Source organism: Triticum dicoccoides, chromosome 2A (assembly GCF_002162155.2).
Source record: "Triticum dicoccoides isolate Atlit2015 ecotype Zavitan chromosome 2A, WEW_v2.0, whole genome shotgun sequence".
NCBI classification, from domain to species: domain Eukaryota; kingdom Viridiplantae; phylum Streptophyta; class Magnoliopsida; order Poales; family Poaceae; genus Triticum; species Triticum dicoccoides.
Genome location: NC_041382.1, coordinates 486,090,781 through 486,155,965, shown reverse-complemented (window position 1 = coordinate 486,155,965; position 65,185 = coordinate 486,090,781). Strand labels below are relative to the sequence as shown.

Here is a 65,185-nt window from a genome sequence, read left to right as displayed (position 1 = left end):
TTTTTCAAACTTAGGCGAGTACTAGACTGCAGCTAAGCCCCCAAGTGGGAGGATTGCGCACCACTCGATAGGATTTTTTCAAACTTAGGCGAGTACTGGACTGCAGCTAAGCCCCCGAGTGGGAGGCTTTCTCACCACTCGGTAGGATTTTTTCAAACTTAGGCGAGTACTGGACTACAGCTAAGCCCCCGAGTGGGATGCTGGCTCACCACTCGGTAGGATTTTACAAACTTAGGCGAGTACTGGACTGCAGCTAAGCCCCCGAGTGGGAGGCTGGCTCACCACTTGGTAGGAGTTTGAAAACTTAGGCGAAATGGGTTCGCGGCTAAGCCCCCGAGTGGGAGGCTGGCTAACCACTCAGTAGGTTGTTTGAAAACTTAGGTGAAACAGATTCATGGCTAAGCCCCCGAGTAGGAGGCTGACTCACCACTCGGTAGGTTGTTTGAAAACTTAGGCGAAACGGATTCGCAGCTAAGTCACCCACTGGGGGTTTTCAGACGTAAACAAAAGCAACAACAATCTTGCCAGAGGACTGTAAAGCTCTTGTCTTTGATAAAAAAAATTGCAAAGGTATTTCTTATTACACTTTATTCGAACGAGTACTTTAAGTATAAAAGGGGCGGAGCAGCTCCGCATTCCAAGCTCGTGGCTCGTCTTTCTGATGCTCGACACTATAAAGATGGTATGCTCCATTGTGGAGAACTCTGGTGATGATGAAGGGGCCTTCCCAAGCAGGGGCGAGCTTGTGTGGTTTCTGATAGTGTGGATATCTCTGCTTTGCCGGAGTCAGAACTTCAGAAACATAATAAACCGGACGCTGAACTTTATAGGCTTTTCCCTCTTCTTCCCACTCAACCATAAGTACTGTACTGACGACTTGTCCGGTGGCTGCTATATAAAGCAGTAAAGGCTCTTTGCTGATTGCAGCAGCAAGCACCGGCTGGGTGGAAAGCAGGGCTTTTAGCTCTGCAAATGATGCATCAGCTTCAGGAGTCCACTCGAACTTATCTGACTTCTTCATCAGTCGGTAAAGAGGCAGTGCCTTTTCACCGAGGTTAGAAATGAATCGACTTAGGGTGGCCAAACAACCAGTAAGCTTCTAGATATCATGCACATGCACAGGGCATTTCATCCGGAGTATGGCACCCACTTTCTCTGGGTTAGCGTCAATCCCTCATTCGGAAATGAGAAAAACGAGTAATTTTCCGCCTGGAACTCCAAACATGCACTTTGATGGACTAAGCTTGATATCATACCTTCTGAGGTTGGCAAAGGTTTCAGCAAGGTCAGCCAGTAGGTCGGAACCTTTACGTGACTTGACCACAATGTCAACCATGTATGCTTCCACATTCCGACTGATCTGAGTGAGCAGGCACTTCTGAATCATCCGCATGAATGTGTCTCCAGCGTTCTTCAAACCGAATGGCATAGTGACATAACAGAAGCATCCAAATAGGGTGATGAAAGCTGTTTTTATCTCATCGGGTCCGTACAGACAGATCTGATGGTACCCGGAATAAGCATCCAAAAAGGACAAACGCTCGCACCCCACAGTCGAGTCGACTATTTGGTCGATGCGAGGGAGAGGAAAGTGATCTTTCGGGCAGGCCTGATTGATATGCTTGAAGTCAATGCACATGCGAAGTGAGTCGTCCTTCTTAGGGACCATGACAACATTAGCTAACCACTCGGAGTGGTAAATCTCTCGAATAAACTCAGCTGCCAGGAGCCGAGCCACTTCATGACCGGTTACTTTTCTCTTCTGTACGGCGGGCCGTTGGAGATGTTCTTTGACCGGTTTCACTTTTGGGTCGACTCACAAACGATGCTCAGCAAGTCCCCTGGGAACACCTGGCATGTCAGAGGGTTTCCATGCAAAGATGTCCCAGTTCTACCGGAGGAACTGGGTGAGCGCTTCTTCCTATTTGGAATCGAGTGTTGTGGAAATGTGAGTCGGAGCAGCATTGGGATCAGTCGGGTGAATATGAATCGGTTTCGTTTCACCGGACGACTGAAATGCTGAATCCGTAGCAGGCTTCTTAGCTTGCAGCAAATCACTCGGATCTGCATTTTTTGATACTCCTGCAATTCCACTACTGCCATCTGTGCATCGGCGATCTTCGAGCCCTTCTGGAAGCACTCTTCTACCTTCTTTTGATTACCAGTGATAGTGATCACCCCTTTAGGACCAGGAATCTTCAGTTTGAGGTACACATAGCATGGTCAAGCCATAAAACATGCATAAGCTGTCCTGCCCAGAATAGCGTGATAAGCACTCTGGAAATCCACAACTTCAAATGTCAACTTTTCTTTGTGGAAATTCTTGCAATCACCGAAAACCACGTTGAGAGCAATCTGGCCGAGTGATGCAGCCTTCTTGCCTGGAATAACTCCATGGAAACTCATATTGCTTTCAATGAGTCTGGACATCGGAATGCCCATTCCTTTCAACGTCTCCGCATACAGTATATTCAGGCCACTGCCACCATCCATCAGAACCTTAGTCAATCGGGTGCCTTCGACCACTGGGTCGACCACCAACGCTTGCCTCCCAGGGGTGGCTATGTGCGCCGGGTGATCGGACTGGTCGAATGTAATGGTAGTCTGAGACCACTTCAAATAATTGGGTGTCACCGGGCCGACCATGTTTACTTCTCTGTTGATGACTTTCAGTCGACTCTTACTCTCAACATCAGCGAAAATCATGAGAGTGGAATTGACGTGGGGGCCACTTCCTCATCCTCAACTTTGTCTGCTTCCTTCTCCTTTTCCTTGGGTTGTTTCTCCCGAAATTGCTGGGTTAGGAGTCGACACTGTCGAGTGGTATGCTTTGGGTAAATGAAATTACCCTCCTCATCTTTCTTGGTGTGAATGTGGCATGGTAAATCCAGCACATCATTTCCATCTTGATCTTTTACCTTCTTGGGGTTCCATGGTCCTTTAGGTTTCCCCTTGAACTTCCCCTGAGTCACGGCTAAGGCTTCACCAGGAGCGACTGGCTCGGCTTTGCGCTTCTGCTTTCGACTGGAGTTTCCTCCTCCGGTTTCGTGGGCGACTGCTTTGTGCTTACCACTCCGGAGTCGGTCTTCTTCTTCACCATTGGCGTATTGGTGGCAATCTCCATCATCCGAGTCAGAGTCATATCTCCTATCTGACCGAATTCCGGATTCAACTCCTCATACTTAACGCCTTCTTTGAAGGCACAAATTTCTTGGTGATCTGACACATTCTCCACTATGTGGTGCAAAGTGATCCATCTCTGGATATAATCCCTCAAAGTTTCATTCAGTTTCTGAATGCAACACTGTAATTCTGGCAACCCTGCTGGCCGCATGCAAGTACCTTCAAATGTTCTGACAAATACTCGAGCAAGATCTTCCCAAGTATAAATACTACCAGGAGCTAAATGATTCAACCACGCCCTGGCCGAGCCCTCTAGCATCAAAGGAAGATGCTTCATGGCCACTTCATCGTTACCGCCACCGATCTGAACAGCCACTCAGTAATCCTCAAGCCAAGTGTCTGGCTTGGACTTGCCAGTGAACTTACTGACTCCAGTCGCCAATCTGAAGTTGGGAGGAATCACCGCAGACCTGATGGCTCTGCTGAAGCACTCTGAGCCTGAGACATGCATTCTACTGCTGGTTGGAAAATCTCTGTCAGGGCCTTCTCTATGAGCTCTGTTTCTGTTGACTAGACCCTGAACGAGGATAGATCTTGCATCAAATCCTGGTTCCATGGGGTCGACTGGAATCCTTCACCCACCACTGTGAGGGCGTCTGTCATCCTGCTGCCGAGGCACGTATGACCCACTCCTTGGGGGAGGCGTGGTCCCTCGATGACGATCATCATGATCGAGTCGGTGATCATACTGCTCACGGTTTCTGTACTGATCTCGTCGGTCTCCACGTCCCTCACGCCTCGGGGGCGATCTCGGGCTGTGAGCCGACTGGACTGTGTCTACAACTACGAATCTGCTGTGAATCCTATTCTGCGACTGAGACACTACTGTATTCTGCTCTCCCGCGGCTCGGAGCAAAGCCCGGATCTGCACCAAACCTCGACCAGCTTCTGACTGGGAAGGTTGAATTGACTCCGCTATTCGGGCCGCAGCTACAAGATTCTGGATTGGAGTTCAGTATACCTGAGTCAGAGGTGGAAAAAGTTGACACCGACTCGATTCGGGAGCACGCTGCCAAGCACGCTCATCGAGTGCGCGCTGGAGGTTCTCTAGTCGAGTGCGCTCAGCCAAGTTGGCAAGGTGCGCCTCCTCCAAGGCCTGGGCCTCAGGGGTTTCTCCAACGATAGGAGTGTGAAGTGCATCCATGTTCCGACGGCGAAGTTCCTCCCTCCTCTGTGAAAAGAGGGGTTCGGGTCGGTACTCTTCGTGGACACGCGACGGATCGCCGCCACCATCACCTCCGTCTTCACGGGTGAAGCCAGGAGGACTATGTGGTCCATTGACCATCAAAACTTCCGCCGCGGGCTCGCTGCTGTCGCACTCGGATGCAGTCTCTACGGAGCCAGCCGAACAGGCCGTAGAGAGTTTCGTCGGGCTCGATCGCCGCGACCTGGGGGGTGGCCGATTGGCAAGCCACCGCATGCCTCACCCACCGTTGAAGCCTCGACCGACCGGAATGTTTGCTCCAGCGGGCTGCAGGGAGGGGGGAAGCTACAGGAGCTGACCAATACTGAGTCGACGGGTGCCACAGGAGGACGCCGCGGACGCATGCGCGAAAATGTGTTGCCCCGCGGACGAGGAGTGCGTCGATGTCGAGTGGAGCCTCCTGAAGCCAAGCGGAGTCGTCGGCGACAAACACGAGTGCGCCGAGACAGATCTCGCGGCCCTCAGCGAAACCTCCGCCTGAAACCATGATGAAGGGGATCGGAAAAATTAAACCTTCTCCAACAAATCGCTAAGACACCAGCCCCACGGTGAGCACCAACTGTCGTGGTTCTAAGTCTGACAGTACAATGGGGGATAGGAATGTAGAGGCAAGATCCTAGCTATGGATGGGTTGTACATGCAGGTTTTATGAGTTCAGGCCATTCTCAGAGGAAGTAATAGCCCTACGTCTCGGAGCCCGGAGGCAGTCGACTGGATTATGAGCGTGTGTGTTACAGGGGGTGCGAACCCTTGTCCCAGAGGAGGGGGTGGCTTATATAGAGTGCGCCAGGACCCCAGCTCCCTCCGTTACATAGGATTCAATGTACATAAAGGGGTGGCGTTACAGGTAACGACTGTATTGAAGTGCTACTAATGATCATTAAATATATGAGTAAATACCCGACCGTTGCTGCGTAGAGCGGCTTTAGGTCTTCTTATATGTCGAGTGGTTTCATGGTCGAGTGACCTGGACAAAGAGAGGTCTCCGAGTGAATGGTAGGTCGAGTGGACTTCACTAGACACCTTCGCTGGATCCCTTCTTCTGATTCTTGAACTTCTTTGTTCTTAGGACAAGGACCTTAGGTAGGACGTATAGGTCAGGCCTATTACCCTACCCCAGGTTTGTGTCCTCACCAGGACCCTCGTGGCCAGGTGCTTGCTCTCCTTGCTATGTTCTCAGTGCTAGATATTCTCAAATATTCCAGAAAAAATCATATTTATATTTCAGGGCATTTGGAGAACTTTTATTTTCGGTGTATTTTTATATTGCATGGATAATTCAGAAAACAGACAAAAATTACTATTTTTCCTTCATTTAATATAAATAACAGAAAGTAAAAAGAGGGTACAGAGAGTTGTGTTTTCTAACTTCATCCATCTCATGCTCATCAAAAGGAATCCACTAACAAGGTTGATCAAGTCTTGTTAACAAACCCATTCCGAATAACATGGAACCGGAGATATTTTGAATAACACTAGGTTACCTCAACGGGGATATGGACATCCCCAACAATAAGAATATCATATTTCTTCTTGACAGTAGATAGAGGAAATTCAAAACCTCCAAACATAATCGATGGAATTTTTCCAATAGAATTGATACTGTGGACTTGAGGTTGTTTCCTCGGAAAGTGTACCGTATGCTCATTACCATTAACATGAAAAGTGACATTGCCTTTGGTGCAATAAATAACAGCCCCTTTAGTATTGAAAAAGGGTCTTTCAAGAATAATAGACATACTATCGTCCTCGGGGATATCAAGAATAACAAAGTCCGTTAAAATAGTAACGTTTGCAACCACAACAGGCACATCCTCACAAATACCGACAGGTATATCAGTTGATTTATCAGCCATTTGCAAAGATATTTCAGTAGGTGTCAACTTATTCAAATCAAGTCTATGATATAGAGAGAGTCATAACACTAACACCGGCTCCAAGATCACATAAAGCTGTTTTAACATAGTTTCTTTTAATGGAGCATGGTATAGTTGGTACTCTTGGATCTCCTAGTTTCTTAGGTATTCCACCCTTAAAAGTATAATTAGCAAGCATGGTGGAAATTTCAGCTTCCGGTATCTTTCTTTTATTAGTGATAATTTCTTTCATATACTTAGCATAAGGATTCGTTTTAAGCATATCCGTCAAATGCACACGCAAGAAGATAGGTCTAATCATTTCAGCAAAGAGCTCAAAATACTCATCATCCTTTTTCTTGGATGGCTTAGGAGGAAAAGGAATGGGTTTCTGAACCCAAGTCTCTCTCTCTTTACCGTGTTTCCTAGCAACAAAATCTTTCTTATCATAATGTTGATTCTTTGATTGGGGGTTATCAAGATCAACAACAGGTTCAATTTCTATATCATTATCATTGCTAGGCTGAGCATCAACATGAGCATCATCATTAACATTATCACTAGTTTCATGTTTATTACCAGATTGTGTTTCAGCATCAGAAATAGAAATGTCATTGGGATTCTCAGGTGTGTCAGCAACAGGTTCACTAGAAGCATGCAAAGTCCTATAATTTTTCTTTTTCTTCCTCTTAGAAGGACTAGGTGGATCTATATTATTTCTCTGAGAATCTTGCTCAATTCTCTTAGGGTGGCCTTCAGGATACAAAGGTTCCTGAGTCATTTTACCAGTTCTAGTAACCACTCTAACAGCATAATCATTTTTTCTTACTATTCAATTCATTGAGCAAAACATTCTTAGCTTTAATTACTTGTTCTACTTGAGTGGTAAACATAGAAGCATGTTTACTAATAAGTTTAAGTTCACCTTTAACATTAGCCATATAATCCCCCAAGTGTTCAAGCATATCAACATTGCGTTTTAATTCTCTACCAAAATAAGCATTGAAGTTTTCTTGTTTAACCATAAAGTCATCAAACTCATCCAAGCATGGGCTAGCAAACTTAGTAAGTGGGATTTCAGCTTTATCATATCTATAGAGAGAATTTACCTTTACTACCTGTGTCGGGTTATCAAGACCATGTGTTTCTTCAATAGGCGGTAAATTAAGACCATGTATTTCTTCAATAGGAGGTAAATTCTTAACATCTTCAGCTTTAATACCCTTTTCTTCCATAGATTTCTTTGCCTCTTGCATATCTTCAGGACTGAGAAATAGAACACCTCTTTTCTTCGGAGTTGGTTTAGGAATAGGCTCAGGAGCTGGCTCAGGAAGTGTCCAATTATTTTCATTTGTCAACATATTATTCAATAGAATTTCAGCTTCATCTGGTGTTCTTTCCCTGAAAACAGAACCAGCACAACTATCCAGATAATCTCTGGAAGCATTGATTAGTCCATTATAAAAGATACCAAGTATTTCATTTTTCTTAAAAGGATGATCAGGCAAAGCATTAAGTAATTGTAGAAGCCTCCCCCAAGCTTGTGGGAGACTCTCTTCTTCAATTTGCACAAAATTATATATATCCCTTAAGGCAGCTTGTTTCTTATGAGTAGGGAAATATTTAGCAGAGAAGTAATAAATCATATCCTGGGGACTACGCACACAACCAGGATCAAGAGAATTAAACCATATCTTAGCATCACCCTTTAATGAGAACGGAAATATTTTAAGGATATAAAAGTAGTGAGTTCTCTCATCATTAGTGAACAGGGTGGCTATATCATTTAATCTAGTAAGATGTGCCACAACAGTTTTAGATTCATAGCCATAAAAAGGATCAGATTCAACCAAAGTAATTATATCATGATCAATAGAGAATTCATAATCCTTAACAGTAACAAAGATAGGTGAAGTAGCATAAGCAGGATCATATTTCATTCTAGCATTCAGAGTTTTTTGTTTAAGCTTAGCTAATAATTTCTTAAGATCACTTCTATCATTGCAAGCAAGAAAGTCTCTTTTAGTTTCTTCATCCATAACATAGCCCTCAAGCACAATGGGTAATTCATATTTATTAGGAGAGCCTTCATCATTACTTTCATCAGTATTATCAGTTTCAATAATTTCATTATCTCTAGCCGTAGCAAGTTATTCATCAAGAAATTCACCAAGTGGCACAGTAGTATCAAACATAGAAGTAGTTTCATCATAAGTATCATGCATAGCAGAAGTGGCATCATCAATAATATGGGACATATCAGAATTAATAGCAAAAGCAGGTTTAGGTGGCGCAAGCTTACTCAAAATAGAAGGTGAATCAAGTGCAGAGCTAGATGGCAGTTCCTTACCTCCCCTCATAGTTGAGGGATAAATTTTTGTTTTTGGATCTCTCAAGTTCTTCATAATGATAAGAAGATATAAATCCCAAGTGACTCAAAGAATAGAGCTATGCTCCCCGGCAACGGCGCCAGAAAATAGTCTTGATAACCCACAAGTATAGGGGATCGCAATAGTTTTCGAGGGTAGAGTATTCAACCCAAATTTATTGATTCGACACAAGGGGAGCCAAAGAATATTCTCAAGTATTAACAGATGAGTTGTCAATTCAAACACACCTGGAAACTTAATATCTGCAGCAAAGTGTTTAGTAGCAAAGTAATATGATAGTAGTGGTAACGGTAGCAAAAGTAGTATTTTTCGTGTTTTGTAGTGATGATAACAATAGCAACGGAAAAGTAAATAAGCGAAGAACAATATTTGGAAAGCTCGTAGGCAATGGATCGGTGATAGAGAATTATGTTGGATGTGGTTCATCATGTAATAGTCATAACATAGGGTGACACAGAACTAGCTCCAATTCATCAATGTAATGTAGGCATGTATTCTGAATATAGTCATACGTGCTTATCGAAAAGAACTTGCATGACATCTTTTGTCCTACCCTCCCGTGGCAGCGGGGTCCTAGCGGAAACTAAGGGATATTAAGGCCTCCTTTTAATAGAGTACCAGACCAAAGCATTAACCCATAGTGAATACATGAACTCCTCAAACTACGGTCATCACCGGGAGTTGTCCCGATTATTTTCACTTCGGGGTTGCCGGATCATAACACATAGTAGGTGACTATAGACTTGCAAGATAGGATCAAGAACTCACATATATTCATGAAAACATAATAGATTCAGATCTGAAATCATGGCACTCAGGCCCTAGTGACAAGCATTAAGCATAGCAAAGTCATAGCAACATCAATCTCAGAACATAGTGGATACTAGGGATCAAACCCTAACAAAACTAACTCGATTACATGATAAATCTCATCCAACCCATCATCGTCCAGCAAGCCTACGAAAGAATTACTCACGCATGACGGTGAGCATCATTAAATTGGTGATGGAGGATGGTTGATGATGACGATGGCGACGGATTCCCCTCTCCGGAGCCCCGAACGGACTCCAGATCAGCCCTCCCGAGAGAGTTTAGGGCTTGGTGGCGGCTCTGTATCGTAAAACGCAATGAATCCTTCTCCTTTATTTTTTCTCCCCAAACACGAATATATGGAGTCAAGGTTGAGGTCGGTGGAGCTCTAGGGGGCCCACGAGGCAGGGGGCGCGCCCAGGGGGCAGGCGCGCCCCCCACCCTCGTGGCTAGGGTGTGGGCCCCTGGCCTTGATTCTTTGCCAATATTTTTTATTATTTCCAAAAATACTCTCCGTGGAGTTTCAGGTCATTCCGAGAACTTTTGTTTATGCACATAAATAACACCATGGCAATTCTGCTGAAAACAGCGTCAGTCCGGGTTAGTTCCATTCAAATCATGCAAGTTAGAGTCCAAAACAAGGCCAAAAGTGTTTGGAAAAGTAGATACGACGGAGACGTATCAGGGAGGTGTTGCAATGGGGCCAGACACCGAGCTCGGAGGCTCCCTGAGATTGATACGACCGACAGGACGCCCTCAGTTGTTTATCACCAGCGCGGAGCATAGCGCTTCCGCACTTGCACGGGCATAGCAGCTCCTCGGCAGTGTCGACTGCCAGTGCAGAGCATGGTGCTTCGACTAGCACGTGGGAGGGGACTCCCTACTGTGGAGAGCCCCCGGGGCATGTACAGCCCCACCCTGACACTTGGCATACACGGCAGAGCTAGACGCGGTGTGTCTGGGCACTCGTGAGCCAGCGCGGGACTCACGAGGCCCTACCTCAAGGCGGGTTGCGCCTGGTCTTGGTTCTTGATGGCTGTGGTGTTCCTGCAAGATGGTTAGACAACCTGCGCCAAATGACTTTCCTGAGGTTATCGCACGAGAAGGCGAAGCACCAACGATCCCAGGAGGTAACATGAATGGGGCCGGCCCGCCAGACAGAGCTCAGCCATTGGATTTATCGACACTGCAGGGACGGGCCCGAGCACAGACGTCGTGCCTAGCCTTCTTATGCAAAGGATCCTGAAGAAAGACGATCGGTTCGCGGCTCCCATGGTGGGTGACAATGAAGCAGGTGATAACCATAGATGGATTATGCATGAGAAGCAAACTAGCTTAGGTAAATGCAAGAACAATACAAGCCACTGGGTCGGATCCGAGTGGCCTGGGTATGATGCAGCCCGAGGGGCGCCCCCAGCAAGGTGAACTAAAGGTGCAAGAGGATACATGCCACAGGGACTGACCCACGCGGCCTGGGAATGATGCAGCCCAGGGGTCGCTCCCAGCTGATTGAACTTGGAAAAATGTCACCTGGTTTGGTTGTCGAAGGAGTGTTTGGGTAGCTGAAGACGCTCGCTGAAGGAGTCGCTCCTCACGAGCCGTTGAGGCCCTGAGCCTCGGGTGGCCTCCTGAGTACCGTCTCCATCTCTGCCAGGACTGCATGATGCCTAGCCTCCTGACCTGCCAGGATGCTCCGCAGATTGCGCTGGAAGGCAGCAGCCATGCTCGGCAGACCGAACGGCATGCGAACGTAGCTCTAAGGCAGACCCTCATACCGGCCAGCACGTGAAGGCTAGAAGCGCTCCTGAGATGTGGCCCTGTTGAGCCCAGGGATGTCGATGCACACATGCAGCTCACCACCCTCGCCTGGATGGGGAGTAGCACCAGGTGGGCGGCGGTCGCCGTGTATTTCCCTTGCTTCCTGAAGCTCCTGGTGGCCTTGACGATGAACTCCTGAGCGCTAGGCGCTCCTCGCCCGGTGCCCTCCTGAGGGAAACGTGCCGCGAAGCACGCCTCCATGTGGTGCCTGAGCGCCTCCCTCATGACGTTGGCCAGGTCCGAGGCCCTCCAGAAGAGAGCCCCCGAGCCCTGCCCAAGGACGGCATCGGGTGCACCTACCTATGCGAGTGAGGGAGGCGCCCCAGGCGCGGGCGCAGATCCTGAGGTGGCGCCGCTGGAGGTGTTGCTCCCTTGAAGTCCAGTGTGGAGTAGCTGCTTCTTCTTCTTGGGGTTGGCCTCAGGAGGGTACTGCGCACCCGCGCTGTCAGGGTCTTCGATTTTACGCAGCTTGGAAGGCACGCTCGAGGGAGCACACCGCGTCTCTTTCTTCGCAGGGGACTGTGATGATTCCTCCGCTTCCCGGCATCTTGAGGACGTTGTAGCCATGGTGGGTGACTGCCATGAATTTGGCTAGAGCCGGGTACCTAAGGATGGCATCGTACAGCAGGCGGATGTGGGCGACGTCGAAGTCGACGAGCTTAGTGTGGTAGTTATCACGCTAACCGAAGGTGACAAGGAGACGAATTTGCCCTATCAGGGTGCTGGAGCCGTCAGTCACTCCTGAGAAAGGCCTGGTGGGCTGGAGCTGATCATATGGCACTAGAAGGTTGTCGAACGTCTCGACGGACAGGACACTAAGCCCTGCGCCACCGTCGATGAGGGTCTTGGTGACTTGGACATTGTTGATGACGGGTGAACAGAGCATCGGGAGAATGCCAACGTTTGCCATGCACTTGAGCTGGTCCGTCGAGCTAAAGGTGATGGCGTAATTGGACCATCTGAGCGGGCGCGTGGCCTCGAGCTTGGGGAGGGCTGCATTCACCTCGCGAGAGAACTGCTTGGCGTAATTGGGAGGCTGGGGCCTGAACGCCACCCAAGATGCAGGTGATGGCACGTGGCTCCTGGAAGCCCCCAGCCCCTTCGTCCTGTTGGTGGTCGTCGTTCCTCCTTGGTGGCGACGGCAGCGGAGGGAGACCAGGGTTGCCCTGAGGACGGTCCTCGCGAGGTTGGTCCCTCCATGCGCCCTCACGAGGCTGGTCCTGTCAATGATCCTCGCAAGGCTGATCGCGCCACTCCTAGGGGGGCCCACGGTCGTCCCAATGTCCTCCACCTCGTCCACCTCCTCGTCCGTAGCCCCGGTCATTGTGCTCGGGGCGTCGACTGAAGCGTCCATCTCAAATGGCCCTGAGATCTTGACAATCATTGGTGTTGTGGGTGCGCATATTGTGGAAGGCGCATAACGTACGGTTTCCCTTGGACGACTCGGGAAGATCTCGTCCGCGCTTAGTGTCCAGTTCTGCCGCGAGTACGGCCATCCCTTTGTGCCTCACGTCCTTGACCTTGGACTTCTTCTCCTCTGGATCTGCAACGGGGAGCTCGAGGAGGGAGAGACGCCCCTCCTCAGCTCTTGCACACTTTGTTGCTATGTTGAACAACTCCAAAGTCGTGCATAGCTCCTCATGGATGGCGAGCTCCTCCTTCATCTTGATGTCACGGACGCCATCGGAAAACACTAAGATGATGGCCTCGTCTATCACCTTGGGGATCTTCATGCGCACGTTGTTGAAGCGCTGGATGTACTTCTGTAGGGTCTCCCCCGGTTGTTGCTTGATGCGGCGTAGGTCACCTGCGGCAGGAGGGCGGTCGCGAGTGCCCTGGAAGTTGGCGACGAAGCGGTTGCGCATCTCATCCCAGGAGGAGACGACCCTGGGGGCAGGTTCAGGAGCCAGGAGCGAGCGCCGTCCTTGAGAGCCATGGGAACGAGTTCGCCATGACCTTTTTGTTGCCGTTGGCTGCCTCGATGCTTAGCTCATAGAGCTGCAAGAACTCCGCAGGGTTGGGGGTGCCGTCGTAGCGCGGAGGCAGATCTGGCTTGAACTTTCCTAGCCAGACGATGCTACGCAGCTCGAGAGTGAAGGCGCGGCAGCCTACCGTGGCCACGGGGGCCCGTCGCGGAGGCGGAGCTTGATCTTGGTGTCCCTACGCTGCCACGTCAAGTGGCGCATAGCCCAGCCGTAGCAAGCGATCCTGTCGTGGCGGTCCTGGGAGCAGTGGAGCGTTTTCTTGCGGACAGGGAACCTCTTGGCAGCTTCTTTCCTCGTGAGCGGGCACACGGCACGGTGGATCACGCTGCGGGACCGCACATCTTGGAGCGAGGACGTCGTCTTGATGTGGAAGGGGCGGAGGGGCTCCATGAGCCGCACGCCTCGGCGCGAGGGCGCCATATTGTTGTGGAGGAGGCGGAGGCGCTTCATGAGCCACATCGCCCGCAGCCGGGGGCGGGCGAGGCAGGGAGAGGGATGGTGCAGGGGAGCCCACCGCGGCGCTGACGAGCTCGACGATGCAGTCCAACCAGTCCTCGTAGAGGTCGTCAACCGGGCGGTAGCGCGGGAGCTCGCGTGCCATGAGCAGCGCGGCTTGCTCGTCCATGAGGGTGCGGCGAGCGTGAGATGATGAGTCGGCCGGAGTCAGCGACGGGTGGCGGTGCAGCCATCATGGCGCACGGAGGGGTGCAGCGAAGAGGCTTGATGCTCGTTTGCCGCCGGGCCGGTGGCGGCATTTGCAGGGGGTGATGGAGAACGACGGGGAGGCCCGCCAACAGGGGCTGTCTGAGAAACACGGGTGGCGAGGGCGGCCCGGCGCTCAGCGAGGGTGGCCCGGCGCTCAGCGCGGGCCCGGCGAGCGTCGGCCATGAACTTGGTGGAGTGGTGAAGCGCGGATCGACAAAGAGGAAAGCTTAAGCGCATCCCTACCTGGCGCGCCAAATCTTAGATTTTGGGTTCCAGCAAAACCCTTGAGGTTTGAACACTGGGGTGCACACAAAGATCTCTCCCCCTCTCTAGCTCGCACACTCCACGATCTCACAACCTAGCTCGATGAACCCAAAGAACGAGAGACACAAGATTTATACTGGTTTGGGCCACCATTGTGGTGTAATACCCTACTCCAGTGTGGTGTGGTGAATTGTCTCTTGGGCTGAGGATGATCAGTTACAAGGGAAGAACAACCTCCTGAGGAGAGGTGTTCTAGCGTTTGGTGAACTTGTGTGGTTCGGGATGATCCGGGTCTCCCCTCTCTCTATGGTAGTGGCTAGTCCTATATAGAGAGACCTGGGTCCTCTTCCCAAATATTAGGCGGGAAGGGATCCCACAACGGCCAGTTTGAAGGGGGAAAACTAGTACAAGTTATCATGACAAAAGTAGTCTTCGCCTGCCAAAGGCTTTGGTGGTGACGCCGTCTTGGGCTCCATGGTGACCTCCGTCCTACTGTCCTCCTGGTCTTGGTCTTGTTGCACCGATATGGAAACCTTTGCCTAATGCCTCGGGACTCCTCGCCTGCGCTTGCCTCTTTAGCACCAAAGAGGAAATGAGGACATTGCGCGCGCTGGCGCCCGCCTGGCTCCCGTCGTCATGGCTTGCGTCACAGGAACCTCGCGAGGTGTCCCTTGCCTTGATCTCTCCGCCCCTCGCGAGCCAGCCTGGTGAAGCAGCCCCTAAGGAGGTCTTGCATCGTCCGCCTCGTGAGGCTTGGCCCCTCGCGAGGTTCTTGAGTGTTTCCTGGTGAAGATGGGCCATACAGGGCCGCTTGTGGAGCCACGCCGCGGGCCGCAGGCAGGCAAGTCTGGGGACCCTCGTTCCCAGAATGCCAACAATCTCAAGGCAAAACAGATGATGTGGCGAGTAATTAATGAGAAAAGAGAAGCATGTGGTAACATAGCTAGTTATTGTAACATCACACATACCAAGACAAGATGAGTCTACAACCTAATAAATGAAGTGTTGCGTGACACCACACATACTCCCCACTCTAGAGGTAGTAAGTTACTACCCATTGTGACTAGTCTTACTTTTTCACAATGGGTAGTAACATAGACTAGTAACATGCATATGTTACTAGTCTATGTTACTACTTCTACAGTGGGAAGTAACATATGTGTGGTAACATGCAACACTTCATTTATTAGGCTATAGACTCATCTTGCCTTGATATATGTGATGTTACTCATAATACTAGTAACTAGCTATGTTACCACTTTTCTCTTTTTCTTCATTTATTACTTGCCACATCATCTATTTTATCTAGATATGTGTGATGTTACTACCTATGTTACTCCCACTATGGGTAGTCTCAGCACTCTCTCCTCCACATAGGCAAAAATGCCATGTAAGCGGGCTATGAGCCCACTATTATACTTGCAGGAGAGAGAGATGTGAAAAAGTAAGGGGAGTGGGCTCTCATGCAAGAGCCTAGATATATATGCATTCCTAGGTAAATGCAATAAATGTGAAGAAAGAGATAGAGAGAAGATGGAAAAAAGTACTAATGTACTAATAGCCAACCTTATAGCCCACACTATTGCATGAGTGCATATAGATGATGGATGTAGATGACATGGCGGTTCCTTGTAGCCATCAGTTGGCTATATTATTAACCATGCTAAGGCTAGTCATAGTGGGCAGTTATTTAGACTAGTAACATATGCATGTTACTAGTTTATGTTACTATCATCATAGTGGGTAGTAACATAAATGTAGTGTCATGCAAGCCTTCATTTATTATGTTGTAGACTCATTTTGCATTGGTGTGTGTTATGTTACGGTGTAACATATTATGTTACTACAAACACCTCTCTCCTCATTAACTCCATGCCACATAAGCATATATGTCTTGGGATGTGTTATGTTCAAAAAACCTTCGATTAACATGTCTTCAAAAAACAAAAAAATGTCAAAAATTACAAAACAAAGACCTCGAGATTAACTAGACGGATGGGTCACTGCAACTGTTTATAATAAACCTTTGAAGTAACCCATCCCTGTAGTTAACATCGAGTCCACTTCCCATCCAGTCACCCATCTCATGACTACACCAGCCTCAGCACAGTTAACTTGGGAGTTTTGTTAGATGAGCTATCGGTAGGGAAGTTGGTCCTTGCTGATATAGGATACCTCTTCGTATCCTTTATGGCGTACCCGGATGACCGCATGTTGCCGCCCAATAGCCAATGCCACATCCCCTACAAATGTAGAAGTTTCCCTCCCTCATCTTAGCTGGGTCACACATTTTCTCTTGTTTTAAGCCGCCTGCACACCTATAGAACTGCCTCGCACTGGCCAATTCCTCTCCAAACACCTAGGAAGGCGGTTGAACCAAACAAGTCTAACTTGTTTCTAGTGGGTACCATTGACGTGTCATCGAAAGGGTGTGATAGCTGACTCTGGCAAAATAATTGACTAGTACCATATTGGCATACATGAGCATGGGGACCGGACACATCAAAAGTAGTGCATTAATCTCCAAAAAGGGTTGACCATGTCCATGGCTACCATCCCGTGCTCCGTCATTCAGTGTGTGCTTCTCGTTGTTCTGCAAGTTGACGGGACACATCAAAGTTAATATGTATTTAGTACTGTCTCCAAAAAGGGCTGACCATGTCCATGGCTACCATCCCGTGCTCGGTCATTGAGTACGTGCACTATTCACGTGCCATCGAGGAGGGAAAATATTGCATAACACTAGGTGCCATCGTAGTGCACGACTCACTTACGCACTGCTTATCTCCATTTTCTTGCATGACACGTGCACCTTGATGCTATATGCCCCGCGTGTTGGCAAAAGGATGAACAAAGGTCACGTCAAAAAAAGAGTGGAAGAACATAGATTCCCGACGAACAAGAAGGAGCAAGGAACCTCATGGTGGAGCGTCTGCACTCATAATATTTTATATTATTCAGCGATATAAAATCAACCAATCATCTCCATAGTAGACCAGAAGACTATGAAACACGGCAGCCCAGTGTAGTTACATCATACTACATTGCTAACCTACGCTATCACCATATTTTTTAGCCTCCGCGTGACACCTAGCTCTAGTAATCGACCAGCCCGTATCGCTTCTCGCTTGTCGTCTCTCTCAAAGTGCGGCGGGCTGGCATTTTGCCATCTATTGAGGTCGGTTAACTCATCACATGTTAGCGACTCTTGGGTGGGATAGTTTTTTTGGTGGGTTTGGGGAAACTTGATCCAATTTAACCCTCATGTTTGAATACTTTAAGGCTATTTGAGGCCCAACTAGCTCAAACTAACTCTAACCCATGGATCCAAATAGGGCCAAAGTTAGTCTCGGAAAACGCATTAAGCCCTATATACATGGATAGACGGAGTACATGATACTAGCAAATGCTCACCAGTAGTAGTAGTAGTTCATTGGTTGGTTTCGATTTTTGATTCACTTGTTGTGTTGCTACCGTCCAATATTCGCGTGTGGTTGTTTCTATAAAAAAGGAGGCACTCCTACTTATATTACTCCCACTATGGCTAGCCTAAGGTTAGTAGGTGACCTTGCGTTTGGCTCTTCACCTCTTCCAGAAGTTGAACAATAATGATGGTACTATAGTAGTACTTCTGGCAATCTGACACCAAATGAACTGCTGCACATCCACCGCTTGTAAGCAAAAGTTTCTCCTCGTGCTGCGAGCCACCGCGCACGCGTTGGCAAGGGAGAAGGCGTAGTAAGCAAACTTCTCATCGTTCTGCGAGTTGATGGGACAAATCAAAGTTATTTAGTACGTACTCTCTCCAAAAAGGGCTGACCATGTCATGGCTACAATCATGTGCTCTGTCGTTGAGTACGTGCACTATTCACGTGCCATCGAGGAGAAAAAATATTGCGTAGTAGGTGCCATCAAAGTGCACGACTCACTTACGCATTGCTTATCCGATTATCTCCATTTTCTTGCATGACATGTGCACCTTGATGCTAGATGTCTCGCGTGTTGGCAAAAGGATGAACAAAGCTCACGTAAAAAAGAGTGGAAGAACATAGATTCCTGACGAGCGAGAAGGAGCAAGGAACCTCGCGGTGGAGCATCTGCAAGGAACCTTGCGCGTTTTCCCCTGTTTTTTGCTGCCTGCCCACCTATAAAGAAATAAAATAACATGAACTCTTCTCTAACCACTAGAGACGATACATCATGATGCTAAGTTGAAGATATTTTATAGTTCATATTGATAACCACGCAAGAAGCCACACATGTACAGGACGCATGCAGCCACGCATGTACACATGCCAACGCACTAACTCATGCCGATCGAACTCATGCACATACGCGCACAGCATGGAGCACACAACGCAGGTACACAACACATGCATGCACACACACTCGGCCGCAGAATGGACGTGTATAACACATGCATGCACGCACACTGGACTGCATGGAGGCGTGCGCCATCTGCGGCGACATCCGATTCGTCGTGCTATGGCGAAGCTCGCACACAATGGCGCCTACACATCTCTTGCAGCACCTCTTTGCCGTCATTTCTCAACGACTAGCTGGAGACAAAGACGACTGCAGCCTCGGCCTTAGAGCTAGCACCGATGGAAAAGCACGCACGAGCACGTACGGAGTGCCCACGACGTGGTGCGTTCCTAGTCGCCTCTACTCCTTTCACGCATGTTGTCTATGAAGGTGGTTGCATGCCTAATGATGATGTGGGTGAGATCTTCTAGGACTCAGATGATGACAAGGAAAATTATGAGACTATCCACAGTGGGAGTAACATAGGTAGTAACATCACACATATCTAGATAAAGTAGATGATGTGGCAAGCAATAAATGAAGAAAGAGAGAAAAGTAGTAACATAGCTAGTTACTAGTAGTATGAGTAACATCACACATATCAAGGCAAGATGTGTCTATAGCCTAATAAATGAAGGGTTGCATGTCCCCACTATAGAGGTAGTAACATAGACTAGTAACATGAGCATGTTACTAGTCTATGTTACTACCCATTGTGGCTAGTCTGAGGGGGGGGGTGTCTCCAACAGTGTTCCTCGACTCGCACCTCTAGCATCATGGTGGTCGAACTTGGAGTCATTCATCAGGTACACGTGGCATCTCATCTCTGGATACAAGGTGACATACACCGTCAAGCTCCACGGTCAAGGGGGTCAGGGCGGACGCGACCTCTCACTACGTCCGCCATTTGAAGCGGCACGCCGAGCCAGGGCGCTGCCCACTGCACTCCCAGGTGTACCTTCCTCCTTGCCACATTCAAAAACCTACATTTAAACCCGCGTGGAATGCAAGAAACCAACTCCGGCCACACACGTCCTTCAGGAGGAGGACGCCAGCCAAGCTCCTCCTTCCACCATTTTGTCCACTCTTTCGGCGGCATCCGACGAGCAGGAAGAGCAGTTCTCCGGCATAAAAGCCATTTGGGTGGCCTGCCGAGCCCAGCAGTTACAAGCGAGGCAGCTCGCTTCTCCACCTACCTTGTCTAGCCCGTCAGAGGCAGTTGCCGCACTAAGCCAAATCGTGGTTCCGCAACTGGCCTCTCCAATACAGCTTGAGGAAGAGTGCCGACTTGCTCCACACCGGCTTGTCGGGGAGTACGACGGCACGGGCATCGTCGCTGCCCTCAACGCCGCCGCGTCGTACATCGCCTCCACTGTCTGTGACTACGCCATCCGCCGTCGACACGCACATAGCCGCGACATGCAGGCAGAGAAAGAAGCCGCCACGGATGTCGACGAGGTGACGCGGCTACACGGATGTTGACGAGGTGACAGGCACCATGTCCCCGCCTGCCACCATCATCGAGGAGAAGTAGAACATGGGAGGCCGCCGTCGATTGTATCCCATGAAGGCCACCACCAAGGCGACGCCGGCGAATACAGCCGGTGTCTTGCATGATTCTTCTTCTGCCGGATGCTGGAGGAGAACAAAGAGATCGGGCGGCGACCATTCAGATTAAGTATTTTAATTCTACCAGGTTGGTTGTCATGGGAGTATTATAATTAGTATCATGCATGCCAACTAGTAGTAACCAAATTTGATGAGGTGGCATAGAATTAAATGAAGAAAGAGAGGGTAGAGTATCATATTATGATACCATATGGAATTTGACCTCTTCCAATGTGAATGTGCTTAGATGAGGTGCTAAGTGCATTAAATGGCTTAGCAACTCAAGTATCCAATGCATAGGTGCTTAGTTTGTTGTTGCTAAGCTTGCTTCATTTAATTAGCTATAGACTCAAAATTGTCTTTCCACCTAGGTACACGCGCTTAGCACCATTTCTTCCTATGGTCACCAAACTAGTCTCTCTCCTCTTAATTAACTTGCCACATCATATTTTATGCCTACGTGGTAGGCTTAGCACCTATACATGGTGGAGCACTCGGAGAGGCCTCAGGCTGGTCATAGTGGGGAGTAACGTATAATGTAACATATTACTATGTTACTCTAAACATCTCTCTCCTCATTAACTACATGCCGCATAAGAAAAAATTTCTTAGAGTGAGCTATGTTACTACCTAAGTTACTCCCACTATGAGGCTGGTCATAGTGGGGAGTAACTTATACTAGTGTCATGCATATGACACTAGTCTAAGTTACTACCTCCATAATGCAAAGTAACATAATAGTAGTGTCATAGATAGGTTCATTTATTAGCTTGTAGACTCATCCTTTTTGGGAAGCACTATGTTACAGTAACATATTATGTTAGTCTAAACATCTCTCTCTTCATTAACTACATGCCACGTAAGCAAAAATTTCTTGAAGTGCGCTATGTTACTACATAAGTTACTCCCACTATGACTAGCCTGACTAGCCTAAGTTACCCCCATTGTGGTTAGTCATAGGCCTTGTTCGGTTCAACCTACTCCCAAGGGGTTTGGAGAGGAATGGAGGGGAATTTGGTTTGTACATGATTTAATCCCCCATAATCCCTGTTAATCTATGTATATTGTGGGAAATGTTATTTGACCCCTCATTTTGCCGCACTACGACTAGTGTGAGTGTCTGCATGCAGTACACCATCCTCTAATTTGGTGGATGCCAAGTCGGCCCGAAAAGGAGCTATAACTTTTTTTCAAGTTGAAAAATGTTACCGATGAGGAGCCATAATTAAGCTGGAGGCGTCTCTTATTTTCTTTCGAATGGGCAATAAGCTAGAGAGTTGGAGAGTGTCTTTAATGGGCTGCCTCTAGTGATAAGGCCCTCCAGTATGAAACACGGTCAGCCGACTGGGCCGATACAAAGGCCTATCCATCTTAAAGCCCATTTGTTTTTATTTTTTTGTGAGGAGAAGCCCATATTTCTTGAAGAGGGGGTGATCCCAGAAAAACCTTCCTTCCTCCTCGCTTCCACTTATACTGCAGCTTGCTGGACTCTCCCACTTCTTTCGCGCCCCAATTCCCCCCGCTCCCCATCTTTCTCACTCGTATAGAAAACCCTCGCTAACCTTCTTCCTCGCTCTTACAAAAAACGCATGCTCCTCTTCTTCCACTCCTACAGAAAACCTCAGCCCTCCTTCTTCCCCACTCACACTGCCACTAGGCTCCTCTCTGGCTACTCTGCTCAAACCCGTGAGCTGGGCGCAATACCCACAAGGAAAATGGAGTCGGCGGCCCCAGTGCCAAGAAGATGAGGCTCCCTCTACCAACGACGCCGGTTGTCGATTCCACACCCGGCAGCGCGGGGAGAAGTGGCAACCCCCCCCCCACCTGGTCTGAGGAACTGGTAGAATCTCTAGTAGACCGCATCAGCAATCTCCCGGACGTCATCCTTGAGAAGATCATCTTGCTTCTCCCCACCAAGGATTGATGCCGCACATAAGTCCTCTCAACTCGGTGGCGCCCTCTATGGCGCACTGTGCCCCTCAATCTCGACTGTCGTCAAATATCTGTCCTTCCTGAATTTGATCTCCTCAGAGCCATCATCTCCTCTCACCAGCAGGTCCCCATTCAATGCCTCTGCATCCCGACACCCTACCTGCTGTCCATACCCGACACGGTGGACGCTTGGCTGACATCCCCTGAATTTGGAAAACTCCAGCAGTTTGAGTTCTACCATTACGATGAAAGTTTCATACCATGAAAACACCGAGAATTCGTGCCCACGCCACTGTTGTCCATGTCGTGGTTTTCCTCCTCTCTCCACACCGCCAGCTTCGCCTGGTGCCATCTACCAGATGATCTGGTAGAAATGCTTCGACTCCCACTACTAAAAAAAACTTCTGCTTGTGGTGGTTTATCTGTCGGAGGCCTCACTGCACAACATCATCCACTCTAGTTGCCCTGCCCTGGAGCACTTGCTGATTGTTTTGGGAATAGAAATCCCTATCAGTTGTCTCCAAATAAAATTGCCTCACTTTAAAAGCATTGGAATTTGTTTTGAAGGACAGCAGCTCATCATCAAAGATGCCCCTTCACTTCAAAGGTTGCTGCTTGATGATTGGTATAAACCTTCGCAAATAACTATCGTCTCTACGCCCAAATTGGAGACCTTGGGTCTAATTAGTGGTCTAAATAGTGCTCCATTTGATGATCACAACAAGTTGGTTTTTGGCTCCTCACTTTTTTAGGTACCATATATTATCATCTACACATTTGTAATCATAAGCTGCATTTTTCATCTTTGCTCATAAGTTTTATATCATCTTGGAGTACACTTTGGGTACTAATATTATGTTATATTCTCAATGAAGAGTTCGTCCATGGATAGCCTATCAATGCTACTGGATTCTGTCAAGATCTTATATATCGGAATGTTTAGTAATGATCTGAACATAATTACTGGCTTGTTGTGATGCTTTCGGTCTCTGGAGAATCTATATATAAAGGTGATGATTTCATGCACATTGAAAGACCATAGATATTGTACTAGAATTAACCGTTCAGCTGTTACCCTTTCGACATACTCTTTTTTTAGACTTTACCTATTTTCAAATCTTCATGTCTACTTAGGTACTACAACCACATGGAGAAAAACGTATAACCAATCGATAGCGTAATAAGCACCATGATTTTCTCAGTTCTCATGACATTCGTTTGAGGACAATAACGATGGATGGATATGCATCCAACCGGGCAAACAGAAGCTTTGTCACATTCTTCCTGTTGAATGCGAGGTTACAATTATCCATGAGGCTTAAGTTTTACTACAAGAGATTTCTCATGGACGGACACATTAAACAGCAAAAGAAGAAGTTTCAGGTGGACAAATGGGCTTATAAACGTGCTCGGCTTCTATTTACAACAAGTTGTAGTCATCCTGAAATAATTTTTTTTGCACAGGATGTTGATTTCATGGATCAGACCGATCCATTTGTTTGTGACTGCGAAAAAGAGTGGTTGGGTTAGATGTTATTGCCATATTCAATCTGGGTTTTGTCTAAAAATTTGATGAACAATTAATACTTGGGCTTTGTGTACCATTTGTAAGCTTGAGTTTCATGTTGTTGCCCTCGTACTCCCCTCCACCTGCCACTACACTGTCGCATCTTTCACGGTTGATGTTCGTTCCCTTCCGAGGCCTCGCCGTCATTATCCGCCTTGGCTCGCTTGCTGTGCCATCCGCCGTCTGTCATTGTCAACATGGTCAACAACCAAGAGGAATCAGGAGATGACTGTATGTGGAGAGGCTGACAATAGGGACCCGCCAGGGTCATTGCATTACGCAAGCAGGTGCCTCGTTATTACAGGCCAAAAATAATAATTCATCCTAATTGTTTGTAAACTAGGTCCCACGCCATTGTCAATGTAGTCAATAAACGAGAAAATTACACAATGAGCGGATAACACCAAGGACCCAACAGCTCGCCCAGTTGGTTTTTAGTTTCAGAGATGGAGCTCAACTGTGCGCTGTGCAGGGGCTGTGGCCCGTCTAGCCCATGCTTACACTTTTATTCAAGCACATGATGAGCCCAGTTGATATCTTTTTTCTTTCTGAAAATGGCTAGCATAGTTTTTTTGGAGAATACCAAAACCGAGGCCTACTTGCTTTTCTCAGCCCTGCTGGGCTGCAAATCTTTCAAGACGAGGAGGGATGTAAGTAGTAAGAAATGGGCTTCCCCAGAAAATGGGCTATACGTTGTAAGAAATGGGCTGTAAATTTTTAAACCAAAGCCAACCAACAATTACATTAAAATATCATTTTTTTTTCTAGATTTCTCTACTCTCTACTCTTATAAAAACCAAAGCCAAGTGGCAATTACATTGAAATATCGTATTTTCTCCCACAAGATAAACTACTCATACAAATGCATCTTCATGTTCTGTGCAACGTACGGGCATCTTGCTAGTTAAGATTTTAAATTTCATTCATTTTTTTTGCGGAGAATTGTTTTTTGAATTTTATTTTGATATAACTTTTTAAAAATTACTTTTAACATGACTCAAATTTTCGTGATTAAAAGAGTCCGGACCCCACCGAAATATGCGAAATTTCGTTGAATTTTTTAGCAGTGCCCAGAATATATGGTCTATAATGCTAATAAAAAGCATATGGGCTTCAAATATCCTTAAGAATTAGAAAATGGGCTGCAAAATTACTGAAAATATGGCTAATGGGTTGTATGCTGTTTTTCACAGATTTGGAGGCTGACTTCTGGGCCTACTAAGTTGACGATGACGCTGTCCTAAAAAATTTGACGCGTACGCAAGACTTTGTCAACTTAGTCAACACAGAGCAGTGACTGTTGGATGTCCATCCAACGGCCGCCGTGCTTCTTCAATCTATGGTCTTCCTGCTCCTGCCGCCCAAATCAGCTCCGACGGGACTGCCCGCTCCCTCCTCCCGCGGTTGGCTGTGCTGCCGCTAGGCCATCCCTCTACCCACCCGCAAATCCATTATTTTCCGGTGACGTCAGCCTCACCCCGTAGCCGACCAGTCCGTGCTCGTACTCCCCTCAGCGTGGGCATCCATTGTAGTGGCTTCACCAGCTCCTGGTTGTTCCCTTCCTAGGCCTCGCCCTCGTCCACCGCGTTTGTGCTCTCGGCGCGGCGAGGTCAACATGGTCGACAAACAATAGCCATCGGAAGAGGCTGACAGTAGGGACCCACACAAGTAAATGCCTCCTTATTACGCGCAAAATAATGATTCCTCCACCTAACAGCTGGGACCCACCGGAAGGGCCTGTGTATTTCGTGAAAAAAATGTCACCCCACTGTCAGCTCGGACCCACCAGTTATATCTTCGCACGCAAGGAAGTGCCTCCTTATTACGCACAAAAAAATGAATACTCCCCCTACTAGCTAGGACCCACCATAGTGGGAGGCTAACTTGTGGGCCTACTAAGTTAACGGGGATGGAGGGCTTTGTCAACTTAGTCAATATGAACGATTTTAGCTCCAGTGATCGTATGATGTCCATCCAACGGCTGTAGTGCTTCTTCTGCCCAAACCAGCGCCGGTCGTGCCGCCTGCTCCTACCTCTCGTGGTTGGTTGTGCTACCGCAGAGGCCTCACCACCCCCTACTACTCCCGCCGCTGGCCAGGCCATCCTTCTACTCACTCACACCTCCTGTTATTTCGCAGCGACGACAACCTCACACCGCAGCCGAACCAGTGAACCCTCGTACTCCTCTCTGCGTCGGCTTCCACTACCGCATCTTCCCCAGCTCCGTGTCGTCCCCTTCCTAGGCCTCGCCATCGTCCACTGCCCTGGTGCTCTCAGCGGGTCAACGTGGTCAAGGAACGACTTCCATCGGAAGAGTACTTTATGTGGAGAAGCTGACAGCTGGATCCATGGCCACAGCAAGGAAGTGCCTCCTTATTACACGGAAAATAATGATTCCTCCACCTGACAGCAGGGACCCACCGGAGAGACCACCGTATTTCGCGAAAAAAAATGTTTCCCCCCTAACTGCTGGGACCCATTAGCTACATCTTCGCACGCAAGGAAGTGCATCCATATTATGGGCAAAAAAATGATTCGCCCCGTGACTGCTGGGACCCACTAGCTACATCTTCGCACGCAAGGAAGTGACTGACAGTCGGGACCCACCTGGTCAAATCGTATGTAGCATTGTCATTCTGGTCGCGAACATGTACGTACATACTGGTCGATCGGTCTGTCTGCAGGCTGCAGCGATGAACCGTGGCCGAGTAAGGAAGGGCATGTCGTAGTAGAGGCGCGCACGTAGCATGTACACGTACGTACAGCCAGGGTGCAAGAAAGTAAATACGGCACATATGTACATATGAGCGGGGTCTCGAACGCCTACTCACACATACATATGGCCAGGGCTCGTGTACATGGCTGGGTCGGAACGGAGAAACTGTGTCGTCGTCGTGTTCATCAGGAGCCAACCGGCTTGGACAGAACAGCAGATCGAAACGAGGCCTGGCATACCGCAGAACGAAGGAAACGGCCTTGTGTTCGACTGACCATGGTCGAAACGGGATCCTGATCATCAGGAGGGGTCTGGCGTACCGCAAAATGGAGGAAATGGACTTCTCTTGGACCTCCTACGGTCGAAACGGGGTATTGTTGATCGGGAGGGGTGTGGCGTACCGCAAAACAGAGGAAACGGGCTTGTGTTGGAGCGCTACGATCGAAACGGGGGTCCTGTTCATCGGGAGGGGTGTGGCGTACCGCAAAACAGGACTCCACGGGATACTGTTCATCTCCACTGTCGACTGCCTCCACGGACTACTGTTCATCCACTGTTGACCTCCTCCAGCCTCGACCTGCGATGGTTCATCCACGGCGTCTTCCCTTCTGCCTCCACCTGCAACTGTTCATCCACGGGCTCCTATTCATCCAGCCTCCACCGCTCCTCCACCGGCTACTGTTCCACCAGCCCTCTCCACGGGGTCCTGGTCAACCACCCCTCCACGGGCTACTGTTCATCCAGCCCTCCACCGGCTACTGTTCAACCAGCCCTCCACGGGGTTGTCCTGTTCATCCAGCCCTCCATGGTGTCTTGTTCATCCACCCCCAACCGGCTCGATCGATCGGGGTCCTATTCATCTAGTGGCAACACCACGGGGTCCTGTTCATCCAACCCCCCACCGGGAACTATTCATGCAAACCCCCCAACAATGCTCATTGTTCATCAAGGGAAGGAGGCAGCAGGGTTCGATCGGCTTCAGTTAGCAGCAGTATCAAAGGAATCACTTGGGTTCAGTTAATAGCAAGGGATCGATCGCTCGGGTTCAGTAACGTAGCTAGTGCAATCGCTCGGGTTCAGTTAGAGCCCTGCTCGGGTTCAGTTAGAGCACAACACCTCGCACACACACACGCGTGTACATGTATGAGAGAAACGCGCAAACCTCTGTGCATTGCTCGGCCCCGACCACCCATCGTAACTGGGAACTCCCCGATATTTTCCTCTCCCTCACTTCTATCACGGTTTTTTCCGTCATGGACGGCCCAAAGAATGTCATGCAGCTCCGTCTCCGGCCCGCCCAGAACGAAAAGCCCATTTTTGTCATGATTTTTTGTCATAGAAGTAGGAGCCCACCACATCTATGATGAGACCGGGTTTTGTCACAATTATCGTCATAGAAGTGTCATAAGCATGACAGGAAAAAAATTTGTTCAGCCCAAAATGTCACAGATGTGTCTTTTTTTGTAGTGTAAGCCAACTCCAAAGAAGCGAGGTATTATATTTCTCAGTTTTGAAGATATGCAAGAGGCAAAGAAATCTATGAAAGAAAAGGGTATTAAAGCTGAAGATGTTAAGAATTTACCACCTATTGGAGAAATACATGGACTCGATACCCCGACGTAGGTAGTAGAGGTAAATTCTCTTATTAGATTTGATGAAGGTGATATTCCCTACAATAAACCTACTAGCCAATGCCTAGATGAATTTGACAATTACATTGTTAACCAAGAACACTTTAATATGTATGTTACCAAACAATTAAAACGTAATGCTTGCATGATTTATCACTTGAGTGACTTAATGTTCAGAATATCTAATGATGTTAAAGGTCTAAGTAAACATGCATCCATGGTCGAAACTCAGTTAGAACAAGTTGCTAAGTCTCGAAATAATTTTCTTAATGAGATGAATAATAACATGAATGATCATGATGTTAGAGTAATGACTAAAGGAGGTAAAATGACTCAGGAGACACCTTATCCTGAAGATCATCCTAAAAGAATTGAGAAAGATTCTAAGAGAACTAATATTGATGCACCTAGTTCATCTAAGAAGAAAAAGAAAAATGATAGAACTATGCATGCCTCTAGTGAACCTAAGGTAGAAAAACCTCCTGAGAATAGTAATGATGTTTCTATTTCTAATGCTGAGACACAATCTGGTGATGAACATACACCTAGTGATAATGATAATGATAATGATGATGTTCATGTTGATGCTCAACCAGACAGTGATAACGAACCTGATAATGATGTTTAAATAGAACATATTGTTGATATTGATAACCGACCTCCAAAGAATAAATGATATGATAAAAAGGTTTCATTGCTAGGAAACATGGTAAAAAAAGAGAACCATGGGTTCAGAAACCCATGCCTTTTCCTAATAAGCCACCTAAGATCAAGGATGAGGAAGAATTTGAACGCTTTGTTGAGATGCTTACTTAGGCCAGTCTTTTTTGCATACTCGCTTGACTGATATGTTGAAGATGGCCCCATAAGCTAAATTTATGAAAGATATTGTCAGTAATAAATGAAAGATACTTGGAGCTGAAATTTCCACCATGCTTGCAAATTTCTTTTAAGGATGGAGTACCTAAGAAACTAGGAGATCCAGGAATACCCACTACACCAGGCTTAAACGAAATTATGTCAAAACTGCTTTATGTGATTTGGGAGCCGATGTTAGTGTTATGCTTTTCTCTTTATATAGAAGACTTGATTTGAATACACTCACACCTACTGAAATATGCTTGCAAATGGTTGATAAATCAACTGCCATACCTATCGGTATTTGTGAGGATGTGCCTGTTGTAGTTGCAAATGTTACTATCTTAACAGACTTTGTCATACTTGATATGCCCGAGGACGACAACATGTCAATTATTCTCGATAGACCCTTCTTGAATAATGCAGGGCCTGTTATTGATTGCAGCAAAAGCAGGGCCACTTTTCATATCAATGGTAATGAGAATACGGTGCACTTTCTGAAGAAACAATTCAAAGTGAATAGTATCAATTGTATTGAAAAGGTTTCGACAATTACTATTGGAGGTTTTCAATTCCCTCTTCCTACTGTAAAAAGGAAATATGAAACTCTTATTATTGGGGAGATGCATATCCCTATTGAGGTAATGATAACCAACAAGTATAGAGGATCAATTGTAGGTTTTTCGATAAATAAGAGTGTCGAACCCAATGAGGAGCTAAAGGTAGGATTTATATTCCCTTCAAGTTCTATAGACCACCGATACAACTCTTTGTACACTTAACATTCACTTTACCTAGAACAAGTATGAAACTATTTTGTAGGTGTAGGGATGGGTTTTGCAAGAATAGAACTAGAAGTACTTAGCTAGAATAAAACTATGAGTAATTTGCAAGATAATAAAATTTAGTTATTTAATAGAAATATTTTTATAACAAAAGAGAAGGATTTTGTCCCTAGGCAATCGATAAGTAGACCGATAATCATTATTGCAATTTTATATGAGGGGGAAGCATGAGCTAAAATACTTTCCATACTTGGATCATATGAACTTATGATTAGAACTCTAGCAAGCATCCACAGATCACTAAGATAAAACCCAACCAAAGCATTAAGTAACAAGTCCTCTTTACTCCCATACGCAACAACCCCCTTACTTGGGTATAAGCTTCTGTCACTCTCGCCACCCACCATAAGCGGATCATGAACGTATTGCAACACCCTACAGTGGAAATCCCACACGCTTGCGTGAAACAGAGGGCACCATAGGACAGCGCCAAAATAATACATACAACTCAAACCAATCACGATCATCAATCAAGCCATAGGACAAAATGAATCTACTCAAACATCATAGGATGGCAACACATAATTGGTTAATAATATGTGGCATTAAGCACCATGTTTAAGTAGAGATTACATTGGGGAGAAGAGGTGTTACACCGCTGCATAGAGGGGGAAAGTGCTGGTGATGACGACGATGAAGTTCTTGGTGTAGATTGTCGTCACGATGATTGCCCCGGCTGTGTTCCAGCACCATCGGGAGAGAGAGCCCCTTCCTTCTTCTTCTTCTTCTTCCTTGGCCTACCCCCTAGATGGGAGGAGAGTTCCCCCTCTTTTCCATGGCCGCCATGGAAGTGGAGGCGCGGGAGCCCCTCCGAGATTGGGTCTCTCTCTTTGCTCTCTTCTATTTCGCGTTCCTATTTTCTCGCTAAAACCCCTTCAATTTCTGGAGATCCTTAACTCCGATTGGGCTGAAATTTTAACAAATTGTTTTTCCGGATATTATCTTTCTTGCGGCAAAAGAAGGGGGTTAACCGACTTACGAGGGCCTCACAAGGCACCACGGCGCACCCTGGTGCCTCGTGGGGCCCACGAGCACCGTCTTGTGTTGACTCCTCTTCCCCAAAATCACATATGTTCCAAAATAAATCTCCACAAATTTTTATCGCGTTTGGACTTCGCTTGATATGGATATTCTCCGAAACAAAAAATATGCAACAAACAGAAATTGACGCTAGGCACTGGATCAATATGTTTGTCCTAAAAATAATATAAAATGTTGCCAAAGTATATGAAAGTTGTAGAATATTAGCATGAAACAATCAAAAAATTTAGATACGACGGAGACATATCAGCATCCCCAAGCTTAATTCATGCTCGTCCTCGAGTAGGTAAACGATACAGAAGATAATTTTTGATGTGAAATGCTACCTAGCATAATTTTGATCATATAATCTAATCATGGCATGAATATTAAGACACGAGTGATTCAAAGCAATGGTCTATAATTTGATATGAAGACATCAATACTCAGGCATCCCAACAAACAATCACGTATGTCAAAATATCAATGCTAAAGAACGTTATCCCTACAAAATTATATAGCATTGTCATGTTTCATCTTCTTAACACAAAGTATTTATCATGTACTACCCGGGTGTCAGCCAAGCAATTGATTCATACTTTTTAACGTGCTTCAGCTTTTTCAACTCCCATGCAATACATGAGCGCAAGCCATGAATATAGCACTATGACTGGAATAGAATACGGTGGTAGAGATTAATATGAGGAAGACAAAAAGGAAGAAAGTCTCATATCGACGCAACTGATCAACGGGCCATGGAGATGTCCATCAATTGATATCAATGCAAGGAGTAGGGATTGACATGCAACAGATGCACTAAGAGCTATAAGTGTATGAAAGCTCAATATCAAACTAAGTGGGTGTGCATCCAACTTGCTTGTTCAAAGACCTCGAGTATTTAAGGAAGCCTATCATCGGAAGTAGGAATCCGTCCTGTTCGATGGCGTCGCTCTGAGTCGTCATTAACGTGGCGCGGACGACGCTCTAAGCCACGCCGCCGGTTGAATGATTCACCTTTGGGCCAGCATGCTGTAGTGGCCGGTCACGTCCGCTCTAAACCAACATGAATGCGACGCCAAAGCGGAGGCACGATTGGAGCGGATGTACATGAGAGGGTTTTGGGAGGGCCCGCTTTGTCGGATGCGTATGTGGCACAAGTCCGGACGTCCACAAACCTTCACAGTTTAGTGTTGGTTTGCGGAATTTCAGGTGTGTTGAAGTGTCCATGGACATTTGCCACACGGTGTTAGGTGTTAAAAAAAACTGATAAATGCCACACGTTAGATGCGAACATTTTATTTTTGACAAAAACTTGCAGCGTGTTATTAGAAATTGTCATCATTGTGTGACTGGAATTGCCATCGAAAAATATTAAGGCCAGAGTGCAGCGCACCTGACGAGTCGCACTTCATTTGGGAAAAGCTAACCATTTGCGGGGATGAACAACATGATCTGTTATGATAATCCACTGTTTGTTTGGTGCTCTTACATCCAAGCAGAGTTCAGAGAACACATGCACACATGCTACAATACAAAATGTATATCACTCAGTCTGATGATACTAAGCCCTACTGCTCCCTCCTTTGTGCGCCACCCGCCCACCACGGCTGCGCCATCCCGCCAACCGCCGTGCCGCTCGTCGTATGTTCCCCAGCAGCCTGCTCCTGCCACAAGGCCGACGGCCCCACCTGCCCATTTGAGCTGCCCACGCCGTGCGGCGCCGCGAGCGTTGGCCACACGCCCAGGCCCAGCTGCTGCTGCTGCTGGTGCTGCTGCTCCTGGTGTTGCTGCTGCTGCTGCATCATCAGCCACGCAGCGGCCGCGGAAGGATCAAGCTGTGGATGCATTGCCACGCCCTGGGGCGTCCCCATCTGCGCGGGCACCCCGTCGCCGCGCGCCCCCGCTGCCGCCGCCGCGGCGAGCGCCTGCTGCCAACCGGACGGGTTGCTGGGCTGCACCAGCGGCCACGCGTTCGCGACCTGCGCCTGCGCCTGCGCGAGTGCCAGGCGCGACGCCCGCGCGGCCTCCTGCTGTTGCTGCTGGATGTGCGCGAGGCGCACGTTGTCCGACACACGGAACTCGTCCTGGATGAGCGCGCGCCCCAGCAGGAGCTGCTCCTCGCCGCGCATGGTGCCTTCGGCGCGCTGCCGGGCCATGACGTTGAAGGTCAGCACGTGCTTCTCGAACTCCGCGATCTGCTTCATCATGGTGGCTCCCACGTCGTTGTCCCACCTCTCCGCACTCGACTTCTCCGTCCCGGCGTCGTCGATGTAGGTGTCCTCCTCATCGTAATCCGCGAAGACATGGTACGGGAGCAGCCTGGCATGCCATGCATGAGAGGAAGATCACACTGTTTAGCTCATCTCTCTAGAGTGGTACTGTAGTACTATTTTCTATCTGCAATGGTCTGCGATCCTTTGCGTTACGAAGAATAATATCACAGTTCAACTACAAGAGGGCAAGCGAACAGGTCTCAGATATTCTATGGAGATGCAGCATAATGCATGCAAGCAATTGCGAAAAATGGGCAGTATAAACATCGCAACACACTGGCTCAGAGTGATTTCCTCCCTATATTCACCAGTTTTCTGATCGAACATAAGTTGCAAGGACCCTGAGCCCCTGAGAACAATTAACATTTCAATACAGATATACTGTACTATATGTGTTAATTCTTCGTAATGACAAACTGACATGTTCGACATCATTTTAAAAGAAAGGCATAAATGTATGCAAGGAAAACAAGCATTTCAACAACGAAGTACTAGATCGGAGCGATGCAATGTATCTGACGATATGGTCTGATTTAGCAGGTTCGAACAGCATATTGAACAGACAAATTTAACATGCTAAAACATTGGTTTCAGAAATTTATATCTGCTAGTGGTTTATCTTGATCAAGGATCATCTGACATGAGTCTATCAATTGTTGCAGGGCAAATAATCAACCATTTTTTCCATACATGCACAGATCTCTTCATAAATTGGTAGAAAATTCAGGCAAACACGAACATGTTTCTGAACATTTTGTCCAGGAACATATAAAAGGGTAAACAGAACAAAAGGGGGGCAATTTTCTATCGGTCCTTTTCCCTGCTTATGACAGTTTTTTTTTTTACAATTCACAGGGAAAATTATTGATCCAGCAATTTTTCGTGTTTACCATGGTTTCAATCAACCTGCCATCAGACTCGCCGCTGCATATAACCGTGTGGAACAACGGCACGCTAAAGAATCATTTACTTCCATTTGATTCTAAAAAAAAATCATTCATTCTCCATTGAAATCGCAATCTGCACCAAATTAATCTCGCCGCAGAGCTCCTAAGTCGCGACGCCGAGTCAATCGCGGCCGTGCTCACAAAGAACCGAGTAATAAGAAAGAAACGCACGGCGTACCGATGGAAGATTCTAGAAGAAGGCGAGGGAAACACGCGCCACACGCACGGGCACGAAGACGACGGCTGCGAAGGGGAGGATCGAGATCGACGCACCTGGTGACGGCGTCCTCGACGGAGGCAAAGGGCGTGGTGAAGTCCGGGTTGCAGGCCTTCCACGCGTCCTCGTACGCCATCTGCTCCGCCGCGCGCGCCCTCGCCGCATCCGCCGCCGCCGCCGTCGCGGCCGCCGCCTGCGACGACGACGAAGACGAGGACGCGCCGATCCCCTGCATCGGCGACAATGCCGCGCCGACGCCGAAGCCCTGCGGCGTGAGCTGCTGCTGCTGTTGCATGGCAAGGTTGCGGCGGTTGCTGTTGTCGCGGAAAATACTTGTCCCCGTCTGCTGCTCCGCCCGTGTCGTAGGGCTTGGGAGAGGGAACGACGCTGGTCAATGGGGTCAGCCGGAAATGCTTCGGGTTTTCCCGTCTCCCCATTTATCCTTTATTTATTTCTCGCCAGTTTGACCCAAAATCCTTTTAGGAAATTTGAGGCATTTATTCCGCTACTAAAGAATGGCGATTGCATATTTGGCACTTCATATTTCAATTAATTAATTAATTCGCAAAAGAGAAATATGGCAGTGAATTGAAGGCCCGGAATTGGTACTACACTACTCAGATGCAACCATGAAGATTTTCGACCAACACCTTTTGGATTGCAATTGGTGGTGTAATTTATTGTTGTATCAATCCTTGTCCAATAAGAAATTCGTAACGGAAATGAAAATAAATGTAGGTGGATTTTTAATATTTATTTGCATCATGGAGAAGAAAATGGTCAAGTGTAACCCTAGATTCTTCTTCAAAGTTAAGAGGTTCCAAGAAGATATTTTTGCGGAAACTGTCCAAAGCAAATGGACTCGCTCGAAGGCTCCCGAATTGGCGTTGGGCTCTATTGATGCGTGGCCAACTCAATCGCGTGGGCTTTGCCCTTTCTTCGGGGTAGGGTGCTAATAGAGATAGGGGCAAGATCTTAAAAGCAAATACCTTTCATGAGATTGTATCACTCGACTACAAGGCTGATGCTGATTGTTTTGTCAAAGCAAGAGTAGCAATGCAGATATGCATTAGTAGATAAAATCAACAACCTCTACAAGGACGAGAAAATCTACTGCCAAGAACGAGTATCAGTTGCTTAAAAGGGATGCTATCATTGCATACTTCCCCGCAATTGCCAATGATTGTAAACAAAAAACTTTGATTCTCAAATTGATCGGTGAGCAAGGGGACTCACGTCTCAATCAGAGTTTCAAGATGACATTTACACCTTCTATGTTTAGCTTCTTATCTCGGAAGACCCCTGATGGGCTAGTTAGCTCCTGATTTTGGACGGGGGTCCCAAACCATTTCAAAAAGACAGAACTAAACCCTTATTCTTCCCTTCCGTGCGAGGAAACAAAGGCGACTTTAGGTCTATTGGAAGGGCACTGCTCTTGGGCCGGAAAGGGGTCTTAGTGCGTGTGTTTTTCAAAAAAGGGGCTTTCTTAAACCATTAGTCGGTGAGATTGTTAATGGATTCACCTTACAGACGGCTGATATTGCGTCTCTTAACTTTTTGTCTTGCTACGATTCCTAAGGTGCAAGGTGTGGACTGTATTAGGCAATTCCGGCGCATAGCCCTAATCAACATGCTTTTTCAAGTTAGTCGTGAAGGTTTACGCTCTTAGACTTGGTTCAGTTGCCCAACACATTGTGGGTTTGTGTCAATCTTTTTCGTAAGGCGTTGCTTCCACTCTACCATGAAGTTGTTATGCACAAAGCACATGGGTTTGTAGAAAACAACATTTTTCCTGAAGTGACCTCAAGGTTTATCGTACCAACGGGAGCAAAGCGAATACAATCAATGATTAGTGGGAGCAAAGCGATTACAATCAATGATCAGTATTTGTAAACACAATTACGAAACCTCTTTGTGCCCCCAATGGACGTAGGAAGGTAGTCAATCTCACTAGGACTGCAAGGTCTAGGGATTCAAACGAAAAGACCAAATGCAACTGAGAAGTCAGGCAAATTCTAACAATGATAAGTAGAGAGCATGGCCATTGAATGCACTTGTGTATTCGTGTCTGGTGACCACCATTTTATAGGCGTGGCCAGTGGCCATTACATGAAGTGTGGAAGACGTCGAGGATACATGGCGTGATAGGCATGGGCAATTGGTGCGCGGCAATTGCCATTAAGTTGGCATGCTTCCTCTGCCATGGGTGCTCATAACTGGCATAACCATAAACACATTCGAAAAATGCTCGACATTTAAGCCATCTAGCGAAGACCATAAAGTTATGATAAACGCACATCTTGGCTCGATAGTATCAAACATAGGAGATGCCCACCATCTATACCACGCCCACTCATCACCACACCCAAGACATGCTAATAAGTGTGGTTTAGCAGCTCACCCGTCGGCTCAAACACGCAACAACATTTAAAGAAGCATACAATGGCACCCCACGGTCTTGGCGCACCAACCAATGCACACCACTATCTCGTGAACCAAACCTCCAGCTGTCCAGCAGCCAACACAGCTGCATTTATCTGCCAGGGCATACGATTGGACACCACGCGCCTAGCATGCACACCAATGCACCGACCCACGCCACCGCGTCGACCAATGGGCCCTAAGTAATAACACTCGTGAATCTCTCTACCCCAAGGAAAAAATAAGGAAGCAAGCCACCCCGCATGCATCCGGCTAACACGAGCAAATAGACAAATAGGCAGGAAGAAGCAAAGTGACCGCAAAGAACTACCAGACCAGCTGTTAATGGCCCCCACACACCATACGACAACCTTATGAAATGACCGGAGCCCCACATGTCCACAAGCACATTAGTAAGGAATGAAGCAAACCAAAACCACAGAAATAGACGGGTAGCTTCAACACCAACCGCTAATGGGACCCACAGACCACACTGTGGACCTACACCGATCGGGCAATGAAGGATGGGAAGACTGCAAACCGAGTTGACCAGGTCCCACAACGTCCCAAACATGAGATGTTGGTACCTCCTTTTAGTGATCTGGTAATGGAACAGAAAAGAGTATCACACACCTACTTTCCCAGAGGTGACCCTGGGTTATTGAATCCACGAGAGGAAGATTCCCTTGAAGCGATGGAATCTACCAAGCTTATGTCAAAGGATCAATTCCAGCTTTTGACCGGATCAATCAAGCAAACAGTGATTCAGACACTTATAATAAAAAGAGGAACGGGAATGAGGTCTTAATGCTTACAACCATGAGTTTGTGTTGGGACCAGATATGATCTTAATTTGTGCGCTGGAAGTCACCCATCGAGATGTGCTTGTTACGAACTGAAGTGGGGGATGTGTCTAAATAACATCTTGACTGGCACGAGTCGTGCATCAAGAATCAGTTGTTGAAAGTGCAACTATCCCTAGGTGGTTTTGGTAATTCCTAACAACATATAGCTCATTGAGCTAATGCTATTTTAAGATAAATATTTCAGGAAAGCTCAATGATTGGCATGGCATGGATTAGAAGTGGACCCCTGAAAATGCTAAGGACAAAAGATTGGGTCAACCTCAAAGCACAAGACTCTACATTTTACTTTTAGTGATCCAAGATCACATTGAGTCCATAGGAAAAGCCAATACTATTAAAAGGGGGATGAGGTGTTGCTTAATGAGTTACTTGCTCAAAATGCTTAGTGATACGCTCCAAAAGCCCTCAACTACTTTCTCATATCCACATATGTCCCAAACCAAAAGTCAAACTTGGCCCCACCAAAATCTTCTATCCGGCGCCACCGAGATCACTTGACATAGCCACTGCCACAAACCCTAGTCACTTCGGTCTCACCGATAGGGATCTCGGTCTCACCGAGATGGGATTGCAACCTCTTTGTTTCCCTTCGTAACGTTTCGGTCCAACCGAGATGAGCGATTGGTCCCACCGAGATTGCAATGCAAACTCTTTGTTTCCCCTTTGTAACGTTTTGGTCTAACCGAGATGAGCGAATTGGTCCCACCGAGTTTGCCTGAACAACTCTCTGTTTGTCTATTACCAGAATCGGTCCCACCGAGTTTGTGTAATCGGTCTCACCAAGATTATGTTATGTCCTAACCCTAATGGAACCGGTCGCACCGAAAATCCTAACATTCACATTTTAAACTAAATCGGCCTGACCGAGTTTTATAATTCGGTCCCACCGAGTTTGGAGATTTGTGTGTAACGACTAGATTTTGTGTGGAGGCTATATATACCCCTCCACCCACTCTTCATTCATGGAGAGAGCCATCAGAACATGCCTACACTTTCAACTTACATTTTCTGAGAGAGAACCACCTACACTTGTGTTGAGGTCAAGATATTCCATTCCAACCACATAAATCTTGATCTCTAGCCTTCCCCAAGTTACTTTCCACTCAAATCATGTTTCTACCAAATCCAATCCTATGAGAGAGAGTTGAGTGTTGGGGAGACTATCATTTGAAGCACAAGAGCAAGGAGTTCATCATCAAAACACCATCTATTACCTTTTGGAAAGTGGTGTCTCCTAGATTGGTTAGGTGTCACTTGGGAGTCTTCATCAAGATTGTGGAGTTGAACCAAGGAGTTTGTACGGGCAAGGAGATCGCCTACTTCGTGAAGATCTACCCTAGTGAGGCAAGTCCTTCATGGGCGATGGCCATGGTGGGATAGACAAGGTTGCTTCTTCGTGGACTCGCACAACCGTTACCCTTCATGGGTTGAAGTCTCCATCAACATGGATGTACAATAGCACTACCTATCGGAACCACGCCAAAAATCTCCATGTCTACATTGCGTTTGCTCCCTCCAAACTCCTCCCTTTACCTTCATATGCAATTGTTTTACATTCTGCTGCTATACTCTTAGAATTTCATGTGTAGGTTGATTACTTGAATTGTGCTAAGTTGCTAAAATCTTCCAAGACTTAAAATTGGGAAAAGGCTAGATTTTTATTTGGTCAAGTAGTCTAATCACCCGCCCTCTAGACATACTTTCGATCCTACAAGTGGTATCAGAGCTTTGGTCTCCATTTGCTTTGATTTCCATAGCTTTTGGTGATCATATCCTTGGTTTCACAACCTAGGAGAGTATGGCATCTAGTGAGGGAAATTACCACCGTAGAGGTCCTTACTTTGATGGTACTAATTTTGCTAGTAGAAGCATAAGATGAAAATGCATATTCTTGGACATAACCCCGCCGTTTGGGCTATTGTGTGTGTTGGCTTGCAAGGTGAATTCTTTGATGGGAGAGAACCGAACCGTGAAGCTACCGTAGAAGAGTTGAAGATGTTGCAATACAATGGTCAAGCTAGTGATATTCTCTTCAACGGATTGTGCCCCGAAGAATTCAACAAAATCAGCCGTCTTGAGAATTGTAACATCCCAAAATTCTAAATTTTGGAATGTTATAATAAATAGATAGATTTGACTGATTGTTTGATTGATTGTCTGAGAGTGATTGAATTCGAAACTTTTTGAAAGTTAAATGAGAGGGAATAAAAGGACTTTCCCAAACTTTCATATTTGCTTTCTGATCTCCATGAATTCAAATACTTTTCATCACAAAACCCTGGAGAGAAGATGACATGACTTCTTCCATTTATATAAATGAAAAGGGTTTTTGAAAATATTTGAATTTCATTTGGAAATATTTCCAATTCTGAAACTTTATGCAACTCAATGATTTTCACGAGCGAAGATAAAATGACTTCTTCAAACTATATGAAATATGAGTTGGGAGTTTCAAAGAATTAAATTCAAAGTTCTTTCGAATTTATTTTCAATTTGGAGTTATTTGAGTTTTATTCAAATTATTTTTCTCCAAAAATAAAATATATGGAAAATAGGGTAAAATGATTCCCTACAATAGAAAATTGGAGAAAAATTAATTTGAAATCATTTTGGTATTTTTTTTAAAATGATTTTTGTTGGATTTTAATAGACCAGTAGCACTCTTTGAATTATCTGAATTTGTGTGAATTTTATTTAATGCTAGGAAAATGTTCATGTCGTAGAAAATAATTTTCTGAAAATTTTGATATATTATATCCCTATATAATATTTTAGTTATTTTTGTTTTTATTATTTTTGTTCTCTGAAAAAAAAATGTTTATTAAAAAAAAACCCTCCTCGCCGACTGGGCCAGCCCAGCTCCCAAGCCAGGCCACGGCCCAGCGCACTAGCGCACCCCGCTCGTCTCCGACTCCCGCACGGGAGCGCCGCCGCCGGAGTCCGGCCGGACTCCGCGTCCTCCTCGCCTGACCCCTCCTCCATGCCAGCTACTTCCCCCCCTTAAATAACGAGGCCACGGGCCCCGTTCCTCTCCTCCCCGCTGCTCGCAGCCGCGCCTCGCGCCGCATCTCTCGCTGCCGGCGAGATCCGCTGAGCTCCGCCCGAGGCCGCCTCTGTCGCCGCCGATGACCACCGCCGTCGCCACCACCGTACCCGCCGCCTAGCGCCGCCCCTCCCCGTCCACTCCGCCCTCGCGGTAGGCTACCAGAGCCGCCGCTCCGGTCAAGCCCGAGCCGCCGCCGCCGTCTTCTCGGACGCCGACGAACGCCGCCGCCGCCGTCGGGTTTTCTTCCCCCGAACCAGTAATAACCGCCCCGGTTCGCCGGTTTTGTTTAGGGTTTTTTTTCTTTGGTTTTCCGTTTAAAAACCGGTTTTCTTTTAAAACTAGTTACTTAGTAAACGTTCACTGGTTAGGTATAGAAAACGAACGTTCGCCTTTTAGTCTTTTTCTTTTTTTTCAGTTATTTTCGGCCAGGGACCTATATGTGAGGATTTTCTCTACAGTTTAGTCCCTGAACTTCAAACAATCATTAGTTTTCGCGCGTTTGTCCAAAATGAACGAAACCAACGCCCACGTCTTCGTTATGATCTCCTCTATCCAGTAATCTAACTCAAACATGTTTTTGAAAGTTTAAAATTTGAATTGGATCAGATTTGAATTCAAACTTTGTTTGATCATAACTTGAGTTTCGTAGCTCCGTTTGAGTTGATTCTTTTTGCAAATCGAAGCTCTTGACCTAAACATTCTAATAAGGCCAAATTCACATAATTTTGGTACTGTTAGAAATTGTTTTATGTTGCAAGAGTTATTTGCTTGGTTTTGAAGTTTTCTGAATCGTCTTCTTTGTTCTTTCTGATCTTTTGAGTGATTGCTCATGTGTGGTTACTATTGCTTGCTTACGATAGATTGACCGGAGTGTGACGAGTAGAACTATTAAGAGTTTTGAGTGCGAATCATCTTCATCAACATTGCAGGCAAGTTCACACTTTGATCATATCCCCTTCCATACCCAGTTTTTTTTTGCATTAGATCAATCTTCACACATTGCATGATTAGGATCTAATTAAACTATGGGATGGGAAGTAGACGAGGTAGTACCTATTACCTGTTTATTATCAAACCTTTGGGAGTTACTTCTACGTTTGCTTATTATGCCATGCTATGCTAGTAGACGTGGATTGGGTTTTGAGAGTATCCATGACAGATGTGAGATTGTTAATTAATGGTTTACTTAAGGTGGCAACTTAAACACACATCTGGGTGGATTGAGGCACCTGGTTATTCTAGGATTGCCTGTCTAGGCACCTGGGTAATCCAGGACTTGCCTGTTTTCTTTTGGACCGCCACCCAGGCTCAAAGGGATCATGAGATTTTTCAAACTAGAAACTTCCGTGTGCAGCCACAAGCCATTATGGGCTCTGGCATAGTTGAGTAAGTCATGCGAACTCTTACAGGGTAGACTAGCAGATGTAGGGGAAAGTAGGTGTACCGGTCTATCCATCGTAAGGTGCTAGCGCTTCTGAAAGACTGTGTCTCGGTCATCCGTTTCTCAAACACCATGTAGTGCGAGAAATCCAATAGAGGCGATCGAGTCTTGTGGGGAAAAGTGCGCAAACCTCTGCAGAGTGTATAAACTAATCATGATTAGCCGTGTCCCCGGTTATGGACATCTTGAGTATCTAGTTCTTGGATTATCCTGTTGATCTCATCACGTTACTTTAAATGAATATTGTTGGGTTTATAAATGAATATTGTTGGGTTTAATGATGTTACTTAATTGGGATTGAGAATGCTGTCAACGATTCTCAATGTTCAACAACCACTATGATAGTTAAATAAAATTTATTCCTTTGCAGTAGGGGAAAATTGGCTTTACGCAAAAACCTTATAACCATAGAGCTTTTCCACCAGCCAAATATGCATGTAGTGATAGTCTTTATTCATCATTCTCTATGGTGTGAATTTGCCAGTACATTCAATGTACTGACCCTCTGTGGCTGCAACGTCTCATGTTGCAGGATTATCTTACGACGAGTAAGTGGTACGTTAGGGTTACGATTTCTACACTCAACTTTGCCGTTGGTGTTGATGGGAATCCACAACCTTGTTACTTCCGCTGTTTTGGATTTGAGGTAATAGTATTTACGTTATTTTTACATGTGATTTACCTCTGTTATAAATCCTCGAGTATTGTGTGTGTCAGCATACCGATCCAGGGATGACACTTAAGCACAGAGACTTGACCCATTCGGGTCGGGTCGCTACAAGATGGTATCAGAGCACATGTTGACTGTAGGACGTGACCCTAGAAACTGGCAAGCCCATAGCAAAGATTTTTCTCTACAACTTTCCCTTTCAAAAAGATCTTTTACCTCTCTTCTCTTCTGAGCTTATTCAAAAAATTCCCTTTAGTGAGACTATACCCCTTTCCCCCTTTTGGCCACTCGAAGATTCGACTGATAAGACCACTCTAAGAAGTACATGATATCAGACCAGTAAGACCATTCGGAATGAAGAGGATTTTACCATACATTATGATAATGGAAACTACAGCTGTTGAAGACTCTGAAGACTAGGAGAATTGGAGGCTCTGAAGAATCCCCAGATTTGTATGACCTAGGAATGCTACCCTTATGGAACTTGGCAGACTATGGAAGTTGTCAATGCCCGAGATCAAGGTGTGTTGGAGAAAGACCGGAGCATGTAGAGTTAAGAACTCAAGGATTTGTCAAGGAAAACCCTAAGGCAGGAGATATCAACTATGGAGAGATAGCTCATGGAAATGACAAGAGCAGAAACACGGTTATCTGTGATGTCATCACCCGCTTATGCTATTTGTCACCGTACTGAGTTAAGGATGCTTTCTTCAGAATGGATTTGATGGAAGAAGGCTGATGGAGCACGTATTAGTAAGATGAAGTTTTAACCTTAGCCGGTGTATCACCAGGATCTGGAGTAGTACATCAAGAAGTTTAAGGTGGAGCTCCATGAAGCCGTATTAGACAAGGAAGCATTTCATGAAGAACTCAGGAACCAAAAGCTGAAAGTAGCCAAGCTGGAGGAGCTACAACCTTGAGATACCGGAGAATTGTCAGGAACTGAAGGACAGTATGACCATGGTTCATGTGAAGGATGTTGAAACCAGAAGTTTGAAATGCAACTCCGGAATATTAAAGGATGTCACGAGAGATTTCACGTCAACAGAGATTGATCTGGCGAAAGAACTTGAGAAAGACAAGCATGATCGGAAGAAGCCATTGAAGGCATGAACAAGGCTTGAAGAATTTGGAGACGTTGAAGATTTATTGACCTTTAGAAGACCAAACCCCTGTTATATACCTACGTTGGATGCGTTGATTGTGAGCTGTCATTTGTTTGATGTTTTTCGACATCCACAATAAAATCTGTCTTTTCAAAACTTTTGTTTGCATTGTGTGTATCCCTCTCCCTCTCTCCTATCTTACCCCAAACCCTTGGACCCTATAGAGGATGAATGAAGATGAGCTTGTATTTTCTGGACCGATGAGTCAGTTGGAGATGGACCGATGGATTCAGAACATGGAGGATCACATGGAGAATAACCCTATAGTTGGACATGATATGACCCACCATGCTCTTCTGTGCTTTGAAAGAGGTGCTGCTACTTGGTGGAGGATGTACCAAACCATCAATGGATGGCAAGGAGTAACCACTTCGAAAGAATTTAAGTTGACTTTGGCAAAGTCTCGGTTTGTGTCCCAGAAGTTGAAACCTTATGGAAAGGATATGAAGAAACCTTGTGCATGCAAGATTTGTGGAGAAATCGGACACACCCATAAAGAACACAAGGATGAATGCCCTAATTGTGAAGGAAGTCACCCAGTTGAAGAATGCCCAATTAGGTAGATTACTTGTTTCTTGTGTGAAGGGACTACCCACTATCCTGCTCAGTGTCACATTTACCCCATGGTACAACGAACCATCCAGCAAAAGAAAGAAGTAATGAAAGGAGCCCTCATGGAAATTTTAGAAGAAGTTGTGATGAAGGAAGAGATGGAGGACACGCCTAAAGAAGACCCGAGTAAACCCTGCACTAAGTCTTGTTATTCATATGGAGAAGAAGGACACATCTCCCAAAATTGTTTGAATGGGGATCTAGTAGAATTCCCGACAGAGGAAGTAGAATATGACCCACGGGAAATAGAAGCCCTGATTGGAATGGAAAAGTCCAGGAAGAGAAACCGATTGGATTCCAGGAAGGACCTGAGTCATATCACCTGTTACAGGTGCAAGGAGTCAGGACACTACCTCAACAGTTGCCCAAAAAGGAAACCTCGATACTTGTCAGAAGTAATATGTTTTAGTGGTAATGGAGCAGGGCACTTTGCCAGAGAATGCCCCAAGGAGAAGGAAACTTGTGCTAGATAGTTGAGTTTGCAACAAAAGTAATGGAGTAGTAGAAGTGAGAACATTTTCTTTTATATTGAGGTGTTGAGTTGAGACATGTAATGGAAAAGCGAGAGATGGTAATCACTTGAGAATGAATAAAGTTAGCATCGTTGGTATTGATATGGATCTTATGAGTTGTTACTCTATGAAGAAGAATTTTGGCCATTATGAGGATATGAGAATATGGTCTATGGAAGATTTGTGCATTTTAAGGGTGGTAGTACCCTGTAAGAACCCTTAACCCCTGGAAAAGATAAGGATACTCCACTGAGTAGATTTTGGACAAAAATGAATACGAGTTTTGTCTCGATATGTGTGATGCCCCAAGAGTATGTGGGATGAAGTTGGAGACCGTCAGTTGTTTGGACCAAATATGATCAAGGAGTCAGAAGAGAATGTTAAGTTGATTCGAGATAGACTGAAGGTAGCTCAGTCCAGGCAGAAGAGTTATGTAGACTCAAAAAGGTAGTCTATGAAATGGGAGACAGAGCATGTCTTCATGTGTTCCCTCTGCGAGGAGTTAAACGAATTGGAGTTAAGGTAAAGTTAGCCCCGAGATTTGTAGGACCATACCAAGTTTTGGAGCGTATGAGAGAAGTGGCCTACAAGTTGGAGTTACCCAAAGGACTGTCAGGAGTTCAGGATGTGTTTCACGGTTCCCAGTTGAAGAAGTGCCATGCAGAGATGGCCAATATTCCCGTGTAAGGATGCTTGACCGTGGAAAGGATAATGATGTTCCACGAAGTGGAATATGGACTTCATAAGTATAAGTTTTTATCTAGGTATGAGGGATATCCCACGAGGATGAAGAGATGAATTACTATTGGATATAAAGGAGGTGTGATGTCAGAAATATGGATCAATGGAAACTCCTTGATGAGTCTGAGTAATCAAGTCTTAGTTTGGTGCCAATAGAAGGAAGGAAGTCAATACGATTGGATGGAATTAAGAATACTTGGATGTTGGATGTTGGAATAATGATCAGTTGCCCAGATGATGAGTTCAAGGACTACAAGTGATGAGATGGGCCATAACCCACAGGCCCCAGGACCTGCCAAGAAGCAAGCACACTCTTGCTGAAGGAAAAACCCTGGAAGAGGATATGCCCTTATCGATAGGAGCAACGCAAAACATGAGAGTTGTGAAGGAAGGATAGATGGTTGTTTGGCTTGCAGAATCTATGGATTTATCCGAACTTGGTTCGTCGACAAGAGAAATTCTGCAATGCTTGTGAGGATGATCGAGTGTTACAATGCGAGATTCGCTAAACCGTATACAAGGTAATGATTTGGGTGCGGGATGGATTGATCACCATACCGACTTACTCTTATTATTCGCCTTGCTATATGGGATGGTAAATCTAAGTGACTTACCTATAGTGGAGAGACGACGATCAAAACCTTGTTTAAGCCTTAGAATGGTATATGTCGGTGTACTAGAGTAGGGGTACCCTAGTATCCCGAACTTGTGCACGGGCAGTCGCAGCATCCCGCGGCAAGGCTTGCCGGGTGACCGCCAAAGTCCTCCGTGGTTCCTTTGGAGCCATTCAAGGACAAAGTATCCAAGCCAAGGAGACAAGACCCGGCAAGAGGAGCTTGCCGGGAAGGCCAACCAAGGCATCTCAAGGAACTTGCCGCGATGCGCCACGCGTCCCGGCAAGGCAGTGAGCGACAAGCTCCCGGACGCGACAAGACAACGACCGCGGCAAGGCGCTTGCCGCGGCAAGCCACCACTCCGTGCCCGCGCTCCAGCACTTCCACCAACGTGTCGCTCTGGGACCCTTCCAGGCGTACGTGGCGGGAGGTTGTGCAGCCAACGGCGCGCGGTGGCAAGCGGCGCTGACAAGATTGCCACCGTGGCGAGCAGTGGCGTCCCTGACGGTCCCTTTTGCACTATTTAGGCGACGCAGACGGGCATTTAATGCCCTTGTCCCCTGCCATCAGGGTTAGGTATGATACACTGTAGCGGGTAGCTATACCAACCGCAACACCTTTCCATTTTTACCCTTGTCTACGTTGCCACCTGTCGGTGACCCCTTGAGCATATAAAAGGAGGCCCGTGCGCAACGTAGAAGAGAAAAAAGGAGAATACTCACGCTCGGTCTCGTTAGCTGCTGGGGTGTACTGTAGCACTCCGCGCTCCTGAGCAAGAACTCAATACAAACCACAAAGCAGGAGTAGGGTTTTACGCATCCGTGCAGCCCGAACCTGGGTAAACTGCTCGTGTGCTTCGCCTCGATCCGCTCTTCGTGCGACCCTCGCCCCCGCTGAACCGAAAGGGACTCGGTCCGCCGGTCCCATAGGTGCTCGTGGATTAGTCCCCCGGCATCTTTGGCGCGCCAGGTAGGGACGTCGAGGTTGTGTGAACCAGATCCGGCGTTCACACGAGCTAGATCTTCATCATCTTCATCGACATGCCGCCGAAGAAGAAGGCTTCGGAGGCAGCTGCTCCGTCCGTGCCGAACCCACCACCACCGGAGCAAACGGCTGATGGGGCAGATGCCGGCGGAAGAACGGGCGTCGACGAGGGAGCTCACGGTGCTGCCAGGTCTAAGGACAAGGCTGCGCTACCCATCGGCGGCGTAGCCGGCTCCCACAACGACCGGGCACACTCCAAGACCTCGGCGTCCGTACATGCACCGCGCCCATCTCAGGAGGCGCGGGACCGGCAGCGTCATGGTACTCACGGTACCATGCGTTTGCTGGACCAAGATCGAGCTGGTGGATCTCGGAGTGCTCAAGACCAGCATGCACGCCAACATGCTGGCACGAGTGAGGCACGGTTGCCTGGACGGGATACTGCTCCTTCTAACATAGTTAGAAGTCCGAGCATATCCCGCTCCTCGCACCGTTCGCCACCGCCACCCGCCACTCCAGCGGAAGCTTTGGCGCGAACTCAACTGCTCCTAGACTACCCTCCAACGGCAGACAAGATCGACGACTGGAGGGCCACCATTCAGAGTCTCATCGGCTTCGCCAACGGTGACACTCAACGGCAGCCGAGCACATCGCAGCCGCAGCAAGTCAGCCAGGCACGAGCCAGTGGCGACAAGACCGGTGGGGGTGCAACCACTATGCACTCTCCGCCCCGAAGGCCAAGATCGCCGACTCGCCGGATCCACCTCAACAGTGACTCCACCGCGTCATCAGATCCACAAGCTCGTCGCGATCAGCGCCAAGTTATTCACGAACGACAGCAAGAAGACGCTTGTACTCGCATCGAGCGCCGAAGAGAAGCGCGACGTCAATCGGACCAGCGCGCTAGGCCCTCTGTCGACATGCATGCGCCAGGGGAACCATTACTCGTGAGCTGCGACAAGTCAAGTGGCCCAGCATGAAGAATTTCAAGCCAGACGTACCAGAGAAATACGACGGCAAGTCGCATCCGTCAGAGTTCCTCAGCATCTACACCATCGCGGTGCAGGCTGCCGAGGGGCGGGACGACAAGATCCTTGCCAACTACTTCCCGCTGGTCCTCAAGCCAAACGTCAGGTCCTGGCTCATGCACTTGCCGGACGACTCCATATCCTCCTGGGCAGACCTATGCCATCAGTTTGTCGGCGCCTTTACAGGCGGCCACAAACCCCATGGCCAAGAGAGTGACCTTCATCTGCTCGCCCAGAAGGAAGGAGAGCCCCTGCGCAAGTACCTTCAGAGATTCAGCCGTGTACAGCACAACATCCCAGATGTCCACCCTGCTGCGGTCATCAGCGCGTTCCATCAGAACGTGTGTAACCGCAGGATGCGGGAGGAGATGGCGATGTGCAAGATCCGAGACGTCAGTGAGCTGTATGCCCTGGCCAACAAGTGTGCACGTGCTAAGGAAGGGAGGAAACTCCCCGGAGAGAATACAGGAGCAGGAGGATCTGACAGCGAGGATGCTGCCCCAGCAAAGAAAAACCGGCGGCGGAACAACAGAAAGAAGAAAGGCAAAGATGTGCTAGTCATTGAGCAGTCCGGCAACGAAGGTGGCGCCAAGAAAGCCAAGGCTGGTAGCTCCGGCAAGGAGATTGCCGCATGCACCAACTGCCAGACTGTAGTGGTCGCCGACAAGTAGGACGGCACCGACAAGCAGTACTGTAAGATCCACCGCACCAAGGGCCATGACCTCCAGAGCTGCAAGAAGGTCGAGCAGCTTGTCCAGCAGCAAAAGGCTGAATACGAGCGACGCGACAAGGAGAGGGTCCAAGGAGGCACTGGAGAATCCGGCAAGAAGCGCGCCAGCCGGGGAGGACGCCGCGGCAAGGCCAAGCAGCGGCAAGGAGACAGACCTCCCCGCGGCCGTGACAAGGATGAAGATGACGACGACGACGAAGACATGGATGATGTTGAGACCAGTGAGCAGGAGTTCCAGAAAGCCACAGAGGTCTTGTGCATTGACGGCGGTGCTTCTCTGCATACTTCGCACCGCCAACTCAAGCAGTGGGCGCGGGAAGTCAATGCGGCGGAACCACCTGTCGAGTCACGCAAGCCTCTGAAATGGTCCAGCACGCCTATCATCTTTGATATTGAGGACCACCCTGATCGCACAACTGCAGTCGGGTGCTTGCCGATGTTGGTTTCACCAACTATCCGCAACCTCAAGGTCACTAAGATGCTAGTTGATGGTGGGGCCGGCTTGAACCTGATCTCCTCCGCTGTACTCCAGAAACTCCAGATCCCTGACAGCGAGCTTGGAGAGACCGGTACATTCCAAGGAATCAACCCGGGAAGGAGCAAGCCGAAGGGGAAGGTCATGTTGCCAGTAACATTTGGCAGCGAGGTGAACTTCAGGACTGAGAGGGTCACTTTTGACGTTGCCGATTTTCCATTGCCTTACAATGGCATACTCGGTCGTCCAGCACTCGCCAAGTTCATGGCAGCCTCTCATTATGCATACAACATGCTGAAGATGCCAGGCCCGATAAGCGTCATCTCTGTCCCTGGCGACAAGAAGGATGCTCTTATCTGCGCTGACAAGATCTACCGGGAAGCGGCAGCCGCAACAGATCACAAGTCACCTGCCGTTGAAGCTCACGGGAGGAAGAAGAAGACCAAGTTCGGCAAGAGTTCTGATGCCCACTCCGGCAAGCGCACCTCTTCGGAGTGCTGCGCTGCCGTCGAGGACGCACCATCGAGCTCCACCGGCAAGTGTAAGAAGACAATGGCAGCTCTGCCAGGGACCAAGAAGGTGTCCGCCAAGAAGGACGGCACTGGTGGTACCTTCACCATCAGTGCCACTCTCGACCCTAAATAGGAAAGCGCGCTCATTGCTTTCCTGCGGGCGAACGTCGACGTGTTTGCGTGGCAACCGTCTGACATCCCCGCTGTTCCCAGGAAAGTAATTGAGCACCATCTTGCCGTTTGTCCTCATGCGCGGCCCATCAAGCAGAAGGTCAGGAAGCAAGCAGTGGAGCGCCAAGAATTCATCGCAGAAGAGATCAAGAAATTGGAAGCAGCAGGCCTTGTCAGAGGAGTGCTCCATCCTACGTGGTTGGCCAATCCTGTAGTCGTGTGCAAGGCGAACGGGAAATGGAGACTTTGTATCAACTTTACCGATGTTAACAAAGCTTGTCCCAAAGACCCATTTCCTTTGCCGCGCATTGACCAGATGGTTGACTCCACGGCCGGATGTGACTTGCTTTCATTTCTTGATGCATACTCAGGATACCATCAGATCTTCATGGCAGAAGAGTATGAGGAGAAGACCGCATTCATCACTCCATGTGGCACGTACTGTTTTATACGGATGCCTTTCGGTTTAAAAAATGTTGGTTCAACATTTGCAAGAGTAGTCCGTGTCGCTCTTGAGCCACAAATACACAGAAATGTGGAAGCCTACATGGATGACATAGTGGTCAAGAGCAAGGATAAGGCAACTCTAATTCAATATTTAGACAAGACCTTTGCAAATCTGCGCAAGATTAGCCTCAAGCTCAACCCCGAGAAGTGTGTGTTTGGAGTCCCCTCCGGCAAGCTTCTCGGGTTCTTCGTGCCGTTCGGGGAGGGCGCGGTGGATACGGAGAGAGATACGGCGTAACCCAGGCCGCGCGCGCCCGTGCCCTGTTTTGGGCCTGGCCCAACAGCGCTCGGCACCGTGTATGGCCCAGGCCCGGGGGCTCCTGTCGGTGTACTAGAGTAGGGGTACCCTAGTATCCCGAACTTGTGCACGGGCAGTCGCAGCATCCCGCGGCAAGGCTTGCCGGGTGACCGCCAAAGTCCTCAGTGGTTCCTTTGGAGCCATTCAAGGACAAAGTATCCAAGCCAAGGAGACAAGACCCCGGCAAGAGGAGCTTGCCGGGAAGGCCAACCAAGGCATCTCAAGGAACTTGCCGCGATGCGCCACGCGTCCCAGCAAGGCCCGGTAAGCGACAAGCTCCCGGACGCGACAAGACAACGACCGCGGCAAGGCGCTTGCCGCGGCAAGCCACCACTCCGTGCCCACGCTCCAGCACTTCCACCAACGTGTCGCTCTGGGACCCTTCCAGGCGCACGTGGCGGGAGGCTGTGCAGCCAGCAGCGCGCGGTGGCAAGCGGCGCTGACAAGATTGCCACTGTGGCGAGCAGTGGCGTCCCTGATGGTCCCTTTTGCACTATTTAGGCGACGCAGACGGGCATTTAATGCCCTTGTCCCCTGCCGTCAGGGTTAGGTAAGATACACTGTAGCGGGTAGCTATACCAACCGCAACACCTTTCCATTTTTACCCTTGTCTACGTTGCCACCTGTCGGTGACCCCTTGAGCATATAAAAGGAGGCCCATGCGCAACATAGAAGAGAAAAAAGGAGAATACTCACGCTCGGTCTCGTTAGCTGCTGGGGTGTACTGTAGCACTCCGCGCTCCTGAGCAAGAACTCAATACAAACCACAAAGCAGGAGTAGGGTTTTACGCATCCGTGCGGCCCGAACATGGGTAAACTGCTCGTGTGCTTCGCCTCGATCCGCTCTTCGTGCGACCCTCGCCCCCGCCGAACCGAAAGGGACTCGGTCCGCCGGTCCCATAGGTGCTCGTGGATTAGTCCCCCGACAGTATAGGTATTTTTCCCTTGTACAAGGCAGCTTTGCCAACCGTAGGTTATACAGTGAGGATCACCCAGACCCATTTCCTGCAGGAGAAACCATAAATGGTTGACCACCATGAGATATGGATAGTTGTTTAGTTTTGGCGCCAGACCCGTCAGCTAAGAAGACCCAATCTCAGAAGAACCTTACCAAGATGAAAGGATAAAAAAATTGTGGTAAGGTTATGCCACGACCGGAAGAGCCCGGATAAGGAATTATCCTGAAGATCTAAGAAGACCGACACTGTCAAGAATAAGGATGGAGTATATGAGTTTTGATAGAACCGTAACCATGCTTCTAAGGGTGGTAGCACCCCAGACCCCGGTGATGATTGATGGAATTTGAGGAGACCCCCAAACCCTAACCTTTTTCTTGCTAGCCTCTCCGAATCTCGAGGGCGAGATTCATTTAAGGGTGGTAGGTTTGTAACATCCCAAAATTCTAAATTTTGGAATGTTATAATAAATAGATAGATTTGACTGATTGTTTGATTGATTGTCTGAAAGTGAGTGAATTCGAAACTTTTTGAAAGTTAAATGAGAGGGAATAAAAGGACTTTCCCAAACTTTCATATTTGCTTTCTGATCTCCATGAATTCAAATACTTTTCATCACAAAACCCTGGAGAGAAGATGACATGACTTCTTCCATTTATATAAATGAAAAGGGTTTTTGAAAATATTTGAATTTCATTTGGAAATATTTCCAATTCTGAAACTTTATGCAACTCAATGATTTTCACGAGCGAAGATAAAATGACTTCTTCAAACTATATGAAATATGAGTTGGGAGTTTCAAAGAATTAAATTCAAAGTTCTTTCAAATTTATTTTCAATTTGGAGTTATTTGAGTTTTATTCAAATTATTTTTCTCCAAAAATAAAATATATGGAAAATAGGGTAAAATGATTCCCTGCAATAGAAAATTGGAGAAAAATTAATTTGAAATCATTTTGGTATTTTTTAAATGATTTTTGTTGGATTTTAATAGACCAGTAGCACTCTTTGAATTATCTAAATTTGTGTGAATTTTATTTAATGCTAGGAAAATGTTCATGTCGTAGAAAATAATTTTCTAAATTTTTTTGATATATTATATGCCTATCTAATATTTTAGTTATTTTTGTTTTTATTATTTTTGTTCTCTGAAAAAAATGTTTATTAAAAAAAACCCCTCCTCTCCGACTGGGCCGGCCCAGCTCCCAAGCCAGGCCACGGCCCAGCGCACTAGCGCGCCCCGCTCATCTCCGACATCCGCACGGGAGCGCCGCCGCCGTAGTCCGGCCGGACTCCGCGTCCTCCTCGCCTGACCCCTCCTCCACGCCAGCTACTTCCCCCCCCCTAAATAACGAGGCCCCGGGCCCCGTTCCTCTCCTCCCCGCTGCTCGCAGCCACGCCTCGCGTCGCATCTCTCGCTGCCGGCGAGATCCGCCGAGCACCGCCCGAGGCCGCCTCTGTCGCTGCCGACGACCACCGCCGTCGCCACCACCGCACCCGCCGCCCAGCGCCGCCCCTCCCCGTCCACTCCGCCCTCGCCGTAGGCTACCAGAGCCGCCGCTCCGGTCAAGCCCGAGCCGCCGCCGCCGTCTTCTCGGACGCTGACAAACGCCGCCGCCGCCGTCGGGTTTTCTTCCCCCGAACCGGTAATAACCGCCCTGGTTCGCCGGTTTTGTTTAGGGTTTTTTTTCTTTGGTTTTCCGTTTAAAAACCGGTTTTTCTTTTAAAACTAGTTACTTAGTAAACGTTCGCTGGTTAGGTATAGAAAACGAACGTTCGCCTTGTAGTCTTTTTCTTTTTTTTTCAGTTATTTTCGGCCAGGGACCTATATGTGAGGATTTTCTCTACAGTTTAGTCCCTGAACTTCAAACAATCATTAGTTTTCGCTCGTTTGTCCAAATTAAACGAAACCAACGCCCACTTCTTCGTTATGATCTCCTCTATCTAGTAATCCAACTCAAACATGTTTTTGAAAGTTTAAAATTTGAATTAGATCATATTTGAATTCAAACTTCGTTTGATCATAACTTGAGTTTCGTAGCTCCGTTTGAGTTGATTCTTTTTGCAAATCGAAGCTCTTGACCTAAACATTCTAATAAGGCCAAATTCACATAATTTTGGTACTGTTAGAAATTGTTTTATGTTGCAAGAGTTATTTGCTTGGTTTTGAAGTTTTCTCAATCGTCTTCTTTGTTCTTTCTGATCTTTTGAGTGATTGCTCATGTGTGGTTACTATTGCTTGCTTACGATAGATTGACCGGAGTGTGACGAGTAGAACTATCAAGAGTTTTGAGTGCGAATCATCTTCATCAACATTGCAGGCAAGTTCACACTTTGATCATATCCCCTTCCATACCCAGTTTTTTTGCATTAGACCAATCTTCACACATTGCATGATTAGGATCTAATTAAACTGTGGGATGGGAAGTAGATGAGGTAGTACCTATTACCTGTTTATTATCAAACCTTTGGGAGTTACTTCTACGTTTGCTTATTATGCCATGCTATGCTAGTAGGCGTGGATTGGGTTTTGAGAGTATCCATGACAGATGTGAGATTGTTAATTAATGGTTTACTTAAGGTGGCAACTTAAACACACATCTGGGTGGATTGAGGCACCTGGTTATTCTAGGATTGCCTGTCTAGGCACCTGGGTAATCCAGGACTTGCCTGTTTTCTTTTGGACCGCCACCCAGGCTCAAAGGGATCATGAGATTTTTCAAACTAGAAACTTCCGTGTGCAGCCACAAGCCATTATGGGCTCTAGCATAGTTGAGTAAGTCATGCGAACTCTTACAGGGTAGACTAGCAGATGTAGGGGAAAGTAGGTGTACCGGTCTATCCATCGTAAGGTGCTAGCGCTTCTGAAACACTGTGTCTCGGTCATCCGTTTCTCAAACACCATGTTGTGCGAGAAATCCAACAGAGGCGATCCAGTCTTGTGGGGAAAAGTGTGCAAACCTCTGCATAGTGTATAAACTAATCATGATTAGCCGTGTCCCTGGTTATGGACATCTTGAGTATCTAGTTCTTGGATTATCCTGTTGATCTCATCACGTTACTTTAAATGAATATTGTTGGGTTTAATGATGTTACTTAATTGGGATTGAGAATGCTGTCAACCATTCTCAATGTTCAACAACCACCATGATAGTTAAATAAAATTTATTCCTTTGCAGTAGGGAAAAATTGGCTTTACGCAAAAACCTTATAACCATAGAGCTTTCCCACCAGCCAAATATGCATGTAGTGATAGTCTTTATTCATCATTCTCTATGGTGTGAATTTGCCAGTACATTCAATGTACTGGCCCTCTGTGGCTGCAACGTCTCATGTTGCAGGATTATCTTACGATGAGTAAGTGATACGTTAGGGTTACGATTTCTACACTCAACTTTGCCGTTGGTGTTGATGGGAATCCACAACCTTGTTACTTCCGCTGTTTTGGATTTGAGGTAATAGTATTTACGTTATTTTTACATGTGATTTACCTCTGTTATAAATCCTCGAGTACTGTGTGTGTCAGCATACCGATCCAGGGATGACACTTAAGCACAGAGACTTGACCCATTCGGGTCGGGTCGCTACAAGAATGCAAAGGAAATTTGGGACACTTTGACTGATATGCACGAAGGTACCGACTCCGTGAAGGAATCAAAATTGGATGTGCTTCAAAGTCAACTTGACAAGTTCAAAATGAAGGATGGTGAAGGTGTCGCTGAAATGTACTCTAGGCTTGCTCTCATCACAAATGAGATTGTCGTCTTAGGAAGTGAAGAGATGACAGATAGATTCATCATCAAGAAGATCCTAAGAGCCATGGATGGAAAATATGTTACTGTGTGCACATTGACCAAATGATGCCCAATTACAAAGATCGCAAGCCAACGTAAGTCATTGGAAGAATTGTTGCTCATGAGATGTCACTCAAGGATAAGGAAGAGCTTCACAACAAGTCAAGTGGTGCTTACAAAGCCTCATGTGATGCTCCCACATCATCAAGTGAGAAAGAAACCTTCAATGAAGAATTGAGCCTAATGGTGAAGAACTTCAACAAGTTTTACAAGTGTAGAAGCAAGGAAAGAAGTTCCAAGTCAAGGTCCTACAATGACAAAAGATCTTCTAGTCGTGTAGAGACCTGACCCGAATGGACCAAGTCTCTGTGCTTAAGTGTCATCCCTGGATCGATATGCTGACACACAGTACTCGAGGATTTATAACAGAGGTAAATCACATGTATAAAATAACGTAAATACTATTACCTCAATCCAAAAATAGCGGAAGCAACAAGGTTGTGGATTCCCATCAACACCAACGGCAAAGTTGAGTGTAGAATCGTAACCCTAACATATCACTTACTCGTCGTAAGAAACCTGCAACATGAGACGTTGCAGCCCGAAACAGGTGAGTACATTGAATGTACCGGCAAATTCACACCATAGAGAAAAATGATGAACAATGGCTATCACTATATGCATATATGGCTGGTGGAAAAGCTCTATGGTTGTAATGTTTTTGCGAAAAGCCAATTTTTCCCTACTACAAAGGAATAAATTTTATTTAACTATCATGGTGGTTGTTAAACATTGAGAATGGTTGACAACATTCTCAATCCCAATTAAGCATCATCATTAAAACCCAACAATATTCATTTAAAGTAACATGATGAGATTCACATGATAATCCAGGTACTAGATACTCAAAACGTCCATAACCGGGGACACGGCTAATCATGATTAGTTTATACACTCTGTAGAGGTTTGCGCACTTTTCCCCACAAGACTCGATCGCCTCCGTTAGATTTCTCGCACTATATGGTGTTTGAGAAACGGATGACCGAGACATAGTCTTTCAGAAGCGCTAGCACCTTACGATGGATAGACCGGTACACCTACTTTCCCCTACATCTACTAGTCTACCCTGTAAGAGTTCGCACGACTTAATCAACTATGCCAGAGCCCATAATGGCTTGTGGCTGCACACGGAAGTTTCTAGTTTGAAAAATCTCATGATCCCTTTGAGCCTGGGTGGCGGTCCAAAAGAAAACAGGCAAGTCCTGGATTACCCAGGTGCCTAGACAGGCAATCCTAGAATAACCAGGTGCCTCAATCCACCCAGATGTGTGTTTAAGTTGCCACCTTAACTAAACCATTAATTAACAATCTCACATCTGTCATGGATACTCTCAAAACCCAATCCACGTCTACGAGCATAGCATGGCCATGTAAGCATAACGTAAAAGTAACTCCCAAGGTTTGAATGCAGGGCAATAGGTTCCTACCTCATCAACTACTTCCCAATACCCACATGTTATCAATCCTACTCATGCAATGTTTGAGGGTGAAGCTAATGCATAAAAACTGGGTATGGAAGGGGATATGATCAAAGTGTGAACTTGCCTGCAATGTTGATGAAGATGATTCGCACTCAAAACTCTTGATAGTTCTACTCGTCACACTCCGGTCAATCTATCGTAAGCAAGCAATAGTAACCACACATAAGCAATCACTAAAAAGATCAGAAAGAACGGAGAAGACGATTCGGAAACATCAAAACCAAGCAAATAACTCTTGCAACATAAAACAATTTCTAACAGTACCAAAATTATGTGAATTTGGCCTTATTAGAATGTTTAGGTCAAGAGCTTCGATTTGCAAAAAGAATCAACTCAAACGTAGCTACGAAACTCAAGTTATGATCAAACGAAGTTTGAATTCAAATCTGATCTAATTCAAATTTTAAACTTTTCAAAAACATGTTTGAGTTGGATTACTGGATAGAGGAGATCATAACGAAGACGTGGGCGTTGGTTTCGTTGGATTTGGACTAACGAGCAAAAAGTTACGGTGTTTTGAAGATCAGGGGCTATTCTGCAAAATATGTTATTCACAAACGGGTCCCTGGCCGAAATTACAGAAAAAGAAAAAAACTAAAAGGCGAACGCTCGCTTATAAGGTCTAAACAGTGGACGTTCGCTGTTTAATAAAACCTAAAAAAACAGATCTAGTCTAGGGTTTTTTTTAAAACCGAACTTAAAATAAAACCGGATCGGACCGGGCGGTTTTTTCTTACTGGTCCACGGGGGTCAACGACAACGGCGACGGCGGCGGTTTCCAGCGAGGCAAGGCGAGGCGACGGCGAGGCGAGCGGCGATGGGAGGCAGCGTGGGAAGCGCGGCGAGGCGACAAGGTCGCAGCGGCAGGCAACGGCGGCGCAGGCGGCGGATCCAGGCGCGGCAGAGGCGTGCAGTGCGGGCGACGGCGACGTGGCGCGGTAGGTGCGGGGAGAGACAGAGGGGGTCTGGCCTATTTATTGGAGGCGGAGCGCCTTGGGCAAGGGGCAGAGGTGCCCTGCCTCAGCACGGACGCCGAGGTCGGTGGCGGCAGTCATGGCGGCAGCGGTCTCCCGCTCGGGTGGAGGGAGGCGGCTCGGGAGCTGGGCTGGGCCGCGGCCTGGCAGGAGCTGGGCCGGCCCAGTCGGCGAGTGATTTTTTTATAAACATTTTTTTCGGAGAACTAAAATAATAAAAACAAAATAACTAAAAATATTATATAGGCATATAATATATCAAAATTTTCAGAAAAAGATTTTCTACACGGTGAACATTTTTCTAGCATTAAATAAAATACACACAAAATCAGATAATTCAAAGAGTGCTACTGTTCTAATAGAATCCAACAAAAAACATTTTAAAAATACCAAAATGATTTCAAATAAATTTTTCTCCGATTTTCTATTGTAGGAAATCATGTTACCCTAATTTCCATGTATTTTATTTTTGGAGAAAAATAATTTGAATAAAACTCAAATAACTCCAAATTGAAAATAAATTCAAAAGAACTTTGAATTTAATTCTTTGAAACTCCCAACTTATATTTCATATAATTTGAAGAAGTCATTTTATCTTCGCTCGTGAAAATCATTGAGTTGCATAAAGTTTCTAAATTGGGAAAAACATTTCCCAATGGAATTCAAATATTTTTCAAACACCCTTTTCATTTATTTAAATGGAAGAAGTCATGTCATCTTCTCTCTAGGGTTTTGTATTTGAAAAGAATTTGAATTCATGGAGATCAGAAAGCAAATATGAAAGTTTGGGAAAGTCCTTTTATTCCCTCTCATTTAACTTTCAAAAAGTTTCGAATTCACTCACTTTCAGACAATCAATCAAACAATCAGTCAAATCTATCTATTTATTATAACATTCCAAAATTTAGAATTTTGGGATGTTACAAACCTACCACCCTTAAATGAATCTCGTCCTCGAGATTCGGAGAGGCTAGCAAGAAAAAGGTTAGGGTTTGGGGGTCTCCTCAAATTCCATCAATCATCACCGGGGTCTGGGGTGCTACCACCCTTAGAAGCATGGTTACGGTTCTATCAAAACTCATATACTCCATCCTTATTCTTGACAGTGTCGGTCTTCTTAGATCTTCAGTATAATTCCTTATCCGGGCTCTTCCGGTAGTGGTATAACCTTACCACAATTTTTCTATCCTTTCATCTTGGTATGGTTCTTCCGAGATTGGGTCTTCTTAGCTGACGGGTCTGGCGCCAAAACTAAACAACTATCGATATCTCATGGTGGTCAACAATTTGTGGTTTCTCCTGCAGGAAATGGGTCTGGGTGATCCTCACCGTATAACCTATGGTTGGCAAAGCTGTCTTGTACAAGGGAAAAATACCTATACCATTCTAAGGCTTAAACAAGGTTTTGATCGTCGTCTCTCCACTATAGGTAAGTCACTCAGATTTACCATCCCATATAGCAAGGCGAATAACAAGAGTAAGTCGATATGGTGATCAATCCATCCCGCACCCAAATCATTACTTTGTATACGGTTTAGCGAATCTCGCATTCTAACACTCAGTCATCCTCAGAGGCATTGCAGAATTTCTCTTGTCCATGAACTGCATTCGGAATAATCCATTGTTTCTGCAAGCCAGACAAACATCTATCGTTCCTTCACAACTCTCAGGTTTTGCGTAAACTCCTATAAAATCGTCTGCCGATAAACGTCGTATCTTCCTCCAGGGTTTTTCCTTCAGCAAGAATGTGCTTGCTTTTGGGCAGGTCCTGGGGCCTGTGGGTTATTGGCCATCTCATCACTTGCAAACCTTTGAACTCATCATCGGGGCAACGGATCTCTAATCCAACATCCTAGTATTCTTAAATCCATCCAATTTGTATTGTCTTTCTTCCTTCTATTGGCACCAATCTAGGACATGATTACTCAGACTCATCATGGAGTTTCCATTGATCGATATTTCCGACATCATACCTCCTTTATATCCAATAGTAATTTATCTCTTCATCCTCGTGGGATATCCCTCATACCGAGATAAAAACTTATACTTATGAAGTCCATATTCCACTTCGTGGAACATCATTATCCTTTCCGCGGTCAAGCGTCCTTACACGGGAATATTGGCCATCTCTGCATGGCACTTCTTCAACTGGGAACCGTGAAACACATCCTGAACTCCTGACAGTCCTTCGGGTAACTCCAACTTGTAGGCCACTTCTCTCATACGCTCCAAAACTCGTATGGTCCTACAAATCTCGGGGCTAACTTTACCTTAACTCCAATTCGTTTAACTCCTCGCAGAGGGAACACATGAAGACATGCTATGTCTCCAATTTCATAGACTACCTCCTTGAGTTTTTGAGTCTACATAACTCTTCTGCCTGGACTGAGCTACCTTCAGTCTATCTCGAATCAACTTAACATTCTCTTATGACTCCTTGATCACTTTTGGTCCAAACAACTGACTGCCTCCAACTTCATCCCACATACTCTTGGGGCATCACACATATCGAGACAAAACTCGTATTCATTTTGTCCGAAATCCATTACAGGGTACTACCACCCTTAAAATGCACAAATCTTCCATAGACCATATTTCTCTTATCCTCAAAAATGGTCAAAATCCTTCTTCATAGAGTACAACTCATAAAATCCATATCAGTACCAATGATGCTACTTTATTCATTCTCAAATGATTACAATCTCTCGCTTCTCCATTACATGTCTCAACTCAACACCTCAATATAAAAGAAAAATGTTCTCACTTCTACTACTCCATTTCTTTTGTTGCAAACTCAACTATCTAGCACAAGTTTCCTTCTCCTTGGGGCATTCTCTAGCAAAGTGCCCTGCTCCTTTACAACTAAAACATATTACTTCTGACAAGTATTGAGGTTTCCTTTTTGGGAAATTGTTGAGGTAGTGTCCTGACTCCTTGCACCTGTAACAGGTGATATGACTCAGATTCTTCCTGGAATCCAACCTGCTTCTCTTCCTGGACCTTACCATACCAATCATGGCTTCTATTTCTCTGGGTCATATTCTACTTCCTCTGTTGGGAATTCTACTAGATCCCCATTCAAACAATTTTGGGAGATGTGTCCTTCTTCTCCACGTGAATAGCAAGACTTGGTGCAGGGTTTACTCGGGTCCTCTTTAGGTGTGTCCTCCACATCTTCCTTCATCACGGGTTCTTATAATATTTCCATAAGGGCTCCTTTCTTTACTTCTTTCTTCTGTTGTATGGTTCTTCGTACCATGGGGTAAACGTGACACCGAGAGGGATAGTGGGTAGTCCCTTCACACAAGAAACAAATAATCTGCCTAGTTGGGCATTCTTCAACTGGGTGACTTCCTTCACAATAGTGCATTCATCCTTGTGTTCTTTATGGGTATGTCCTATTTCTCCATAAATCTTGCATGCACAAGGTTTCTTCATATCCTTTCCATAAGGCTTCAACTTCTAGGACACAAGCCGAGACTTTGGCAAAGTCAACTTTAATTCTCTCCAAGTGGTTACTCCTTGCCATCCATTCATGGTTTGGTACATTCTCCACCAAGTAGCAGCACCTCTTTCAAAGCACTGAAGAGCATTCTGGGTCATATCATGTCCAACTATAGGGTTATTCTCCATGTGATCCTCCATGTTCTGAATCCATCGGTCCGTCTCCAACTGACTCATCGGTCCAGAAAATATAAGCTCATCTTCATTCGTCCTCTATTGGGTCCATGTGGGTTTGGGCTAAGATAAGAGAGATAGAGAGGGATGCACACAATACAAACAAAAGTTTTGAAAAGACAGATTTTTGTTGTGGCTGTCGAAAAACATCAAACAAATGACAGCTGACAAACGTCGCATCTAACGTAGGTATATAACAGGGGTTTGGTCTTCTAAGGTCAATAAATCTTCAACGTCTCCAAACTCTTCAAGCCTTGTTCATGCCTCCAATGGCTTCTTCCGATCATGCTTGTCTTCCTCAAGTTCTTTTGCCAGCTCATCTTTGCTGTAGCAAAGCCTCTGATGACATCCTGGAATATTCTGGAGTTGCATTCCAAACTTCTGGGTTTCAACATCCTTGGTATGAGCCATGGTCATACTGTCCTTCAGTTCCTAACAAATCTCCGGTATCTTGAGGTTGTAGCTCCTCCAGCTTGGCTACTTTCATCTTCAGGGTCCTGAGTTCCTCATGAAATACTTCCTTGTCTAATACGACTTCCTGCAGATCCATCTTAACTTCCTGATGTAAAACTCCAGATCCTGGTGATACACCGGCTAAGGTTAAAACTTCATCTTACTAATAGGTGCTCCATCAGCCTTGTTCCATCAAATCCATTCTGAAGAAATGCATCCTTAACTCAGCACGGTGACAATAGCATCAGCGGGCGATGACATCACGGATAACCGTGTTTCTGCTCTTGTCATTCCCATGAGCTATCATTCAATAGTTGATATCTCCTGCCTTAGGGTTTTCTTGACAAAACTTTGAGGTTTTTAACTCTCCATGCTTGGTCTTTCTCTGATACACCTTGATCTCTGGTATTGACAACTTCCATAGTCTGCCAAGTTCCATAAGGGTAGCCTTCCTAGGTCATACAAATCTGGGAATTCTTCAGAGCCTTCAAATTCTACTTGTCTTCGGTCTTCAACCGTTGTAGTTTCCATTATTCAGATGCACGGAAAATACTCTTCACTTCGAAGTGGTCTTAGTTGTCCGATATCTTGTACTTCTTGGAGTGGTCTCATCAGTCGAATCTTCGTGTGGTCAAAAGGGGAAAGGGGTATGGTCTCACTAAAGGGAATTTTGAATAAGCTCAGAGGAGAAGAGAGGTAAAAGATCCTTTTGAAGAGTAAAGTTTTAGAGAAAAATCTTTGCTATGGGCTTGCCAGTTTATAGGGTCACGTCCTACAGTCAACATGTGCTCTGATACCATCTTGTAGCGACCTGACCCGAATGGACCAAGTCTCTGTGCTTAAGTGTCATCCCTGGATCGGTATGCTGACACACACAGTACTCGAGGATTTATAATAGAGGTAAATCACATGTATAAAATAACGTAAATACTATTACCTCAATCCAAAAATAGCGGAAGCAACAAGGTTGTGGATTCCCATCAACACCAACGACAAAGTTGAGTGTAGAATCGTAACCCTAACGTATCACTTACCCGTCGTAAGAAACCTGCAACATGAGACGTTGCAGCCCGAAACAGGTCAGTACATTGAATGTACTGGCAAATTCACACCATAGAGAAAAATGATGAACAATGGCTATCACTATATGCATATATGGCTGGTGGAAAAGCTCTATGGTTGTAATGTTTTTGCGAAAAGCCAATTTTTCCCTACTACAAAGGAATAAATTTTATTTAACTATCATGGTGGTTGTTAAACACTGAGAATGGTTGACAGCATTCTCAATCCCAATTAAGCATCATCATTAAAACCCAACAATATTCATTTAAAGTAACATGATGAGATTCACATGATAATCCAGGTACTAGATACTCAAAACATCCATAACCGAGGACACGGCAAATCATGATTAGTTTATACACTCTGCAGAGGTTTGCGCACTTTTCCCCACAAGACTCGATCGCCTCCGTTGGATTTCTCGCACTACATGGTGTTTGAGAAACGGATGACCGAGACACAGTCTTTCAGAAGCGCTAGCACCTTACGATGGATAGACCGGTACACCTACTTTCCCCTACATCTGCTAGTCTACCATGTAAGAGTTCGCATGACTTAATCAACTATGCCAGAGCCCATAATGGCTTGTGGCTGCACACGGAAGTTTCTAGTTTGAAAAATCTCATGATCCCTTTGAGCCTGGGTGGTGGTCCAAAAGAAAACAGGCAAGTCCTGGATTACCCAGGTGCCTAGACAGGCAATCCTAGAATAACCAGGTGCCTCAATCCACCCAGATGTGTGTTTAAGTTGCCACCTTAAGTAAACCATTAATTAACAATCTCACATCTGTCATGGATACTCTCAAAACCCAATCCACGTCTACGAGCATAGCATGGCCATGTAAGCATAACGTAAAAGTAACTCCCAAGGTTTGAATGCAGGGCAATAGGTTCCTACCTCATCAACTACTTCCCAATACCCACAAGTTATCAATCCTACTCATGCAATGTTTGAGGGTGAAGCTAATGCATAAAAACTGGGTGTGGAAGGGGATATGATCAAAGTGTGAACTTGCCTGCAATGTTGATGAAGATGATTCACACTCAAAACTCTTGATAGTTCTACTCGTCACACTCCGGTCAATCTACCGTAAGCAAGCAATAGTAACCACACATAAGCAATCACTCAAAAGATCAGAAAGAACGGAGAAGACGATTCGGAAACATCAAAACCAAGCAAATAAATCTTGCAACATAAAACAATTTCTAACAGTACCAAAACTATGTGAATTTGGCGTTATTAGAATGTTTAGGTCAAGAGCTTCGATTTGCAAAAAGAATCAACTCAAACGGAGCTACGAAACTCAAGTTATGATCCAACGAAGTTTGAATTCAAATCTGATCTAATTCAAATTTTAAACTTTTCAAAAACATGTTTGAGTTGGATTACTGGATAGAGGAGATCATAACGAAGACGTGGGCGTTGGTTTCGTTGGATTTGGACTAACGAGCAAAAAGTTACGGTGTTTTGAAGATCAGGGGCTATTCTGCAAATGTGTTATTCACAAACGGGTCCCTGGCCGAAATTACAGAAAAAGAAAAAAAAACTAAAAGGCGAACGCTCACTTATAAGGTCTAAACAGTGGACGTTCGCTGTTTAATAAAACCTAAAAAAACAGATCTAGTCTAGGTTTTTTTTAAAATCGAACTTAAAATAAAACCGGATCGGACCGGGCGGTTTTTTTTACTGGTCCACGGGGATCAACGACAACGGCGACGGCGGCGGTTTCCGGCGAGGCGAGGCGAGGCGACGGCGAGGCGAGCAGCGACGGGAGGCGGCGTGGGAAGCGCGGCGAGGCGACG

The 65,185-nt window shown here is 46.4% G+C and overlaps 1 protein-coding gene across 1 annotated transcript; it reads right to left on the bottom strand.

Moving 5' to 3' along the window:
* Positions 1-28,288: 28,288 nt before the first annotated feature.
* On the bottom strand, positions 28,289-34,429 carry LOC119357903. The gene is made up of 3 exons (XM_037624683.1): positions 34,191-34,429; positions 32,548-33,016; positions 28,289-28,336 (listed from the first exon to the last, which is right to left on the bottom strand). The coding sequence occupies exons 1-3, from the start codon at positions 34,427-34,429 to the stop codon at positions 28,289-28,291; spliced, it is 756 nt and encodes a 251-aa protein (XP_037480580.1).
* Positions 34,430-65,185: the final 30,756 nt, after the last annotated feature.

Bases quoted from the DNA above. Each gene is read 5' to 3' on its own strand.
- LOC119357903 (XM_037624683.1), bottom strand. From the start codon at position 34,429: ATGCAACAGCAGCAGCAGCTCACGCCGCAGGGCTTCGGCGTCGGCGCG. The intron at 33,017-34,190 runs GTGCGTCGATCT...ATGGCATGCCAG, and splicing joins GTCGAGGACGCCGTCACCAG to GCTGCTCCCGTACCATGTCT. The intron at 28,337-32,547 runs GCAATGCATCCA...CAATTCTTTTAG, and splicing joins TGGGGACGCCCCAGGGCGTG to GATGATCTTCAGGATAAGGT.